This window comes from Xyrauchen texanus, chromosome 19 (assembly GCF_025860055.1).
Source record: "Xyrauchen texanus isolate HMW12.3.18 chromosome 19, RBS_HiC_50CHRs, whole genome shotgun sequence".
NCBI classification, from domain to species: Eukaryota; Metazoa; Chordata; class Actinopteri; order Cypriniformes; family Catostomidae; genus Xyrauchen; species Xyrauchen texanus.
Genome location: NC_068294.1, coordinates 7,803,043 through 7,875,131, shown reverse-complemented (window position 1 = coordinate 7,875,131; position 72,089 = coordinate 7,803,043). Strand labels below are relative to the sequence as shown.

General features: G+C 37.1%; 2 protein-coding genes across 7 annotated transcripts; one reads left to right on the top strand and one right to left on the bottom strand.

The window, feature by feature from the left end:
• The first annotated feature begins 31,813 nt into the window (after positions 1–31,813).
• On the top strand, positions 31,814–63,071 carry LOC127659953 (bromodomain-containing protein 8-like). 6 transcript variants are annotated; one of them, XM_052149964.1, is made up of 20 exons: positions 31,814–31,855; positions 32,173–32,269; positions 37,789–37,858; positions 37,993–38,042; positions 38,400–38,522; positions 38,653–38,733; positions 42,287–42,351; positions 42,612–42,748; positions 43,658–43,843; positions 44,324–44,426; positions 44,671–44,796; positions 47,790–47,953; positions 49,236–49,724; positions 50,597–50,799; positions 52,749–52,841; positions 52,960–53,028; positions 53,146–53,428; positions 57,349–57,441; positions 60,680–60,724; positions 62,163–63,071. In XM_052149964.1, the coding sequence occupies exons 1-20, from the start codon at positions 31,837–31,839 to the stop codon at positions 62,220–62,222; spliced, it is 2,556 nt and encodes an 851-aa protein (XP_052005924.1). In that variant the 5' UTR covers positions 31,814–31,836; the 3' UTR covers positions 62,223–63,071. The 6 variants fall into 6 exon arrangements, with proteins under 6 accessions (XP_052005924.1, XP_052005923.1, XP_052005927.1 ...); XM_052149963.1 differs by having other exon boundaries at positions 42,612–42,760; XM_052149967.1 differs by lacking the exon at positions 44,671–44,796 and having other exon boundaries at positions 42,612–42,760.
• A 102-nt stretch (positions 63,072–63,173) lies between these two features.
• On the bottom strand, positions 63,174–66,558 carry LOC127659955 (DNA damage-inducible transcript 4-like protein). Its single transcript, XM_052149969.1, has 2 exons — positions 66,258–66,558; positions 63,174–64,560 (listed from the first exon to the last, which is right to left on the bottom strand). Exons 1-2 carry the CDS (start codon positions 66,412–66,414, stop codon positions 64,109–64,111), a joined length of 609 nt encoding a protein of 202 aa, XP_052005929.1. The 5' UTR covers positions 66,415–66,558; the 3' UTR covers positions 63,174–64,108.
• Positions 66,559–72,089: the final 5,531 nt, after the last annotated feature.

Here is a 72,089-nt window from a genome sequence, read left to right as displayed (position 1 = left end):
GTTGTCTATACAGCTGGAGTTGCGCTGACTGCACCATGCTGAATATGACACACAAAAGCACAAAAGTGGTACTTCAGCTTAAATTGATCTGATGGTTGGAAAATGTACATTCACACTGTAATTTACAACATGCAATCAACTTTAGTACAGTCCAAATGCAGTGGCAAGTTAAATTATGTGAAACCTTAAAAATTACATGAATTTATGTATAAATTAGTCTTAAAATCATCTTAGTTACAATAATGAACAAACACAATCTGTTTTAACTAATAACACACAAAGTATTGCATTGTTTTTGTACATATTGAATACATCATTCAAACAATCACAGTGTATGTTGTAAAAAAGTATGTGAACCCATAGACTAATGACAAGCTAATTAGAGTCAGGAGTTGGCAAATGTGGCATCCAATTAATGAAACGAGATTGGTGGTGTGGGTTAGAGCTAATTTGAATTATAAAAAGCACTCAAACATTTTAAGTTTGCTATTCACAAGAAGCATCTTCTGATGTGGACCATGCCTCACAAAAAAAAGAGGTATCAGAAGACCTACGATCAAGAATCGTTACTTTGCATAAAGCTGGAAAGGGTTACAACGTTATCTTGAAAAGCTTAGATAATATTTCCACAGTTAGACAAATTGTCTATAAATTGAGACAATTTAGTACTGTGGCTACTCTCCCTAGAAGTGTCCGTCCAGCCAAGATGACTCAAAGGGCACACCGCAGAATACTCATGAGGTTGAATTTTTTTTGGGAAGAACACGCAGCACTACGCATGGCGTAAAAAGGGTACCGCATACATCATGAAATCATCATCCCAATGGTGAAGTACGGAGGAGCATCATGATTTGGGGCTGATTTGCTGCTTTGTGGTCTGGAATGCTTGCCATCATTGAGGGGAAAAATGAATTCCCAATTTATCATGATATCCTACAGGATAATGTCAGGGTGGCTGTACACCAGCTGAAGCTCAGCAGAAGTTTGGTGATGCAGCAGGACAATGAAACCTCGAAGTAAATCCAGAATGGCTTCAAAAAAAGAAAATCCACCTATTGGAGTGGCCCAGTCAGAAATCTGGAACTTAACCTAATAGAGATGCTGTGAAGTAACCTCGAGAGAGCCGTTCACACCAGACATCCTGAGAACATGTCTGAGCTGAAGCAGTTCTGTAAGGAATAGTGATCCAAAATTCCTTCTGAACTTTGTGCAGGTCTAATCAGTTACCGGAAACGCTTGGTTGAGGTTATAGCTGCCAAAGGAGGATCGATCGGTTACAAAATAAAAGGGTTCACTTACTTTTTCCACAGCACTGTGAATATTTAATGAGACGTGTTCAATAAAGACATGAAAGATTATACTTGTTTGTGTGTTGTTAGCTTAAGCACATTGTGTTTGTCTACACTTGTGATTCTGATGAAGACAAGATCACATTTTATGAGCAATTCATGCAGAAAACCAGCAAATTCCAAAGGGTTCATATACTTTTTCTTTCTGTCTACTGTAAGTCATTATATGATATGCTGTAAACTATTATACTTACAAATTTTATTGTGATTTTAAATTTGAAAACAGACTTTTTACATTGTACATAAGTAAAAACTTTTCTAAAGAAGCAAACAATTCTTTCAGGATGTTCAGCAGCAGACATAACCGTTAATATCTTAAAAAGTAAGAGAGAGAGAGCGAGAGAGAGAGAGAGAGAAAGAGAGAAGCCCTTAGCAATGAGACCATTACATTGGGGATAATGAAGAGGTTCCACTCTGTCACACTGAGCATTAGGCCTCTGTCAGACTGACCCCAAAGTGTCAACAAGTTAATAGCCTGAATATCAGCTGTATTATGACATGTCACCCCATATAGATGCTGACATACTCATCATTTATACACAAACATACAGACTCATTCACACACATACATACACACAAAAAACACTGGCACACTGGCTGAAATACACAAGGAAAACAAACATAAATGAGGGAGCAAAGACATGTGGTGAGCGAGAGAGTGTGAGCATGAGTTGAAGAATATTCATTTTAGATGCTCTAAAAGCAGTACATTATTTAAAAGATGTTTTGCTCTTTTGCACATTGATGGCGTATTGGCTTTATGATCCGCAGGGAGCAGTGGAGCTTTGTTGAATAAATAAAACGCGAGTCTACTGGGAGAACAAGAACTACAGAGACCCAAGACGCATCACACAGCATTCATAATAACAACATAATTCATTTTTAAAGCGGGAACAAATAAAGCTTTAAAGACAACGTTCTTTGAGAAGACTTTCCCTCCTTGTTACCTCATCTCTCTCTCTCTCTCTCTCACTCTCTCTCTTTTCTTTAGTTCTGCTGACTGCTAACGTTCTGGGCTTTGAGTAAACAGTAGTATTAGTCATCGAGATATTGAATACAGTGAAAGTTAAAAGTTTCAATAACAGACAGTAAAGGGACATTCACTGGCAGAAATGTGCAGCAATAAAGTAACTGGGGGCATTTCTTTACAATGAGAGTTGGCAAACTGAAGCAACATGCACAACAAAGACCATTAGCGACCTTTATGCAAATGCTCAGCATCGCGATTCAGTGACAATATGTTGGAGTGCAGTCAGTACATTTATATTTTCAGTTAAAATCAAGGTATGGGTTTTTTTTTTGCATGGTCAAGCTACAGTCCTATTTCCAAGTATACATGACACAATGCATTTTTACAGTGACATAGGCGTTTTAAAGTTGACCTTTTACATCATATTTGCATGCAAAACCAAACAGAAGTTATCTATCTAGCATCTTAAAAGCAAAACTGTCTCACACAACTGCACAACATGAAAAACTTTACAGCTCTGTACATTTCTCACATTCTTTGCACTTTAATTATATTGCAAATAAGTAGTAAAATGTACCTTACCAGCGTTTGCCAAGATACTTCTATCTTTTGTGCCACATTTGACTACAGTTTTTATACACATTACACGCAATTCTGTCTTACGGAGCATGTGCACAACTCAGAGGCCAATTATAAATCGCATTATCTAAGTGGAAACACTTTTTGTTGAGAAAATTGGCATTTACGCAAAAATATAGTGTCATATGACAGAATTTGCCCCAATCGTTAGCCTGTGTTAATCATGATGACAAGATATATATCCTTGAAAGCCAATTTATTGTACATGAAGCATTACTCGCACTGTTATGGATTGGTCTTAACAGCATACCTGCACAGATCTGATGCAGCAAACACATCTGCATCATGACACTTCCAGGAGTATTTCGTATCATGCACCGGTCATCGACAAGTGCAAGGAGAACAAATGAATGGCCACTCTTTATGTTAATTTAATCGCGGTAGCCATCCGTTTATTTATTAAAGTTGCTTTTCCACACCATTCAAAATAATAGATAGCAGTCATGGAATTAGCCCACAATACAAAAAACGAAATAAAAAATTCTGCGCATAAAGATGTTTTAAATTAAAAATAAATACATGATACTAGGAGAAAAGCATCAGTGTACTTTTTTGGAACACTAGCATACAGGCCAATTCTATAAAATTAATGTTTAGCTTACTTTTGAAAAAATGCCGGCAAAATTCCCTGTATTAAATTAAATAAATTACCAAATGAATAAAGCATTAAATTTAAAAAAATTATTACCAAAAGAAAAAATAATATTGTTAGGACTATATAATTGCCTTTTCTTTACACAAACTTAACCCTGCTTTACCCTGTTCAGTAGATGAATAAAGTCGGCTGAATGACGTTCTCAGAATGTTCTGCACTTTTTTCAAGACTATAAACTATCAGAACTATTTGACCAATGCGGAGTTCACTTTCAGAAAACTTACTTTTGAACATTTGAAAACTTTTAAATATTTTAAATCTAACCCTCTTTACCTCAGATCGCATTTACTGCTTCTTGAGAAAATGTAATTTGCATTATGATGCTAAAATTAATCTGAGATGACAGTCGAGTTCAGTTGGTCATTAAAAGTTGCTGGACAAATATGTGGGACATAATGCAGTTGTGATGGCAATGCTTTCGATTAAAGGATTGTTCAAAATAGCCTATTGAATATCAGGAATGTATCATATATACAGTATATATATAAAATATATATATTCTTTTAGTAGCTGTGCACACAGCATATACACATCGATGGATGGTGTTTACACTAAGACCGAAAGTTTCCCCCACAACTTGGTGCAGGTTGCCAGCTTGAACTGGGCCATGACGATCCACTTTTGGGTCGGAACTGGTGCCAACCTGCGATATGCGCAACATCAGGACCAATATTACAGTCCTATCAGAAGGGCAACAGTTCCATTTTGATTGCAATTCCTCCTCTTCTGATTGCTTTTATTTGTGAAATTAAAATGATAGTAAACTGGCTAATTTAAATGAATTGTCTCAATGCTCTCCCCATTTAAAAATAATTAGGGACTATTAACGATATACACACATGTCTGTATGGAAATGGCTTAAGGGCAGATTTCTTTTGCGATACACCAAAACGTATGCAACAAAGTGATTTTTAAGCATGAAGTCATCATGCACAACATTGTATTGATAAAATGCCATTTGAATGGAAATAGGCAGAAGACGTCAAATTTCTCCAAAAAAATGGATAGAAACTAAGTTTATGTTTTCTAGATTTATTAGTTCATATTTAGAGTAAATGTACTGTATATGTTCAATTTAAGGTTGTCACCCTAATTGTTTAATGTCACACTAATCAGAGACTATTTATTCCCAGATGGAGCACTTTTATTCAAATGAATGGGAAAAATTGGAACACACAATATGACAGATGTAGAAAAGGAATTATTGCCTATCTGGAAAAAGAGCCAACCACCTTTTAGATACAGACATCGTCAGTCAATTAGAGAATGTGCATTCGCATTACCTGGACCGACATTAAATAATGTTTTTTAGAGCGATCTGAGCTAAAGAAGAACAATTAAAGATATAATTGTTGTCAGATTTTTCTACTGATTTGAAATATGTTCTTTGATCATAATCTGAAACCTACCATTTAGGAGACTTAGGCTTTTTCCCATTCATGTAGAAAGGAGCTGTATTTTTATGCCACATTTATCTATAGAAAATAGGTGCCCTGGAACATTCCCAAGATGGCCACAGAGTGGACTGACTTGCCTTAAAAGGTCTTTTCCCACATCTAATATCATCTGGTCATTATATATTTAAAAACATTTTCTGTAACACTTTCTATGAAACACATATTTAAAATGCATTGTTAAGTCATTATAAATGCATTATACTGCATTCATAATGTCTCATACTACACCTTATAATAAGTTATAACTTTGCATAAATAATTATAAAATCTTGTATAATCAGGCCAAAAACACACTAAGGAAATTAAAGTGGCTAGAAGAAGCTACTCTGAGAAGATGAAAAACAAGTTTTCAGCTAATGAACCTGCATCAGTGTGGAGAGGCCTGAAAGACATTACTAACTTCAAGACACCATCCCCACACACTGCAGGGAATCAACAGCTGGCTGATGACCTGAATGTGTTTTACTGTAGATTTGGAAAGCCCATTTTCACACCCCACACCTGCTCTGACCTTCACTTCACACAAACACCAACCACCATCCTCCTCCTCTCAACCCCCTGCCCCCTCCCCCCATTACTCAACCTGCACTTAAGATCTGTGAAGAGGATGTGTGCCTTGTCTCAAATCCTGTGCTGCCCAGCTGGCCCCCATCTTCACACAGAACTTCAATAGATCACTGTAGCAGTGTAAATTTCCCTACTGATTTAAACTACTGATTTTTATAAAATTATTTATAAAATAAGTCTCCAAATAAGATGCAGAAACATTAAAGTTTATTGAATAGAGTCCAGTATAGAATCAGTTTGATAAAAAAAAAAATAATATATATATATATATATATATATATATATATATATATATATTTGTTTTTTTGTTTACACCCAATATGATTGGCTACATGTGTTATAGATACATATTTTTTCTCAAAAGAGTATTTTAGATATATTTTAACCTTGTATGTTTTCTCATAATATCTCAAAAGTTTCGTTGAATGTATGTTATTTTGTGCATGTGTAATGTATATAAATTCCAGCATGACTTGTAATGTCTTATAACCACTTAAAAATATATTATTTATGTTTTTAAGAAGACATTGCTTTTGTCACTTTACTTAAAGCATACCTATTTTATATATATATATATATATATATATATATATATATATATATATATATATATATATATATATATATACAAATACTGTGTGTGTATATATATATATATATAATACTTTACATCTTCTGCAGATACAATTGGATGTTGCTTGTGTTATAATGCATAATTCTCAAAGGTATAACTATGAATAAGTACCGGTAAGTGTTATAATGTATTATACACTCACCTAAAGGATTATTAGGAACACCATACTAATACTGTGTTTGACCCCCTTTCGCCTTCAGAACTGCCTTAATTCTACGTGGCATTGATTCAACAAGGTGCTGAAAGCATTCTTTAGAAATGTTGGCCCATATTGATAGGATAGCATCTTGCAGTTGATGGAGATTTGTGGGATGCACATCCAGGGCACGAAGCTCCCGTTCCACCACATCCCAAAGATGCTCTATTGGGTTGAGATCTGGTGACTGTGGGGGCCATTTTAGTACAGTGAACTCATTGTCATGTTCAAGAAACCAATTTGAAATGATTCAAGCTTTGTGACATGGTGCATTATCCTGCTGGAAGTAGCCATCAGAGGATGGGTACATGGTGGCCATAAAGGGATGGACATGGTCAGAAACAATGCTCAGGTAGGCCGTGGCATTTAAACGATGCCCAATTGGCACTAAGGGGCCTAAAGTGTGCCAAGAAAACATCCCCCACACCATTACACCACCACCACCAGCCTGCACAGTGGTAACAAGGCATGATGGATCCATGTTATCATTCTGTTTACGCCAAATTCTGACTCTACCATCTGAATGTCTCAACAGAATTCGAGACTCATCAGACCAGGCAACATTTTTCCAGTCTTCAACTGTCCAATTTTGGTGAGCTCTTGCAAATTGTAGCCTCTTTTTCCTATTTGTAGTGGAGATGAGTGGTACCGGTGGGGTCTTCTGCTGTTGTAGCCCATCCGCCTCAAGGTTGTGCATGTTGTGGCTTCACAAATGCTTTGCTGCATACCTCGGTTGTAACGAGTGGTTATTTCAGGCAAAGTTGCTCTTCTATCAGCTTGAATCAGTCGGCCCATTCTCCTCTGACCTCTAGCATCAACAAGGCATTTTCGCCCACAGAACTGCCGCATACTGGATGTTTTTCCCTTTTCACACCATTCTTTGTAAACCCTAGAAATAGTTGTGCGTGAAAATCCCAGTAACTGAGCAGATTGTGAAATACTCAGACTGGCCCGTCTGGCACCAACAACCATGCCACGCTCAAAATTGCTTAAATCACCTTTCTTTCCCATTCTGACATTCAGTTTGGAGTTCAGGAGATTGTCTTGACCAGGACCACACCCCTAAATGCATTGAAGCAACTGCCATGTGATTGGTTGATTAGATAACTGCATTAATGAGAAATTGAACAGGTGTTCCTAATAATCCTTTAGGTGAGTGTAATTGTGGTTACAAGTATTTAAGAGAAGTTATAACATATTATAAGTTGTGTTATGAGACATTACTAATGCACAATAATGCCTTTACAATGCATATACATATATGTTACCAGAGTAGTTTGACTGTAGTTTAACTTTAAGTTATGAGTGTCTTGTAGCCACAGTTCCAAAGTAGCTTCCCCAACACTGCTAGCAACCATCAGTACAGTGACTCTGGGACCTCCTGCAATTAAATCGCTGTTTGTGTGGATTCTCGTTAGGAAGGAGTAATACAATGAAAAACAGAGAGAAAGTAAGGATAGTTTGTTTTTTGCTAAATTATATTATATGCTGCTTGTCAGTAACCTAGCATATTGTGGATGATCCAAGGGTACTGGAACTTTAAAAACCATGTTGTACCTAGAAAACATTTCAAGGCATCATAGGTGTGCATTCATCAAATATTGATGATGAGTTGAGAGAAATACGGAGTAATGAATAATATCAATAGCTGCACAGTTAAAAATGGAGCATCTGTGTTTGTTATGCTCATCATTTGCTAATGTCAGATGCTATTAGAATCAACAGTGAATTGAGTCTCCAGTCCACTTCACGTGAGGATGGTTTTTGTGAGGCGAGTAGAATTGCTGCCGATAAAGAGCATGCTAAACCAGTCATTTAAGAGGTTTCATTTGAGTTAGGATGCTGAAGGTAGACAGCGAGGCACACTAGGTCATGGAACAGAGTTTATGATTTGAGCAAACTCCCTGTGTAATCGTAAAATGTATCTTAAAATGCTCTTAATTTTCACCAGGGGGGCCATTACTGTACTGAACGTCCAGTCATCCCTGCCTTATATTTCCAAAGACTAATGCTTCAACTCAGTTTGTCTTTGGCTACCCACTGCATTTAATACGCTGCATTGTTTTTCAGTTACAGGTCATTAAAAATTTAGCAACGGCATATCAAAACTCTTAATCGAATCTAAAACCCCTCCCTCCACAACGACGGGCTCCTATCTGGACCAATTAGAGGCAGGCGAGGCTGACAGTAATGGGTGCTATCTGCTGCTTCCCCGGGGGCGGATGGAGGGAGATAGATAGTGGGAGGGCAGGTACAATGTACAGTACCTCCGCAGCGGTACTGCCCCCCCTCAACCTATCCCAGGAGAACTAATGCTCCCTAATGCACAAGACGGACGGAGATAATAACCCTGATTACAAACGCATCCCTCTCTAATCCAATCAACTGTCAGCCTACCCACAAACACACATTCAACTCTGCTGTCCCTTATGCCTGACTCAGAATAGAGAAGGACCAGAGACAGTATTAGGGAAGGAGTCTGATTAATCCCCAAAACATTTTAAAAATTAATCATAGTTTTAAAAGTACTATTCATTTCTTTGGAGGTTAAAAATTATAATAATCAGAGTGCACCTTTTCAGGGACTTTGGAAGGACTCAAGGATGTGATAAATGCAGGAGAGGAAGGATTCAAAGGAAAGATATGTGGAACTTATGGAACGAGAGAGCGTAGAGAGAGTTAGAGCCATGGTGACAGGAATAAGGAAAAATGATTGACACCTGGTAAGAATGGTAACATTCTAAATGCATTCTAGAGTAAGTTGCTTTTTCATTATGACATCATTATGAGCATTATGAAGTCATTGAGAAATTATGAAGGAAAACAACCGCAATGCTTCAACAATGGCTTAGTCAGATTGACATCTACTCTTTCATTTAAACAAAACCCCATTCATCTCTCTCTCTTTCTGTCTTCATCACTTAGCCACAAAAGCCCACGACCCCTAAACACTCTTTCCCTGCCACAATCCGATCAGCAAAGAGATCTATGGAGCAAAGGGCTGAGGTCAAAGGTAATGTCACTCATTCTGTGGTATTCAGAGGTCAGATTTCAATGCCTTGTTTTATTCTATGGTCAGACCCAACCAGAATAAATGCAGGCAGAAATCTCTACAGATTTTTTCCAAATAGGAACACCCATCATTCAAACAGTCCCATCAGTGTTCATTTATTAATCCTGGAGTGTGTCATTTCTATGCCACTAGCTTTGTGAATTGGAGTTAAATGATGGATAAATGGACAAAAAGAATGACTGTTTTTTAAAAGGTTTCCTGAACACTCCACATGTTTGCTTTTCGTCAGAGTAACAGATAGTTCCACCCCAAACTCACACTATTAGTTGATCCAGTTGCGGTGTCTGGCAGGTAAACATTTTCAAATATACAGAGCAGTGTTTTGAAAGTGCGACACACTACAACTTTAATTATTTACTTATCAAATTAGCCTTTAGCGAATTTGATAATGCTTTCAGTTACCAATAAGAGTTTAGTACTCTCAGCTCCATTTAACACATTTTACAATTTTTAAATCCATTTTGCATAATTCTGCAGACTTTCTAATGGAGCCTTGATCCCACCATGAAATAAAAAAGGTAATTCTGACTTTATATCTCGAAATTGTGACTTTATTTCTCCTAACTGCAACATTATTTCTTGTAATTGCGACTTTGTATCTAGCAATTGCAACTTTATTTCTCATACACTAGCCTGTCACGGGACGGTAGGGATGAGGCGAGAGAGCGGGATCATAGTGCAGCAAGATTTTAATTGACAATGACAAGAGAGTGAGGATATACACTGAAGATGATGACTTAGGTGACCAGGATACAGAGAACAGGATGACTAGGTTACTAAATATGACATTCGTTGGGGTTAACATAAACACATGTAACTTGTAAGAATCGGGAACAAGTGACAATGATGGGGAACAGATGGCAGTGATGAGGGCAGTGAATGCTGGGAAACGTAGTCCAGGGAAAACAGGAGACAGAGGACGAAAACCATTTCAAAGTAAGAGTCCTAGAAAGCATGGTGACTGTGACATAGCCTACATCTCACGATTGCAACTTTGTTTATTGTAATTGCTTTATATTTTGCAATTGCAACTCATAATTGAGTTTCTCATAATTGCAACTTTATATCTCACATTTCTTGATAGCCTATATCTTAATAACGTGACTTTATATTTTGAAATTTTTTCTCGTAATTGTGACTATTTCTCATAATTACGACTCTCGCTGAACTTTATTTCTCGAATTGGCAACATTATATCTCATAAACATAATAAACTTTATATTGCGATTGTGACTTAATTTTTTGTAGTTGTTGCTTTATATCTTGCCATTCCAACTTTATATTTAGCAATTGCAACTTTATTGCTTGTAATTGTGACTACTTCTCTTAATTGTGACTTTTCACAGAACAGATTTCTCACATATGCAACTTTATATCTCGTAATTTCAAATTTATACATTGCAATTGTGGCTATTTCTCATAATTGTGACTTTATATCTTGCAGTTGAAACTTAATAACTGCAACTTTATATCTCTAAATTTCGACTTTAAATTTCATAATTGCCACTTAATTTCTCATAATTGTGAATTTATTTCTGGTAATTGTGACTATATCTCACAATTTCAACTTTATCTAATGTAACTGCGAATATATATTTCGCAATGGCGACTTTATATCTTGGAATTGCAACTTTATATGTCCCAACTGTGACTTTATTTCTCGTATTTGTGACTTTATTTCAAAATTGTGACTTATGTTCTTGTAATTGCAAGTTTAGAACTTGTAATTATGAAAAACACATTTGCAATTACGAGATATAAAGTCAGAATTACCTTTTTTATTTTTTTCTTCCATGGTGGGATCAAGGCAGCATGCTTTCCCCCAAAATCAGTGCAGGGAAAAAGAAAAAAAAGAAAGAAAACTGTAGATTCCCTTAAGTCCTTTCAATAGGCTAAACGGATGAATAGAAAACATAAAAGCTCAACTGAATAGTCACCATGGTAGTTTGCTCTTGTTTTGACATGTTTTTACAATCTCTTTTCTTGAACACTTGGCCTATCACTTACTCCACACAGACCTCTATATTTATCTTGGGTAATTTTAAAATAATACAGTTCTCCAGCAGAGCAGTGCAACGTGGGTATTTTTAGGCAACACTTGGTTGCTGGAAAAAGGATGAATATTTCGATCTGGCTCAGCCTAAAAAACTGCTTTCTATTATGACATTCACAAGATTGCACACCTGTCCTTGAAAAGACTTGATGGAATGTCTCTCGCTCTCACTCTCCTTCTTTGTTTCTCCATTTCTGTTTTTTCCACTCTCCTCCTTTTTACCTTTCGGTGTCTTACACAAAAAGGTGATGGACTGCACAGTGCCATCTCTCCTTTTCTCTAGCTTTGGTCTCTCTCTCTCTTTCACTCTCTTGTGTGATGGAGTGTGGAACAGTAGTATGATTTATCACCAGGTAAGGATGGCCTCACTCTAAATGTGTGTGTGTGTGTGTGTGTGTGTGTGTGTGTGTGTGTGTGTTTGTAGCTCTTAAAGGGTTAATTCTCCCAGAAAAGAAAGTTCTTTCATCATTTACTCATCCTTTAATCATATAGTTCCAAACTCATATAGCTTTTTTTCTCCCATGGAACACAAACAGAGATGTTAGGTAGGGGCTGATACCCTCAATCCCAATTCACTTTCATTGCATCTCTTTTCCATACATTCTGTGTAACATCTTCTTTTGTGTTCCACAGCACGAAGAATATGATGTCAGAATTTGTATTTGTCTGTGAACTATCCTTTTAAACTCTGTTAGGTCCATTTATACAGTAAATTACTATGGACAGTTAGTGTGTGCGGTTGCTTAAGAGAGCATATTTGTAAAATCTGGCTCACAAAACAGCTTATAATCAAAGAACAATTCCCAGAACTAATCCCTGCCCCCATAAGTCATCTATGCACCAATGTTCCATATATCACATACACAAGCCAACACATCCAAACCCACACAACACCCCCTCTCTTGTTCACACACATACATTGAAAGGGTGTGTTGGTGATTTGTAGCAATTACGCACGTGTGGCATATTGCCTCAGCGAGGTGTCATGCTGTGGTATCACACTGCACAGATAATGCAGAGGTCAAAGGCCAAGTGTGAGGGAGAGGGTGTTGGGGGACATGCATTCAGGCACTTTGGCAAATTGGCTTATGTCCCCAGGGGAGAGGGGGTGACACAGAGACATGACATCATAGAATCCCCTCGAGAGAAGACAGGAGGGGACGGGAGGGGGAGGGGTAGATGAAGACAGAGAGTTGCCACCTGGAAAGAATGCCACTGTGGCTAAGTCTGGAATGGTTACTGTGCTCTATATACTTTACACTACAGACTATTTTTAGTGGCGGTTGAGGAAGCATAATATACAGTAGCCATTATAAAATAAAGTTTTTTCAATAAATATATTCTTATTATTCAATATATCCCCAAAAATATTGAAAATATAAAAAAAAATACAACTGCCATCTTAAATCAATGACTCGCCTAAAAATCGCTACCCTGCATCAATGCACACAATGAGTGGGCACATTTGGACTAAACGTCATCTTATGCATTTTTTTACTTATTTATTTTAATTACAGATCTGCTTCTCAGTCAAAACCTAGAAGCATCAAATATATATGAATGCATCATATCTAACAATAATTCAGTGATGACTGAGAAAATGACTTTTTACATTGACATATTTCCTTGCATATATGTATTGTATGTAGTTGCCAAAAAGTTCTTCAGCATGTAATAGAAATGCTATATCCACAACATTCAATTAAGGCAAAGAAATGTGTGATGCTGCAGTTTACTTCAACTATAATGAGTAAAGCCCCATTTTTTGGGCAACAGAAAGAGGAGTTATTCTGAAAATGTACTGTGATACTGTGAACTAGTTACCAGCATTTAAAAATAATGTGGGAACACTTTTCAATAAGGCTCCTTTCATTAACATTGGTTAATACATTAGGTATCACAAACAAACAATTAACAATATGTTGTTTGCAGCATGTATAAATCTTTAGTGATGTTAGTTAATAAAAATACAATCGTTCATTGTTAGTTCATAGTGCATTAACTCGTCTTAAATTAACATCAACCAAGATTAATACATGATGCTAAAATATTGTTCATTGTTAGTTCATATAACATATGTTGAAAAATGGAACATTATTGTAAAAGTGTTACCAATAAAGTTTTCACTCCACAACAATTGAAAGGGTCTTTTTTTTTCTTGTTTTTGGTTACGTTCTGAAAAATTATTTACATTTTTGCTTTTGTTTCCATTTCTTGAACTTTTTTTAGTCCCTGATTACAAGTAGCTTGTAACTTGACAAACTACAGTTTTAAAGTAACTTCCCCAACAATGCTTGCAAGCAAGTTTTACTTTACTCAAACAAAAAAGTACAGAATCTAGTCAATTAAATATATTATACCAGAAATAAAACTAGAAAACTGTATACTCACTACAGAAATTTCCATGTCATTTAAAATGTTATTAATGACTTTTCCTGGCTTGTAAAACACAATTTCATAAAATTGATTTATTAAAGTATTTTTAAAACCCATTTGGGTGGAATGGGGACCAAACATTTTCACAGACTGATATTGAAGTAGGGACCTGATATCTAGAGACCAGAATATCATAGACTTGGGGGTGAGCTCTTTTGAATTGGGCCAGTAATCAACCCTTTTGCAACTACATAGTGACATGCTAAAACCGTTTAAAACACCTTAGCAATGCCCTGGCAACCACCTACAACACCCTAGCATTGTGGCTGCTACCTTTGCACTCACATTTTCTTTGGAAAATGTATAAATATAGTTGCATTGTCCTGTAGTCTCTTAAAAGTTTTTCCAAATGTACTGTCAGCTTTTGTTCTTCCTCTGTTCCTTGGCTTTTCTCGTCTTCCTTTTTTCATCTTTCTCAAATTTCTCACTGAAATCCCAAAAGTCATAAGTAATCATATGGAGCTTCATTAACTTATTCAATCATATCCTGCTGAAAGAGGCCAATGCCATCAGGGAATGAAGGGGTGTACCTGGTCTGCAGTGATGTATAGGTAGGTGGCATGTGTCAATTTGACATTCACATGAATGGCCGGACCCAGGGTTTCCCAGTAGAACATTGCCCAGAGCATCAATCTCCATCCATCGGCTTGTCGTCTTCCCACAGTGCATCCTGGTGTCATCACTGCCCCAAGTATATGGTGCGCACATACACAGGAGTTCACGTTTCAAAGATGCTATGACCCGGTTGTCTGGCCAGTCAGCAGACATATCACCCTGCAGCTCTTGCCTGGTTGCCAACTAAAGCCAAGCAGGGTTGAGCCTGGCCAGTACATGGATGGGAAGCCTCCTGGGGGAAACTAAGGTTGCTGCTGGAAGGGGTATTAGGGAGGCCAGCAGGGGATGCTCACCATGCGTTCTGTGTGGGTCCTAATGCCCCAGTATAGTGACAGGGACACTATACTGTAAAAGGCTCCGTCTTAAGGATGAGACATTAAACCGAGGTCCTGTGGTCATTAAAAATCCCAGGGCAAAAAGCGTCTTCAATGCATGAATTTATTTACCCATTTTATCACTGGAAGTCAGATTGCTAACAATACTGTAATAATAGCACATCTCTCCTTAGCAAGTCACTTGATTTACAGTATCATAAAGTTACGCACTGAGTTTACCCTAGCTACCAATTTACCTTAAGGATGAGCAATAGGGATGCTTGCCTTACTAACAGGGATGCAAAGTAGTCCAATTTCAGCAAAAATCGCTGTTTTGATTCCAAAATAGGCAAGTTGTGTGATTCGATGTGTTTGGGGGGGGGGGAGTTATCATAAAAAAAAAGCTACTGGATTCTGTACTTGGTACGTACAACGCACCTGAGAAGAGTAAAATCTGAAGAGGGCCATCTCTGGGAGGTCAGTTTTTGACTGCCCGCATGCCTTAAGTTATGATAACCTTAATTGGCATATATGACAATATGTCAAGCTTGGGACTGTTAATTAGCCAGATATGGTTGAGTTATTTTGATTTGGTGAACACCAGAAAAAAAATGTAATGTATAGTTAGGTGTTAACGTTAGTTCTGTGGAGTCTAATGTTAGCTAGCATACTTGCTATTCAAAATTCCACTTGTATAACGTTGCTGACATTAGGGCTCTGGGACTAATCATTTAATGTTACTAACTTTACCTTTTTGCCAACGATTACAACATAAGTTGAGCTCCTCACACCAAAGTGCCAACTTAACGTTAATGTTAGGCCCTAATGGTTCTATTTTCTTTATGCTAAGATAATATTAGCATGGCTAATACTGTCATATCCACAATGTAATTTGGATTAGTTTTGGAACATGAGAGTGAAATATATCAAGGATAGTCTCTCTCTCTCTACCAAAATATAACATGAAAAAAGTTTTTCAATTGATTTGTCAGTTGTTGTGCACATTGTGTTTTTGTTTTGTTTTATAAACTTTATCGTATAGTGGATGCAATGCACTTTAATACAATTAACTTGACCTTTTTTTTTTTAAGTGCCCTGAACTGATGTCCCCCTTACATTACTTTTGTCGCAGTAAGATTACATTAATTCAAGGGTGAGCTTTTCCCTATATCATCATGCTAAAATCAACAGTAAATCCACATGTTCAAGCTGATATTTCTAAAAAAAATGTTTCCCGGGTCAGCATGCCCCCCGAAGGGGTTCGCATCTTTTTCGTCCCTGATGAGTTTGCATCCCTGTATTAAGCACAACTAACTAAAACATCTAGCTTTAACACTGCAGTCCACAATGTTTGTGTATGTGTGTGTATGTGTGTGTGTGTGTGTGTGTGTGTGTGTGTGTGTGTGTGTGTGTGTGTGTGTGATTCTGGGGCTCAGGTGGGTTCTGCCCTAATGAGCCAATTGAGGCCATCATGATGCATGCCCTGATTTTAGGCAGGAATACCAACACAATCTGGCCCAGAGGACATATGAAAAACACAAACACACACTTCGGCAGGGTTTCTAACCTCAGCTTACACAAAAAAGGGTCACATTTATGAAAGGCAAGACAGAAAAATGAGAAATAAAGGAAGAGAGAGAGGGGACGGATAAAACGGGAAATAGTGTGATTGAGTGGAGCGGGCCAGAGGCTGAGAGAGAAACTATCATCTGCCTGTGCACCGTTTCAGCTCTCTGTGCTTAATGGACTTGGTGGGCAGAAAAGACAGTGGAGATGAACAGAGAGAAGGGAGTCATTGAAAGGACTATGCATTAATGGCCTGATATTTGTATTAATAACACAGCAGGACTAAACCAAATCATTTTGGCCAGGGCTGAATTGGCAATCAGGCATACTGGGCATTTCCCCGGTGGGCGGACGCACTTTGGGGCCGATCAAGGGCGGACTGGCCATCGGAAGAACCGGGAATAAGCTGAAATGAGCTGCCGTGTTATACAGTACGGGCCACAAAATGGTGCCGCGATATGCAGAAGGGGGCAGTGATATGGAGAAAAGGACAGTGACCCCCCCCCAACACCTTTTGGGCCAGTTTATATGTAAAATACTGGGCCGATTTCTCTTCCCAGTCCACCCCTGATTTTGGCTCATCAGTAAATACTCACAAGTGTATACCAGGGCTGTTTTCTCAGAGGGCCCTTACAAAAACCGAGAGTTCATTACAAACTTGCCGCAATTTCACCACTGATGATTTTCACATGCAAATGAGCTTTGCGGCAAACTTGTGGCAAATTGCCCATTGTTGCCAAAGGTTTGCCGGAGGTGAATAGCTCCAAACTTGTGGCAAATTTGCGACATGTTTAGACTTTTTGTAAGGGGAGGCAAAAATATGGATAAGAGGACAACTGACAAAACCAAAAAAATAAATACGAGAACAAATAATCACTCATTTTTCTAAATTAACACCTGTGGATAAGCTATCAGAGAGTGGCAGCAACATGATCACATGGGAAATGGACATGCTGATTCTGAAAGTTTATGTACCCTGAAATCAACCCCATTCAGCTGAATTACTGACATGCTCAGTTGCCCAGATCAGACATTTTTGCATCAATTCAAACGTGAGTAACCTTCCTGTTACAAAAATCGAGAGTTTATGCCAAATTTGCTGCAAATTCACTACTGATTTTTTTCAAATCCAAATGAGCTTTGCTGCAAACTTGAGGAAAATTGTTCATTGTCGCCAAAGGTTTGCTGCAGGTTCACCACTACCAGTGAACAGCTGCAAACTTCTGGCAAATATATGCAGAGAATCACAAACTGATTTGCTTGTGAAAATAATGATTGGCAAGTTTGCAGCTAGCTTGCTAGAACTCTAGATTTTTGTGAAGAAATGGGTTCTTGACTCATGGAAACCAGGAAGTAATCGTGTTCACAGAAACAATGGTGAGTGTGCTTCAGAGGTTGCGTTTCTGCTCTAAAATTGCAGTTTTACTCCACTGACGAGAAGGTTTAGTTTTGTGGTTTGGAAGTAGAATAAAATATGCATTCCTGTTGACTGAATAACATCATTTACAGCTAAAAATAAATACAACTTGCTTTTGGCACCACTCTGTGGACATGTCAATCAGAAACTAGAGCTAAACCTTGTCCATACATACAACAACACTTCCAGTTTCGACCACTCAGGGCAGTGATTTGAATTTCTATAAACACAGAATGAATTAAACAACAGAACTTTCAAACTACTGTTTCCAAATTCAATTTGTTTTTGTTGGTGAAACCTAATGTAGTCAGATTGATTCAGTCATGTTATATAGTATCTTCAGCTTGAATAAAACAAGTTAATTTAGATGTTACCACATGAAGCACAATTTAAGTTTTCTGACGATTAGTTTTTTTACAGTGCACTAGTCCGTAAATATTCTGAATTGTTTAAACTAGTGTAAATAAATGGACTATTACAATTTAAACAACTCATCACAACAAATCACAACTTTCATTCCCATCTGAATATAAATTGCCTTGAAATTAATGTGTTTACGATACATTTGTTAGCAAATGGAAGAAAAAAAGTTATTATTAACCTTTAAATGCATACATTAGGTTTTCATGACCTGTGACCTCATTACACCCCCTTTACCTCATCCATTTAAAAAAAAAAAAAAAAAGCTAATTGCTTAATTACCAAAAGTGTATAGGGTTGTTAGTGACACAAGATATGTAACAGTAGCATGTAACTTCCGTTATTATAATCTATATAGGTTTACTATCACATGATATCTATTTCTTTGTTTATTACAAGAAAAATTTGTATTGTATTCATACAAATGACTACTATGTCATGTCAATTTTCTGTGCAAAGATGGTTAATTAGAGATATCCCATATGTGTGTACACATACGGTACATACAACAGTATATGTTCATTTTTACTCAAGGTGGTGGTGTTGTTTCAGTGATTGACATGATTTACATTTGACATTGCTATTTGATGAAGCAACGTGGAAGTAAACTATAGCAAGTGTAACACATTAACACTGTTTTTCTGTTGTCGTTTGGGTGTTCTACTGAAATGATGTAATTGTAGGTCTATATATATATATATATTCAATAATTGCCTGAGAAAATACATATGTGTAGCTCGTGTCAAATATTGTAGTGTGGAAGTAATGATGCTCTAAGATTTGTTACATCATCTCTTTTCATATTTGAAAAATATTACATCAAAATATAATATCCGAATTCCATTGTTTTATAATGGTCTAGAAAACGCTTTGAAAATAGTGGCAATAGATATATGTGCCGGGTCACTAAAGACCCAAAGCATGTTCAAATGTTTGCTGAAACACCCATACATTTAAAGGTGCACTCAGTAACTTTTGTCTTTGTGTCATCTTGGACTTACACTAACGGCTAGAATGCAGCATCATTCAGTTTCAGATGCCAATGTAGAAATGTAGTATTCACAGTCAGCCATGATTACTTTAAGTGTCCAATAACAGGATGGTTTCTGAGATGAAGTGAGTAGTATTCAGCTGGTCATGTTATTGTAACATGGCAGCCCCCATGTTGACCCTCTTCATGTAGAATAAAACAGCTTTTATAAGGTTACTGATATGACTGGAGTCTGCAAAATTACAATTCATGTCTTTAGGAGAACTTTTTAAATGAGGAAAAAATTACTGTGTGCACCTTTAAGGGTTTCTTAAAACTGAACCATGTAAAACAACCAAGCAACGTATGTAATTTTTTTATTTTTATAAATATGTATAAACTTAATGAGATTTGGAAAGAGTGTAAATAGTATGTTAATGTAAACATACAGAAATATTATAGTATTGGTAGCTTGTTGAAAGTGTAAAGTGAAAGGTTAAAGGCATTGTGTTCTATATGCCTTTAACCTGAAAACAATGAAAACTTGAAATGGAACTTAGACATGAATTTACATTGGACTAAAAAAACAAATGCAGAGAGGAGAGTTTGTCTCCTCATGTCAAAAGTCCACCACACACAGAAAGGAAAGAATTAGTCAATATTCATCTTTTCATTAGCTTCCGAAAAAGGTCCTCTGTTTAAACGCCTCTGAGCTGTTTGTTTCAAACATCCCATTTCTTTATTTGTCACTACTCTCTCTCTCTCTCTCTCTCTCTTTAGCAACAGCTGTTGTTGTGTAGCTGTTGCCCAAACCCCCTACAGCCAAGAGAAGTGAACAGACTGAACTCAAACTATACTACATGGCAGTGCGGCCTGGTCTGCTGTGCGGTCCACTCTGACCAACACATCACTGTGATTACAGCATACAGTCCAACAGTGTGGTTCTCCCCAACGAAACCCAGCAACTTATCCTCACAGATTCACCTCACATTCTCTGTTCACCCCGGGTGCTTCTCAACCCTTCGCTGAATAAGATGAGCCCATCAATTATATGCAACAGAGATATTGATTCAAGAGAATGGTGTTATAACCGTGGAGATGCCCAAGGACATCATATTATGCCGATGCGTTCATTAATATTTGCTGTACAACACGGATAGCACAGATTCTCAGGCTAAAAAATTCAGCATGGATATCTTGGTCTGATACTGCTGACAAACAAAATTTCTGCTCAGTAGTGCAAACTGTGAGAGGGCAGCTATCCAGGGACCATATTAATTAGTCATAATTTGATAAAATCTAATAGGTTTAGTTTGTTTTGTACCATTACTGTATATGATTGGCATTTTAATCTTATTTGGTAGGTGTCCTGAAATAATATTCTACCTTACAGAATGTGCTCCCCATGTTATTTGTTCATTTGCAATGGATTTTCATTTACGAAGTCACATCATTTATGAGGTCATGCCCTTAACCTTGAGCTGCGTACACCATGACAATAGGTAGAAAACGTTAAGTAACAATTATGATAATGATACACTGGTGGCCAAAAGATTGGAATAATGTTCAGATTTTGCTGTTTCAGAAGGACATTGGTATTTTAATTCACCAAAGTGGCATTCAACTGATCACAAAGTATAGTCAGGACATTACTGATGTAAACATATCATCATCACTATTTGAAAAAAGTCATTTTTGATCAAATCTAGACAGGCCCCATTTCCAGCAGCAGTCACTCCAACACCTTATCCTTGAGTAATCAAGCTAAGTTGATCATTTGATACAAGAAAACCTCTTGTCATTATATCAAACACAGCTGAATACTATTTGGTTAGTTAAATGAAGCTTAACATTGTCTTTGTGTTTGTTTGTGAGTTGCCACAGTATACAATAGACTGGCATGTCTGAAGGTCAATATTAGGATCAAAACTGGCAAAAAAATAAAACGTTTTCTGTAGAAACTCGTCAGTCAATCATTGTTTTGAGGAATGAAGATTGTACAATGCTTGAAATTGCCAATAAACTGAAGATTTCATACAAAGGTGTACACTACAGTCTTCAAAGACAAAGGACAACTGGCTCTAACAAGAACAGAAAGAGATGTGGAAGATCAGATGTACAACTAAACAAGAGGATAAGTACATCAGAGTCTCTAGTTTGAGAAATAGACGTCTCACATGTCCTCAGCTGACAGCTTCATTGAATTCTACCTGCTCAACACCAGATTCATGTACAACAGTAAAGAGAAGACTCAGGGGTGCAGGCCTTATGGGAAGAATTACAAAAAAAGTCACTTTTGAAACAGAAAAACTAAAAGTAAAGGTTAGAGTTGGCAAAGAAACACAGACATTGGACAACAGATAATTGGAAAAGAGTGTTATGGATCTTAACCCCATTGACCTTTTGTGGGATCAGCTAGACTGTAAGGTGTGTGAGAAGTGCCCGACAAGACAGTCACATCTATGTCAAGTGCTACAGGAAGTGTGGGGTGAAATGTCACCTGAGTATCTGGACAAACTGACAGCTGGAATGCCAAGAATCTGCAAAGCTGTCATTGGAGGATTTTTTGATTAGAACTCTTTGAAGTAGTTTAAGAAGCTCTGAAAAAAAAATTTGTAATAGTAATTTCACGTTATTAATGTCCTGACTATTCATTCTGATCAGCTGAATACCACTTTGGTGAATAAAAGTATCAATTTCTTACCATAAGAGCAAAATCTGTACAATATTCCAAACTTTTGCATTTATTTTGCATTCCCTCTCCAAAACATTTGTATTTATTTTTTTAAAAACATTTGCATTATCAAAATTTTAGATTTTAAATTTCTGATTCCCTGAGAAACTTTGCGTTGTCGCACAAAAAACATTTTGTGTTCTCTTGAAATTAATACATTGTGTCTTCAGCTGGGGCCAGTTGATTTTCCATCATGCACCTAGAAACCATGACTTGTAATGTAAATAATTCCCCATTTACGTTTTCTGTATTGTTTAATATCTTTTTAACTGTTAGCATTATGATTTTGTGTACATGTGTTTATTCGTGTAGTTTTGCATAGCCTGTTAATAACCAACCGTATAAAACTAATATGTGTTTTTTATGGCCTACCTGCAGTTCTAGTGTGTAATCTGCCTTAAGTGTATCAAGCAAATCTTTTAGGTTTATTTCTTAAAGTGAGATATTATGGTCCCATGATTTCCCATAATATGGCTGAAGCTATATTGCAGTACATACTGTATATATAGCATGATGTGATATAGTTTTAGGCTTAGAGTGAGGATTTGGTTAGGGTTATAAGTAGGGTTGTGCTGATGGACGATATCATCGTCCATCGTGATGGCTGACCAACATCACGATGTAGAGCCACCATCGTGATGCCACGCCCCCTTTTGCGAGTCTTGCTAGTGTGACTCACTAATCCTAGTCTCTTCTATAGTTAACCTAAAAACTTTGCAGGGATTGCTCTGTAAATTAAATTGAGAATATAACTAATGCATATATGCTATTTTAAATACTGTAGTATGCCAGAGACGTGATGTCTTAGTCTGTGAAAATACCGTGTCAGGCAGGCTGCAAAAATATTGATCTTGACATTGTTAGCTTCTTGTCTTTTTTTACATGTCTTACGCTGTACATTTAGATTAAAATATTTTATGTTGTGGGCTACAAGAAAATAGCCTTTATTAATTAATTATTAGTAGTTGTAGTGTCTCAGAAAATCTTGCTCATTGTCACATAGCTCTTGTGTACACTGAAGCGGCAGCTTAAGATAAACCCAGACCAGCGAACGTCAAATAACTTTTGTCTGGTTAATACTTTTAAAGAAAAATTTCCTTGGCCATAAATCCATAATGTCAAATCAAATGAAAGAAACAAGGTGAATATGAATAACACACATTTATTAAAACATAGAAGAACAACAAATGAAACGGGAACAACACTCAGACCGAAACTCGGCATTAACATTTCACTTATAATTAGCAGCACAATTAACTTCAGCACAGGCTACAAAATAAATTATGTTATTGAAATATTGTAAAGTGGTCATATGAACTACACAAATGAACGTTTAAAAAATAATATGCAAAATCGAATAGCTCCGCAACGGATGGCGAAAAATGCGTAAAGAAGTCTAATATCTTTCACCATAGACCATGTTTAAATTTCGATGTTTCTGGCCAGAAATACCAACATATTCACTTTATCTGGTTTTAATAAGCTGCGGATTGGAGTAGGCCTAACTACACTACCCGCTGTGCTGAAGACCCGCTCTGATGGAGCACTGGTAGCACATATGCACAGATATTTCCGTGCTAATCTTGCCATGAACGGAAACCTTTTGTCGTTCGTTTTCCACCAAGTCAGCGGGTCCTCTTCCCAATCAATGGCCATTTCCTGCAGGTACATGGTCATTTCTGCCCAAAGACGACTTTTTTTTTCTTAGGCGCAATATATTAAAAAGCCCGGATGAGTAGGCTACTAATTAGTTGGGCTAGTAAAATAACGAAATTATAGTTTTTCAGTAGAAAAAAAATATCTACGTAAAGAGATATATTAAAATAAAAAGTGCTTAAAAGTGCACAACTCTTCTTAAGTGGAAGAAATATTTTTCCCCCTTACGTGCAACCTATTGGAAAGCGCGGATGAGTCAGTTGGGATAGTAAAATAACGAAATGATAGTTTTTAAGTGGAAAATAGTATTTATGCAAAGAGATATATTAAAATAAAAAGTGCACAACTCTTCTTAAGTGAAAGCTAAAAAAAAATGCTTCACGTGTCGTGCAACCTACTGATAAAGTGCCGACGAGTCATTAGTTGGGTTAGTAAAATAACGAAATTATAATTTGTCATATAATTTTTGAAAATTATATGAAATTATATAACCCCGCCCCACCGACGATATCATCGTCCATCGCGATGTTTTACTGTCAACATCGTCAACTGCCAATTTAGGGGACATCGCCCAACCCTAGTTATAAGTATCATTCTGATAAGATGTTCTACCCATATTTCTAACATATTTATTAGATGGTGGTTCATCCTGATAGCTATTTTCTGCTGACAAGATGCCAGTGTTGTAATGTTAAAGTTAGCTCATCCAGTAAAAGAAGCACATTTCATTAAATAAACATGACAGCTACTGGTAGACCATCCTGAGCGGGTAGGTCAGATTTCAGAACATTAGACAATGAATTTTATCCATTACACAGATTTAAATGTAAAACTGCTGCCAAGTCAGTCCCTTACTAAGTATAATAGCTGGTGACCACCCCAGTTTGATGGTAATAAAGATCTCACCTCAGCTGGAATACGGAAAAAATCGGATCCCTAATAGGTGGGTAAAGTTGGATGATTTGTGGCATAACAACAATGGTGACTGGGGAAAAAAATGTACAAAGCCTACAATTTAACAAGCATCAAACAATCTTAACATGTTTGCAATAAAGTCTTTAACATAGTATCAGTCTCAAAGGAGGGATTTTGTGACAGGTAATCTATGTTGTATGGTGGCCCAGGGGTGCAAAACAAATCCAAATTAGCAAAGCAAATAAAAGCTGAAAACAAAAATAAACCACAGCAAAGCTAAATTAAGCCACAAAAAGTGTGCCATAACACACCTAAATTAATCCACAACAAATAATTTTTTCTTTTCTGATAATTTTGTTGTGTTGTGCCTTAATTTCATTGCTTTGTGATATATTTCTGTTGTGTTTTCAGATTAATTTGCTTTGCTAATCTGGTGATGTTGTGCACCTCTGAGCCACTGTAATATTGTCATATACAGTTGCCCCAAAATGTATTTGGACACTTAAGCCACACTTAAAATGCATGAATGCCATTGCATTACATAGGCTGTCAAACCAGGCCTGTAAACAAATGATGCAAGAGCTTTTCACAGAACTAAGTTCACTTTTCTGACATTTGTTACAGTTACTTTTAAATCAAGATGATTTTTAGTGGATGTATGAAGTCAGTTCTCACAGGCGTCAGATCCACAGGTGTAGTTCATCACATATGGACATGTTCCACTTGAAGATAGGCTGTGACTCGTTTGGAAGGCTGTGTCCTCCGGGGGTCGCATTTGTCGTCCGCATACGTCATCGAGGCTGTCTCGTTTCAGAAATGCGATTAGGACACTTCGAATGCGACTTTCTTTCAAAGGAATTCGGAGGATCCATGAGGTGTATCCTTTGTGGGCAATCATAACCCACAATTGTTTGCTTCAACGTTAATGTCTAAAAAAAAATATATATATATATAACGCCAATTTGCCCGTAAATATGATGTTAGAACGCAAGTAATGTTAATTCCCAAGTTGAAGTACCCCAGCAAATGGGTGCAAAATATATAATATGTATAATTATATTAGTATATAATTAAAATAAAGTATTAGACTAAAATGACACCTGTAAAATCTATTTTCCTTTCTCTTAACATCATTATAACTCTCCTAAAATGTACCTCATACATTCCCTTCTAAAGGGACTTTGTTCCCTTCTCACTCGAAGCGCTCCCGCTTGTTAAAGAGTGGCGTGCTGCCATAGCAACCATGTTACGCTCCGTTTCCGTTTGTCCTACGAAGGCCGTCTCGTTGAGACTGTTTTAAAGGAGGACGCTCGATATACTGCAGCCTTCAAAAGACGCGTCCTACCTAGCATGCAGCCTTCCAAAGACACAGCCACAATCAGAAAATATCCAAATAACTTTCGTCTTCATTTTGAAAATTATATCTATTTAATTTCAAGCCTAACCAACTTATTTTTGTTAAGTATCTTGCTTGATAGTGTGCTTGTATGCCTACTATATTACTTGAAATGCCACTTCAGTGTCAAATAATTTTGAGGCTCATGTATGTTGCAGTGCGATGTCTCCACCTTGTGGCTGTAAACTTTATTCATTTCAGATCAAGGGTCATGTGTATTTTTGGAGTGTGTTGACTAGGTAAACACAAATACTGATGTAATGTACAGCAAGATTCTGGAAATGATTGCCAATAAATGTATTTTATATACATCAATATTTTTTTTTCTTAAAAGGTTTCATGAACCCAAACTCATGAATTTTATATTTATATATGATTATTAAAGAATTGCTGATATCTATAATATTATTCTGGGTGTAAAATGAATAGCATATTCAGTTAAAACAAATCCAAGTAAATACACATATCATATCGAAACATCAGCTCGCCATACAATCATTAAAAACTATTTTACAATATTTCATTATTACAAGATCAGAAATCAACAATTTGTTATTTTGTTGTTGCAATTATAAAAAAATAAAACTTGTAGATGTACACTCAAAACAGTTATTGTAAATATTTTACATTTCAACTTCATAACATCAATTCCATGAAGTAATCTTTAACCAAATAAAATGTAAAAGTTAGATACATTTTTATATTGTTAAAAATTACACAATTCACTTGGATGGAATGTTTTGTTATTTAATAAAAATGCGTAAATCTAAAATATAGGTTAATATTTTGTACATGTTTATTTTTTACTGTTTGAGGGGGTTCCTCCTCCCAGGGCCGCCGATAAGGGGGGTCAATGGGACCTTTTGTCCTGGGCCTGGGCTTGATGGGGGCCCAGACTGGAGGGGGGTCCACAGAAAGGCTATTTCATATTGTAAAGCCTATCTATATGTGTTCAGCTGGAGATGCAAGGCTTGACATGAACACCCGCCCACCTGCCAAATGCAGGTAGAAATAGGCAGTGTCGGTTAATGCCGTCGCTCTTCCTAGCCACTTTGACGGGTAGCCTAAGCAAATTTAATTGTATTCATCTCGTGTTCAGCACTTTATAAGCAGTAAATATGCTTCTCACAGCTGACACGCATCTGTGCAGGGCAAATGAAGCGTGGTTTCGCTCGAACCGCCGTAGCGCACATCACCATGCTCCAGAAACTTGCCTGATTCAGTTGGGCTTTACACGATATTGTGGCTTATGTGACCCATTTGAATTCTATAGAGAATGTTCTAGTATAAAGCTCTATATGGATGAATTTGAACTTCTCAAATTCCAAGACAGCCCTGACATTAACAGCACAAATGAAGAGACAACGGTGTGAAATGCATGTACATCAATTACTGGGTTTTTAAAATATACATCAACATCCAAACTAAAACGTTGTTACTGCAGTAACACTAACTGGCATCGGGTATAGATGCATATTACAATTATTAGGGCATCTATAAGACTTTTTTTGTTATTAATAATATTCTGTCATTCACTTTATTTTGATCCAAACCCGTTAGACTTTCTTTCTTCCATAAATGAAAAAAAAGATTAATGTATTTTTCCATTTGTGGAAAATGATGCAATGAAATTGAACATGACTGAAAATGAACAATGAGTAAAGACACTGACTGCCACCCATGGAGTCGTGAGTTTGAATCCAGGGCATTCTGAGTGACTACAGCCAGGTCTCCTAAGCAACCAAATTGGCCCAGTTGCTAGGGAGGGAAGAATCACATGGGGTAACCTCCTCGTGGTTGCTATAATGTGTGGTTCTCGCACGTGGTGAGTTGTGCGTTCCTCTGAGAATAGCTCGAGCCTCTACACGTGCTACATCTCTGCGGTAATGCACTCAACAAGCCATGTAATAAGATGCACAGATTGACTGTCTCAGATGCCGAGGCTACTGAGATTCGTCCTCCGCCACCCAGATTGAGGTGAATCACTATGCCACCACAAGGATTTAGTGCACATTGGGAATTGGACATTCCAAATTGGGGAGAAAAAGAAAAAATATTCTACCCAATTTCACCTTTTGTACTCCATAGAATTATTAAATGTGACGTTGTAGTTAAAGGTTTCTAAATGTGTTTAGGCCATTATAATTTGATATCAATCTATCTACATTAGCCTAACCACAGTATTCTGGAACCATTCATGGTCTGACCTGTTCTTATGACCTATGACCTTATGACCTTTATCATTACAAATGCCACTGTTTAAAAATGGAAGAACTATGGTAAATGTCCATGATGGCAAGTACAATTTAGAAAAGATCAAATCTGGATTTCCATGGAAAAATGGACAAATGGACAAATTATTTTTTGCCCTTTTTCTATCTTACTCCTGTTCTAACTGGTCATGTTTGCCTTAAGGTGACTTAAATCATTAGATCTGTGTCCTACTGAACTTCATATTATTCTTGTTCAAATAACATTCAGTCTCCAGTTGTTTTTGTCACTTTTTGTGGGATGGGGGATTTTGGCTAGTGGAAATGGTGAGTGGCTAGTGATTTGGAATACAACTAGCCACAGTGGCTGGTGAGCCAAAAAATAAATACCAAGCCCTGGGGAGACGCAGATATAAACACGGAGATGGTGCACAACCACGAATGCCGGGTAGTGCACACTGATGGTATCACTGTCTGCAAACCCTATCTGGTCTCATAGAATCACATTACTATCACGTGCCCTGTTCTAAATATTACTGGAGTTTTCTGGTGAAATTAACATTTGAACAACATGGGCATACAAACACAATAACAACAACACAAAAGTAATAACTCATATTCTTATTTTCACTCAAATGTCAGACATGTAAATTATACAAAGACCCAATAAACTTTGGGTTAACCCCTAATGCCTGCAGATCTCAATAGAGGGGGGTTAGCTCAAATGGTAGTGCGCTTGCTTAGCATGCAAAAAGTAGCTGGATCAATGCCTGCATGCAAATAACTGGTGTAGCTAAACCAGAGCCCTTCTACAAATTTGAGCACACAAGAGGGGGGATCAGGGGTTAGCAAAGCAATGCATAACGTGGTGATTCCACAGACATTCAATGGGCGAAACATTGACGAGGAGACAAGAGGCTGTTCTTTTAGAATGGATGTCTAAGGTGGAGATGCTTCAGTGTGCTGAATAAACTGCTTTTGTGAGGAAACAACTCATCAATTAATGACCTGATCGCCTATCTGTCAATCTGCAACGTGTTTTACACTAAAAAATTCCTTTTGGAATGAACTATGTGTGGAGTTTACTTACATAAAATGGATGTTTTACAAGAGAACACACCAAACATTTTAAGACGGGTAGGTGTCAGTTTACGACTCTCCTCATTAATTTGTACAGTATAGTCTCCCTAAACGGTGACTTAATTTGTAACACGCCAGTTGGCCATTACCAGAGATAATTTAGCAGAGATGGACTTATCCACCTTTTTGCTACATCCTGTGATGCTTAGCGAGAAATATGGGTGTTGCTTTCATTCTCTTCCAGAGAACAATGGAGTCCATCAATGTAACATTACTTTGTGGCATATTTTGAGTCATTTGGGGCACGGTGACACATGGCCAACTCAAATACCTACTTGTCAACAGCATCGTACCACTGAAATGTATCCTTTTCATCCAATGAGTTGCCAGATTTTTGGAGTGCATTCCGTACGTTCAGATACAGAACCCACAGTTTTTTCAGCTTGTCACGTCATTGCTCAATGGTTCTTTGGTATCCACGAGCACGAAGTTGCGAATTTTAACAAATATCTGTTCGTTTTTGTGTGTTCTTGTGTGTTGTATCCAATTGTTCCTGTATACTCTCATCATCCCAAATTTCCAGTAAACACTGCACCTATGCCATAGACCAAAGTGATCCCTTTGCCCAGTTGCATCACTGACGTCATGTTTCGAGTTCCATGCTCGGTCATGGTTAGCAATCACACTAGATGCATACCATGCCTAAGCCAACTGCCTGGGCACGGTACAGAGCAATCACACTAGTCAAACGAACTGGACTTTAGGGGTCAAAAGTGCTCGAACACAGTACAGATTGCATAGTGTGAGTACACCCTAAGGAAGAGCTGTTAAGTTCACATACTTGGGTATGTAATTGCTTTTTAAGTTTTCCGATGGGATGGTTATTTCCTTTTAAATCTGCATGTAAGTTTTTTTGACGGGTGATTGACAAATGAGAGGTGGTGTTTTGCTGCTGTCCGGGACGCATCAGGATGCCGTTTTAAACTTCAAATGCAATGTGGTTTTTGACTACTTCTGTTTGTGTTTTTTGTGATCCAATCACAAAACATTTTGCAACCAGTTCACAACAATATTTTGCGCTGACCTTTGCGATCGGATCATCCAAAAAGCGTCTTATTACCAGCTGTAAACATGGTCTAAAAATGACTGCAGCCAGAGCTAGGGAATGCAGTAGAACGACTTCTGGTGGAAGTTCCACCCACATTAGTTTCCCCAGTTAGACCCCCAGGAAAATGGAGCCGCTCAACCAGAGATTATTTAGCAGAGAGGGGCCACTTCTATTAAAATAAATGGGAGAAATTGGAATGTCCAACAGTCAACTAATGTAGAAAGGAATTCCCGTCTTACAGTTAAAAGAGCCAGTCACTGTTTAGGTACTAACATCACCTGTCAAATCAACTCTAGAACGCTGTACATGCCAGGAGAATTTCGGTTTTTAGCGTAATATGAGGTAAAGAATCACAATTTATGATACCATTACTGTCAGATTTTATTGCTGATTTGAAATATGTAATTTATATGAAATATATATAATCTTGACCAACCGTTTTGGTCTTTAGATAGATAGATAGTATAGTATCTGGCTGCACTGGCTAAATAGCCTCCCGAGAGCATTCCAAAGACGGCCGACAGTGGACTGACTACACAAAGGTCGTTATCTCTGAGAGGATTATTGGTTGCCCCCCTTCAAGAACTATACGTTTCCAGAGTGAAGAAAAAGGCTGTAAAAATCACTCTGCACCCAACTCACCCTGCCTGCTACCTTTTTGAACTGTTGCCTTCTGGCTGGCACTTCAGAGCTCTGAGCACCAGAACTGTCAGTAACAGGAACAGTTTTTTCCCTCAGGCTATCCATCTCATAAACAGTTAAAGCCGCCCAATTGAGCAATAATTATGTGCAATACACCGTTTAAGTCTATTTATATTATCCAACATATCCACTTCTGCCATTACATACATTGCTCTGTACATAATATACTGTATTTTTGTTCTTTATATAACAGATTGTATTAGATTTGCACTATGTGTGTGTATGTGGGTATGTATGAAGTGTATGTACGTATATGTATAATTATTTATTTTTTATTCTTTTTTGTTTTAATTACCTATGTCTTGCTGCTGTTTTTGGTATTGTTTGTATGGTTGTACACTGGAAGCTCCTGTCACCAAGACAAATTCCTTGTATGTGTAAGCATACTTGGCAATAAAGCTGATTCTGATTCTGATTCTTCTGGTCAGAGATAATAAACCCAATAGAGTGAATGCCCATACATGTGCTTTTGGCCATAAAGTAAATTTCGAAATTGTTCTATATTATGATCGTGATTAAATAAATATATAACATTTGGAGGATGCGGGCATCGATCCCGCTACCTCTCGCATGCGCTCTACCATTTCAGTTAATCCCCCTCACTGATTGGCATTTGGGATCGGAAGGTAATTTGTGTGGCGCCTCATGTTAAGTGTTGCACCATAATAGAACCGGCGGAAGTGAGGAGAACGAGTGCGGCGATCATGTCGACTGGGGTGGGAAGTAAGTGTTTTTTTTTCTCATTAACTGGTTGAACCCACCGTCTAGAGTTAACGCACATATTAAACTGGAGTCTGCAGTAATTTGCCTAATGTTAATTCAGGCTGGAGCCTTTAGTAACGCTTGGCGAGCAGTTTAGCAGTTGTGCTAACTGGCTTCAAGATAACAAAGGCGATTTGTGTTTACATTATCAACGCACACTTCTTTCAATTTGGTTTAAAATATGCTAATTTGTGTGATTCGGGTTTTGTCTGTTTATTGAATTGTTCATGTTGTAAGGTCAAAGTAAATGTATATGTAATATTGAACTGTCCCTGCAGAACACAAGATGCTGTTACTGGGTCCGACTGAACCCTGGTCTGTCCGGGAGAAACTCTGTCTCGCCTCCTCTGTGATGAGAAGCGGAGATCAGAACTGGTATGAATAAATAACTATTCACCACCCATAAATATGTGTGAAATGTGTTAATATGCAAATATTTTGGAAACACTTTACTATAAGGTTTCATATGTTAACATCATTTGTTAACATGCACTAACAATGATCAAACTTTTACTGCATGTATTAATCCTGGTTAATATTCATTTCAACATCTAGTAATATTTTTTTTTAAGTTTCATTGTTAACAATAGTTAAAACACTATGAACTAACAATGAACGATCATAATTGTATTAATTTACAATAACACAGATTAATAAATGTTGTAAATATATCTACACTGGTGGCCAAAACTTTGGAATAATGTACAGATTTTGCTGTTTCGGAAATACATTTTTACTTTAATTCACCAAAGTGGCATTCAACTGATCACAAAGTATAGTAAGAACATTAATGATGTAAAAAACATCATTAATTATTATTAAATCTAGACAGGCCTCATTTCCAGCAGCAGTCACTCCAACACCTTATTCTTGAGTAATCATGCTAAATTGCTAATTTTGTACTAGAAAATCACTTACCATTATATCAAACACAGTTGAAAGATATTTGGTTAATAAAATTAAGCTTAGCTTTGGCTTTGTTTTTGAGTTGCCACAGTGAGCAATAGACTGGCATGTCTTAAGCTCAATATTTGGTCAAAATGGCAAAAAAAAAAAAAAACAGCTTTCTCTAGAAACTTGTCAGTCAATCATTGTTTTGTAGAGTGAAGGCTATACAATGCTTTAAATTGACCAAAAAAATTAAGATTTCATACAAAGGTGTACACTACAGTCTTCAAAGACAAAGGACAATTGACTCTAACAAGAACAGAAAGAGATGTGGAAGACCAGATGTACAACTAAACAAGAGGATAAGTACATCAGAGTCTCTAGTTTGAGAAATAGACGCCTCACATGTCCTCAGCTGACAGCTTCATTGAATTCTACCCGCTCAACACCAGATTCATGTACAACAGTAAAGAGAAGACTCAGGGGTGCAGGCCTTATGTGAAGAATTACAAAAAAAAAGCCACTTTTGAAACAGAAAAACAAAAAGAAAAGGTTAGAGTGGGCAAAGAAACACAGACATTGGAAAACCGATAATTGGAAAAGAGTGTTATGGATCTTAACCACATTGAGCTTTTGTGGGATCAGCTAGACTGTAAGGTGTGTGAGAAGTGCCCGACAAGACAGTCACATATATGTCAAGTGCTACAGGAAGTGTGGGGTGAAATGTCACCTGAGTATCTGGACAAACAGAAAGCTAGCCAAGAATCTGCAAAGCTGTCATTGCTGTACGTGAATGATTTTTTTGATGAGTGCTCTTTGAAGTAGTTTAAGTAGTTTTTTTTCAAATTGTAATAGTAATTTTACACATTATTAGAAGTACTAACTATACATTGTGATCAGCTGAATGCCAATTTGGTGAATAAAAGTACCAATTTTCTTTCCATAAGAGCAAAATCTGTACATAGTCCTCCAGTGTATACTTGTTCATGGTTAGTTCATGATACCAAATGCATTAACAAATGTTAACAAATGGATCCTTATTTTAAAATGTTATGTATATTTTTATAATCATATTAATGTCAAGGTGATTTGTTGAAAAGACTGTTTTAATAATTCAAATGTATGTTTTTATTTTAAGTAATAGTACATTTTCTATTATTTTTATTAAGATTATTTCTAAATATAAATGTTTAATAAATCATTAACTAGCACTTCTCAGTAGTTCATGTGCATTCCAATAAATTGACCTGTTTCATGTGATGTCACTGTATGACCACGCCACCACATTTGTGACCAAAATTCCATTTACCTTCAATGTGCAGCGCTATGGGATGCAGCACAAGTTGTGAAATTTGTTTCTATTTATAAATCATGAAAGGTGATACTGCTATTTAATTACCAGAGCCAAGGGGGAGAGCAGGCTGCAATTCTGGTCTCAAATGTAAATGAATTCCGATCAGTGAGCCCAACTTGCATTAACTGACAGTTCACACTTTGACTTTTACCTGCTGTTCGTGAAGTTCATCAGACATGTTACGAATGCCTCAAGTGGGAGCTTTCTATTTTCTCTCAAGGGGTACAGCTTTTCTTTATCGGAGGCACTGAGGTTTTATTATGCAAGCCATATTTCTAAATGTACTGCATAATCTACAAGCCTAATTTCTAATCTTCATTTGTTTTTGTCAATCCACACACCAAGTAGATTTTAATGCATGCGCCAGTCATCTCGTTCAGTTATTCAGGATTAGTTGGGAGTCGGTACCCGGGAACAAAGAATGTTTATTGCAATGTAATTTCCTCAAACGCAATTCAAAAAGGTAGCACAGTGAGCTATAAGCCTAAATGGCACAATGCAAAGGTTTTAAAATGATAAAATCTCACATTAAAGTCAAACAAAAATTATCAAATTGTCAATGCCTGTATATGCACTCTGCCCATGCTGGTTCAGATTTCCATGTCACATGCATTGAGTTAAACTGCTGTGTTTAAATAGCCTCTTTGTGGTACCTTGATTTTGAAATGGTTTAAAATCATATGGCATTTAACTTGTCTAATTATTGTACTTGTTAAGTTTGCACACCAGTGCAAAAGGGGAAAAAAACACTCCTACCGTTTATCCAGAGCTGAAGCTATGCTTCGTTAAAAGCAACCTGGAATCATAAAACCCAACGCAGGTGTTTCGAGATGCATTTAAAAAAATAAATCAGTTTATTTTTAACTTTACTCGGTGATCTCTCAATGGCATTTTATTGGCACATTAAAAAAACAAACAAAAAAAGATTGATAAAATTAAATTATGCGACTTAAATTGAAGCATTATTGGATTAAAGTCGTAATAATTTGTGAATAAAATCGTAGCATTATGATAAACGTTTCAGATGAGAATGAAGTCAAAATGATTAGAATAAAGTTTTTAACTTTTTTAGATTTTAGTCATAAAATTGTGAGAATAATATAAAAATGATTAGTATAAAGCAGAATAAAGTAGAAATGGCTAAACAGAGCGTCATTAACACAATGGTAGAACAGACGCCGAGCCAGCAACTTCTCTGTTTTTTTTTTTTTTCCTTTTTGTAATCCCAATGCGCTCCAAGTCCTCATGGTCGCCTTAATCCGGGTGGCGGAGGACGAATCTCAGTTGCCTCAGGGTCTGAGACGGTCAGTCGTGTGGAGGCTTCACGCTATTCTCCACAGCGTCCATGCACAACTCACCACACACCCCACTGAGAGCGAGAACCATGTTATAGTGACCACTAGGAGGTTACCCCATGTGACTCTACCCTCCCTAGCAACCGGGCCGATTTGGTTGTTTAGGAGACCTAGCTGGAGGCACTCGGCACACCCTGGATTGGAACTCACGACTCCAGGGGTGGTAGTCAGTGTCTTTCTTTACTCGCTGAGCTACCCAGGCCCCTGCTAAGAGCTTCTTTAATGCAAGAGATGGATATGGAGGATGTAATTAAATCACAGGTAGGCCTACTTTAGTTTAGGATTTAGCAATAACGAAATCCTTGGTCTTTTGGCTTATCAGCACAGAGTTATCATTAGTTTCTGAACACTGCAGCGGTTTTGTTGAAAATTTAATTTATTCAGGAGAAAGAACCAGACAGATTCGAGTAGTCCCGCTCTGCATTGTTATTGGGTTTTCCTCCCTAAACAGTACTGTAACTGAGGGGCTATTACCACATACAATGTCTTGAAATGGACTTAAATAATTCACATCAGTTCCAATTATGATTCGCTTCACTTGAGTGTAAGCCTGTATCTCGTGCCTCCCTTGACAGGCGCCCACATGTTGAAAAATCCTGTACTAATGCACACCTCATTCATGAACCGAGAGCTCACAAAAACTTCCCACAAATTCATCTTGGTTGCATTGCAAAATTATCTCCCTGGTTAGTGGTGTTGTATGTAAAGACGCAGTTGCTCCATTTTGCTGTTGCCCACCCTATCACTTTGATGTTACTTTCTTTTCGATTTATTCTCAAAATATTATGACTAATCTCATAATGCTTATAATTTCCTCTCTGAATTTTTACTTTGTTCCCAGAATACTATGATAAATGACCATTTCAAATTTAAATTACTTTGTGCAGAAACTAACGCTTACAAAATCAATGAACAAATGAGTGGACAAGCTGTAATTTTCGCTTTGATCCGCAATTTAAATTAAAAACATGTTTGATCCATTTAACACAGGTGTCAGTGTTGTGCTTAATATAGGCCCTAATTGTTATTTGGTAGGTGGGGTGGTCATTTTTCATGGAATTCATGGAAGGAAGGATTCTTCTTAGTTTTATATTTTAATATGCCTTTTGGGCTAAGCCCCGGATGTCACTGAAGTCTAGCAATGAACCTGTGTGTAACTTCTGAATGAGAGATGGTTACGGTGATGTACCGATAGGCATGTGCACTCACCGGTCACACATCAGACTTGCCGCCATACGGAGGTACACCTTTCCAGAGACTTGGCATGGATCAATAGCATTTTTTGAGGTTTTTCTTAATATAGATTTAAGGGTGTTTTTCCATTCACTGCCAATGTTTCCTCCCACTGATGGTCACAAATATGGCAGCTGTGGGGGGAAAATGACGTCACTAAAACAGGTCAATACATTTACATTATGGATATTTATTTTACTTCGGGCACATTTAGCACTGTGGACTTCAAGAAAGTCTTGTTAAGAAAAATGTCCACACTCACACTATATTTTATTTGTCTGTTAACAATGTCAAATGGTGTATGCACATCAGAGAAGATTTTTGTGTGAATTTAGGATAATTTTTTTTTTTTAGCTAAGTCATAGCTAAAATTTATATAACTTAAACACATACAATTAAATAATATTTAAAGTCATATAAAAAGTAAGTTTTGCTTAATGTGGGAAAATTACAGCTTGATTCGAAATGACACCCAAAAAAGAATTCTGTTTACAAGTGATATTTACCTTGAACATTTCATATTTCATCTCAAGCACTGACACATTTGTTGACTTAGTAAACAAGTACTAACTTTTGAGAACTTTATTAGTGGCAAAATTGTTTGAGGTGGTGGAAATGATGCCACAACTGTGACAGTTGTAATTTTTAACAAATAGAAATCATTTTCTCACAATAAATATTGGAATGATTTGTGTTTATTTCATTCTCTGTTTAAGTAATCATAGTTTTGAACAAGTAATACATTTTATTTTTTATAATGGATTTTCATAGTTTAATATTGAATGTCTGGGACAAGAATAAAACAGTAAAACCAGGTCAAATGTTTTGAAGTCTGTTTAAATGTGACCTTCATATAACAAAAGAAAAAAGTTGGATTCTGTTTGTTTTAATAAAAAGAAGCAACCTGAAATTGAAGAAACACCCCAATGCTGTAAACATTTCTGTCTTTTTGAATTCACATAAATGGATGAAATTAAGCATTTTATACTAATGTAATAATCTTTGTATATCTTATAAAGTGTGATCAATAAATGAGTTTGATATGTTTGTTGTATTTTTATCAGGGTGTCTGTTAGTAGAGCCATCAAACCCTTTTCAGAGCCTGGACGACCCCCAGACTGGTTTTCCCAGAAGGTTATACAAATAGCAGTGATCTTTTGTGAAGGGATTTCACATAAGTGTTAATATCAGTGAATTATCTTTGAATAATATCTGCTTAGTGATTTGTGTTCTAATGTGTGGATCTGACCCCTCTATGTCCTTTACAGCATTGTGCCTCCCAGTATTCTGAGCTGTTGGAAACCACAGAGGCCCCAAAGTAAGTCTTGGTCTTTCTTTTTCAAATAACTGAGCATCTATACCGAATCATGTCATTGTTATTGCAAATCCCAAAAGAGGAAAATTTGTCCTCAAATCGTCTTATCTGTTGATCAAATTTAAAGATGTAGTTCTGTGCACAGCATGTTGTTTGTTTGTGTGAGTGTGTGTGTGTTCAAGGTGAAATTAGACCACTTGGTGTCATTGTAGACAGTTAGCTAGTTGTTGAATCATCATCATCATCATCATCAAAGAAACCAGAACCATTTCATGATAGCAAGCTGCTGGCATACTGTTTTTTATTTTATTTTGTTGTTATTATTATTTATTTTTTTTTTTTTACCTGTGCTTCATGCAGACGTAAACGGGGTGAGAAAGGGGAGGTGGTTGAGACCATTGAAGACGTTATCGTCCGCAGACTGACAGCAGACAGAATCGAGGAACTCAAGAGACTCATCAAAGACACCCAGGAGAAATACAGGTACATCTCTCTCTCACATTCCATTATATATTCATGTTAAATTCTATCCTACAATCTTTATGGTGATTTAAAAAAAAAGTTAATGGACATTTTAAATACATGTAAGGTTAATGTGTTTTTGTCTTTTCAGGAAACTGAAGAAAGAAGTGGATTTGATCCAGGTGGGTCACATGGACTCTAAACTGGAGGAGTTTTGGGCAGAGATTGAGCTGTGAGACATTTCTTTAGTGTTTCTGCATTTGTGCTTAAACATGTCCACACTTGTCACTTTACATGTTGAGAATTAACCATTAATTTTATTTCATTAAATGCAATCAAGTTTTAACTAGTCTTATAGTAACTTAACACAAATAAACAGATTTAAACAAATGTCACAATATGTTGGCATTGGCAGGGTTCCCACATGTCCGGGAAAACCTGGAATTTTGCATGGAAAATGAGAAAAATATCTAAATGTTTAAAACAGTTTATTCTATTGCTTATAAGGTTTTTGTTACATATACAAAAACATGGCTGTGATCGAGCCTCGGAATAGGTGTCAAATACACATTTGTATTGGTGTGTCACTTGTGAAACATTATCAACGGTTGATCACATACATTCTATGCTCATCTGCTGTCATCTCTGCTTTCTTTGACAAAAAAGTTTATCAAAGTATTGATTTAGTGCAAAATATGTTTTTTTTTCCTTCTGATATTTAAGTTGTAACTTAATGTTGTTAACATTGGTAACCCATGTTGTTGCAGTGCTATTGTGCCTGCTCTTCACTTTGATAGTGCAGTTAACCATAATTGTTACTTTGTACAGCCTTCACATTGCATTCCTTCAAAGGCTACGGGAAGGTTACAGGAATTGCGGTCCAGCGGTGGAACGTGAGGACAATTGCGTTCAGACTATACATGGAAATGACGCAGGGCTTTTTTAGCATGTGCAGGGTGGGGGATTTCTGTGTTTTTGGATGTTTCAGTGTGGACGAGCAACTTTAAAAAAAAACTTTTGAAAATAGCAGTGTGGACAGAGGGCGTTTTGAAAACAAAAAAGCAGATTTAAAAAAATAACAAAAAATTCCCCTCCCCAATTTGAAATGTCCAATTCCCAATGTGCTCTAAGTCCTCATGGTGGCGTAGTGACTCACCTCAATCTGGGTGGTGGAGGACGAATCCCAGTTGCCTCCACGTCTGAGACCGTCAATCCACGCATCTAATCACTTGGCTTGTGGCGCATTACAATGGCTTCACGCTATTCTCTGCGGCATCCATGCACAACTCGCCACGTGCCCCACCGAGAGTGAGAACAACATTATAGCAACCAGGAGGAGGTTACCCCATGTGACTCTACCCTCCCTAGCAACTGGGCCAATTTGGTTGCTAAGGAGACCTGGCTGGAGTCACTCAGCACGCCCTGTATTTGAACTCGCGACTCCAGGGGTGGTAGTCAATGTCTTTACTCGCTGCGCTACCTAGGCCCCCTGTAAGCTTTTAATTGAGATTTTTATTTATTTATCCAAATTAATGTGGAAATGTAAATTTATGAAAATGTAATCTGAATGTGCTGTGTGCTTCAAAATGAATGTGTGAAGCCAGCCGCTCATACACTGAAAACACCTCGTTATGATCAACACACGTTTTGTGTTTGTAGAACATGACAGAGAGCAGAGTGCTCTAGCGAACATATCTGGAGGTGAGAAAATGCCAAATAAAACCTAGATTTGAATGGACTATACAGTAGCTGTAATTAAATAATAATTATAACAATAATAATGTATTAAAGCAAAATCTTAAATTTGTGATGTTCTTTTGTGCAGCACAACCAAAAGTTGGAACAGTATGAAAAATGCTAATAAAAATAAAAAGGACTGATTTGTCAATTATATTTACCATTTGCTATATTGAAACCACCACAACTAAACATAATGTTTTACCTTGTGAATTTATTTTGTATTTTTTTTTCTGTACTGTAATTTCAAATCAGATGATTGCAACACGCTCCAAAAAAGTTGAGATGGGCAATTTAAGACTAATAACAATTTGACGAGTTGAAATAGCATGGCGATGTGAAACAGGTGAGGTAATTGTGTCATAATACTGTATAAGGAGTCTCCAAAAACAGCCTAGTTCTTTCAGAGCAAGGATCATTCAAGACTTGTCAATTTGCCAAGAGATGCTTCAGCAAATAATCCAGCACTTTGAGAACAATGTTCCCCAAACACAAATTGGAAGGATTTGGGGCATTTTACCCCCAAATGGTCAAATATGGTCAAATCTCAGTGGGTTAAGGGCAAAACGAAAACCATTTCTGAATTCGCACGATCTCTTGATTCCTCAGACATCACTATCTTAAAAAACATCATTCATCTGTAATGGATATCATGAACATGGGTTTGGGATAACTTTAATAAACCTTTGTTAGTCAACACCACTCGCCGCTGCATCCACAGATGCAAGTTAAGTCTTTACTATGCAAAGCAGAAGCCGTACATCAACTCAGTCCAGAAGCGCTGCCGACTTCTCTGGGCTCGGTCTCATCTTAGATGGAAAGTAGAACAGCGGAACTGTGTTTTTTGTTCCGAAGAGTCCATATTTCAAAAAGAACATATTTAAAAAAAACAATACTACACAACCGTTGTGTTATCCAGGCCAAAGAGGAAAAGCTCATCCAAGCTGTTATTCGCGTCAGGTCTATAAGCCAGTGTCAGTGTGTGTCAGTGCCCATGTTATGGGTAACTCGCACATCTGAGAGGGAACCATTAATGCAGACATGTATGTAAAATTTTGGAGCAGCATATATTGCCATCCAGCACCCTCTTTTCCAGGAATATCCCAGAATTTTCCAGCCCGACAACTTCAAACCACATACTGCCCAGATTACAAGTGCATGCCTGTGTAAGCAGAGAGTGTGGGTGCTAGTTTGGCCTGCCTACAGTCCTGAACATCTCCAATTGAAAATGTCTTGCATAATGAAGAGCAAAATACGGCGTACAATTATGCAACTAAAGACCTACATAATGGATGAATGGGGGAAAATTCCACTTTGTAAACTTAATAAACTTGTGTCTTCAGTGCCCAAATGTTTAATAATTGTTAAAAGAAGAAATGGTGATGTTTCACTGTGGAAAACACTCGACTGTCCCAAATTTTGGAGCGTGTTGCAATCATTTAATTTGAAATTACTGTACATTTGTGTTTTTATTAGCATTTTTCATACTGTCCAAACTGTTTTGGGATTGGGTTTGTAAAAATATATTTGTAAAGCAGTTCAATGGAAAGGAGGCGAGAACCGGCTTGACAATATAAATAATAGTTTAATAAAGAAATGAACCAAAAGACACACACACACACACACACATAGGACGGACAGCTGCCCATAAACTCTCTCTCCGTCTGCAGTCGGAGGCTTGATTAGCCTGATAAGGGACCGGGTGTGTAAAATCACGACCCCGCCCTCTGCCCTGTCACAATATTGCATTCGATTTAAAGTTGTATTGAATTAATTTGATTAGACACTATTTTGATATTGCAGTTTAATTAAACTGTCAAATATGGAATTCAGAAAAAATAACCACAATATACTCATGTATATTTTGAACACATGTATAAACACAGTATACATGTGTTTTTGCATAAATATTACACATTGGGCAAATAAAATATTCTGGAAAATTGTAACCTAAAAAGAGATGGAACCCTGATTGTGCTCGCCAAGAGTGGTTAGGCTAAATCTGTCATTGTGTTTCATCATGTGATTGTGTGCTCTCATGCTGGCAGAAAGAGGAAGCAGGAAGAGGAGGAGGCAGAGCATAAGAAGAGGGCAACTGAGGCAGCCTATCAGGGTGAGAGATTTCTAAACGTTCAGAACTTTTTCAACTTAATGGTTCCACAAAAGGAATGTTAATTAGCAATTTATGCTAGTAGACACAGTGCAACATATTGCTACTATATTTTCTTCTGATATTTGTTTAAATCAAGCAGTTCAAATTATTGCTGATATATTACATTCTTCCTACAAGGAAAGCTCTGTTTTAATTATTTTGGATTTGCTGGCAGTGAAATGTAGCTTTTACTTCATATAATAATGTTTTTTTTTTTCCAGTTCGTCAGGCTGCTAAAAACACACCAAAGAGAGTTCCCAGCATAACAGTACGTTCTCCACCTGGCTCTGGCTCTGGCTCTCCTGGCATGAATGCCCAACAGCCCGACACACCACAGCCAATGACAGAGGAGACCTGTGTGAGTCCCCTGGTGAGAGAGGCACATCCCTTAAAGTTAACATGAGATTAAAATTGACCCTACTGACTTTCTTACACTTTATTGTGCTCTAATACAAGTTTGTTCTTATTTTTCATGTTATTCCCAAAAAAAAAAAAAAGTTGTTGCCTTAATAATCTTTCAACTAAATGTAGTTACTTGCACCACCTCGGAAAAGACTTGGCTTTTCAATTGATGTAGCTAAAGCTGCACACATAGATGTGGGCCACATCGGCTATTAATTAAAGGGAACATTCACCCAAACATGAAAATTCAGTCATTACTTTGTCACCCTCATGTTGATCTAATCCCATGACCTTTTTTTTCTTTTTCAAAACACAAAAGGAGAAATTTGGAAAAATGTCCTGCTCGCTGTTCTCTATGCAATCACAGTGGATGGTGACCATCTCTTCAAGTTTTAAAAGGACAGAAAAGTATAATTCAGAAATCGAATAAATAAATACATGTAACTCATGCTTTGTTCTGTAGGCATACTTTAAGGTTTGGTGAGAAACAAACTGAATTTTATTTATTGAAATCTTGCTCTCTTGTGCACTTTCATGAGAGTGCACGAGAGCAGTAGTTCAACCAGCACCTGCTAAAATCTTGCGAGGGCATTTACGCAAGAACTCACTTTGTTGTTGTTACAACCGGTATGCCACAGAGCTACTCACGACAAAGAACACTATACAACACAGCTGAAACAAACCAGTGAATCGAAATTACAAAATAATAATATTTATTTCTAATTGAATATTTAGTTTCACTCTAAAATGCATCATATTATGGAAATATAACAGGCTTCAAAAGCCGTTTTATGTTGACTTTTTTTAGGTGTTAAAAAACTCCTGACGTGGAAATAAAAGTCTCAGTTTTCTCTGTTGTGTCCAGGCTCAAGGAGTGACTGTCTTCATGCCTATATCAGAGGTCTCAGGGCCTAAAGAGTCAGGGCTGGGTGGTCTTGTAGACGAATCCCCGCAGAAGAAGCATCTCGCCCCGAAAGCTACACCACCCCCCTCCCCGCTGCTGTCTGAACTGCTGAAGAAGGGCAGCCTCATAGCGGCCAGCTCTAGATTGGTAAGCATATCCAGTAAAGAACACAGCTTAACCAGTTAAGTGTTAATGAGTGGTTATGGTGAAGGGTTTGGATTAAATGGGCCAAATAATGGAAAACAGGATTGACAGTCAATATTATAAGGCGGTATTGGTTATTTCAAATGTGAAAATGTTAGGGAAGACATTTACATATTGAAGTCTTAAGATAAAGTAGTAAAGGAGCCAGAAAATAATCTTGGATACAATGCAACACTACCTCAGATCTTCTTGTTATCGTCCTGGGGGGCATTCTCTGGTTACAAAGTGGACCAAACACAGCTGTTGTGGTCTGTGTCGACACAACCCACAGTTACATTTTGGAAGAGGTGCACTTCAGGCTACGCCGTAACTGCCATAGCTATGCGTAGCCTTTGCCGTAGGTTCGCCACAGAAGTATAAACAGCCTTAAGAGTTATGTTAAACTAAATTGTGTTCTGTGTTTTGGGCCTGTTTGTTGGGCAGGTGGTTGAAGGTGATGTGGCTACAGGTTTGAGTAATGGATCTCATGGAGTTGAGCTTCACACAGCTGCAGCTGCTCCACCTCCCAACCAAGATATTGCAGCTGGTAAACACACACACACCACACACATCTTTCTGTTTGTTTTAAATGTGCTTTGTAGATGTCTCTATTCAACCTGAAATTTTGTGTCTGTGGACAAACCTTTTTTTACCATGTTTCTTGCATGCCATTTTTAGATTTCATGCTTGCTGTATTAAGTTATTTCTGTGCATTATGGGTAATGTGTAAGTAGCTTTAAGCTTTAGTGTGTGTGTTTGTAGCGCTATATGTGTGTGTGTCTCTGTGTCAGATGCTCCTACGTTATCTCGTCTGTTGGAGAGCTCCACTCCAGCGCAGCAGCTTGTCAGTGCTGATCCCCCTAAGTCCCCCATAGTGGCCCCCCCAGCTCCGGACCACCTCTCTGTACCCAACACAGGTCTCTGATCTCTGATTTCAACACACTCTCTCTGTTGGTTGGTCTGTCAGTTGTTGCTCAGTTAGCCCGTTTCATTTTTGAATTATGTAATGAGTAGTTCATGCTCCCGACCCTCCAATCACAAACCTCTCTTTCTGCACTGAAAGTGGAACTGCGGGTGTATTCTAAAACTGCAACAGTAATCTAGAACTACATGTATATTCTAAAAATAAAGATGTCTTCAACAACATTAGATCTGGACATTTATTCTACAACTGCAGTTGTACTCTGGATCTGGATATTTGCTCTAGAACTACAGGCGTATTCTTTATCTGGAGATGTATTTTAAAACCGCAGGTGTGTTGTAGAGTCAGAGATTTATTCTAGATTTTCAAGTGCATTCTGGAACTGCAGGTATATTTAAAAACTGGAGATATATGCTAGAGCTACAGATAAATTGTAGAACTACAGATATATTCTAGAATTACAGGTGAATTGTAAATCTGGAGATTTTATTTATAATTACAATTGCATTCTGGAAATACAGACATATTCTAGACCTAGAGACGTATTCTAGAACTGCAGGTGTATTCTAGATCTGGATTGGATGTTTACTCTAAAACTGCAGATTAATTACAGAACTGCAGGTATATTCTAAATCTTGATTAGGTATCGACCAATATTGTTTTTTTTTTCAGCCGATACGATACTGATTATTTGTACATTTTCATGTCCTATAACAAATATGCAGAACCAAATTTTTATTAATGTAATAACAAATTATTTAATATTTTTATTATAAAAGTCCAAAATAGAGCTTGAACTCTAGTAATAATCTTGCATTAATTAATTTATTTATTATTAATTTTATATTACAACTATAATAAAATACAATGTTTTTTCAAATACATACTTTAAACTTGAACATTAATGGCTGTTCTGTTGAATAAAGTCTATTTATTCATGCAACACTGCAAAAGCAATTACTTCACCAGTGAACAGTCAGCATATTGTTTCCTCTCGCACACACTGCAGTAACTGTGGTTTTTCGTGCAATTTCTGAAACACCAAAGAGATGGCAGTGATCCGATATTACAAAAACGATATCCAATTAAGGTAAAATGCTTGAATATTGGAAAAAAAAATATGGGAAAAAATTATTATCTATAGATCTCTATTTTTTTCTAGAACTGCATATGTATTGCGTATATATGGAGATTTATTCTAGAATTACAAGTGCATACTGGAACTACAGACATATTCAAGACATAGAGATTTTTGTTAGATCTACAGATATACACTGGTGGCCAAAACTTTGGAATAATGTTCAGATTTGGCTTTTTCGGAAGTAAATTGGTACTTTCATTCACCAAAGTGGCATTCAACTGATCACAAAGTATAGTCAGGACATTACTGATGTACAAAACATCACCATCACTATTTGAAAAAAGTTATTGTTGATCATATCTAGACAGACCCCATTTCCAGCAGCAGTCACTCCGACACCTTATCCCTGAGTAATCAAGCTAAATTGACCATTTGGTAATAGAAAATCACTTACCATTATATCAAACACAGCTGAATGCTATTTGGTTCATTAAATGAAGCGTAACGTTGTCTTTGTGTTTGTTTTTGAGTTGCCACAGTATACAATGGACTGGCATGTCTGAAGGTCAATATTAGGACAAAAATGGCAAAAAAGAAACGGCTTTCTGTAGAAACTCGTCAGTCAATCATTGTTTTGAGGAATGAAGATTGTACAATTCTTGAAATTGCCATAAAACTGAAGATTTCATACAAATGTGTAACTACAGTCTTCAAAGTCAAAGGACAACTGGCTCTAACAAGGACAGAAAGAGATGTGGAAGACCAGATGTACAACTAAACAAGAGGATAAGTACATCAGAGTCTCTAGTTTGAGAAATAGACACCTCACATGTCCTCAGCTGACAGCTTCATTGAATTCTACCCGCTCAACACCAGATTCATGTACAACAGTAAAGAGAAGACTCAGGGATGCAGGCCTTATGGGAAGAATTACAAAAAAAGTCACTTTTGAAACAGAAAAACTAAAAGTAAAGGTTAGAGTTGGCAAAGAAACAGACATTGAACAACAGATAATTGGAAAAGAGTGTTATGGATCTTAACCCCATTGAGCTTTTGTGGGATCATCTAGACTGTAAGGTGCGTGAGAAGTGCCCGACCAGACGTTTGAGGTGAAATGTCACAGAGTATCTGGACAAACTGACAGTTAGAATGCCAAGTATCTGCTTAGCTGTCATTGCTGCACATGGAGGATTTTGAAGTAGTTTAAGAAGTTCTGAAATTTATTTTTCAAATTGAAATAGTAATTTTCACGTTATTAATGTCCTGACTAATTGTGATTGGTTGAATGATACTTTGGTGTATAAAAGTACCAATTTCTTTCAATAAGAGCAAAATCTGTACATTATTCCAAACGTTTGGCTGCCAGTGTATACTAGATCTGCAAGTGTGTTGAGGTTTACTCTAGAACTACAGTTTCATTGGAGAGCTGAAGGTACATTCTAGATCTGGATATTCATTCTAGAACTGCAGGTGTGTACTATATCTTGGTTTACTCTAGAATGACAGTTTAATTGTAGAGCTGCATGCGTTCTAGATATTTATGATGGAACTACAGATTCATTCTAGATCTGGAGATTTATTCTAGACCTGCATGTGTATTTTAAATCTAGAGATTTAATCTAGAATTGCCAGTGCATTCTGGAAATATAGACACATTCTAGACCTAGAGATTTATGCTAGAAATATAGATTTATTCTACAACAGCAAGTGTATTCTAGATCTGGATATTTATTCTGGAACTTCAGGTGTAGAACTCTTTCCTAGGACCAGATAAAGCCTTGCCAATTTAAGCTTTATAACGTTTATATTTTTTTATCTTTAAAGATAATCTCACATTTTAGAAAATTCAAAAAAACTGTAATAAGAGCAATGTGGAACTGTGTGTGTGTCTGTGTCTGTCGCTAAAGGTTCTGGAGCAGAGGCAGTGATGGCTGGCTCATCCACACCAGTGGAGGTGGAGGGGAAAGTTGCAGAGCTAGTAGAGGAGGACGCGGTAGTGTCAGTGTCATACATGGCTCATGAACTAGACCTGGAGACAGTGGGAGAGATCATCGCCATCATAGAGGAGAAGGTATACCCACACATACACACACGTGTCCACTGCTGTGTTGATCTGATTGGCTGCTTTACTCCAGTGCTTTCACATCCATCTATACCCAGTGTCAGTGGTCCCAAAAGTATATACACTTAAAATACACTTTAATCAATCAGTCAATCAAACTTTATTTATATAGCACCTTTAAACAAATTAAATGCTGTCCAAAGTGATTTACACAAAATACAAGCAGTTAAAATAACAATAAAAACTAAATTATGAAATATTACACAAAATAAATGTATTATAATAACGCAGTCAAAAGTTAATAAAATAAAATATTAATGATCAACAGTAAAATGTTGATAAGACTAAAATGGAATAAATAAATAATAATGATCATGAATAAAACCCTAAAACCATTAAAATGTTAAAATACTACATGAAAATTAAAAATGTCTATATTTTCAGCTCCTCTTCCATCCTCTGGAAGGCTGTTTCAGTGGAATGGAGCGTAAGTGCTGATTGCAGCATTACCAGATGTTTTTGTTCTGCTTTTAAGTACAGCTAAAAGAAAGGAACCGTGGATCTTAGGGGCTTTCCTGGTTCATAAACCAAAAGAGGTTCTGAAAGGGCATCTGGTGCTAGGCCATGTACAGTAGTGCCTTATAAACAAATAAAATCATTTCTAAATCAATACGAAAACTAAAAGGTAACCAGTGTAAAGACTTTAAAAAAGATGTAATGTGTGCTCTTCTTTTGGTCTGTCAGCACTCGTGCAGCAGAATTTTGAATTAGTTGTAGTTGATTTATTGTATTCTTTGGTAGACCAGAAAGGAAAGCGTTTCAAGAGACTAGCCTGCCAGTTATAAAAGCGTGCATTAGACTCTGTTTTGCTCAAAGAGAGAAATGGCCTCACTTTGGTTATGTTCTTGAAATGATAAAAAGCTGTTTTTGTGACACCCTGCACATGAGCCTTGAAATTAAAATCAGATGCTTCTTGGCTTGGGTTAAGTCCTTGTGTATTTAGTTTGGGAGTCAGTTTCTCTCTTTGAGCCTTTGAACCAATGATTAATACTTCTGTTTTATCCCCATTGAGCTGTAAAAAATAAATAAAGATTGTGACTTCCAGGCCTTTATATCTTGATTAAAGTTTACATGTGAGTCATTTTGAATTAGAAAAAAGTATCAAACCATGTGACATTTATTTTAAAGAAAGATAGCACAAACTATTTTCAAGCAAGACACATAACAAAAACAACTTCTACAATTAAAATATTTTGACATGTTCTAGTTGATGCCACTTGGTCTGTCTCAGGTGGACGACCCCGTTGAGGCTCTGGATGCAGCAGCAGTGGAGGCTGCTCTCTCTCTCTGCGAGGATCCAGCGGTCGGAGGACACCTCTCCAACCCCTGGGTGTCCCAGACTTTTAAGGCAGCCGAACCAGAGCCAATCGTTCAGCAGAATGCGGCCCTTGTGGCCCCACAGAGCTGCCCAGATCCTGTGGGAGTGCAGGGAGAAATGGAGGTTCCAGTAGAGGAGGCTGGAGATACGGAAGCAGTAGACCGGGTGAAAGGGGACTCTGAAGTGATCCCCGTTCCTGACAGAGAGCAGAGACAGGACACTGAGGTCAAGATGCAGGAGGAGAGGGAAGGAGATGGGGAGGAAGGAATTGAGGAAACACAGGAGCAGAATGGAACCATGAGTCCAGCTGTGAAGTGTGAGGGAGAGGACTGGATTCAGCCGGAGATGGTGGCGCCCTGTCTGGACTCAGAGGACAGCTCGGCCTCAGCCAAAGACACAAAGGTAAGAGTAATACCACTGAGCAGCAGTTTATTACCCACTTAAAGAAATAGTTCACCCAAAAATGAAACTGAAGCCAAACGATACCCAAGAATGTTTTCCTATTTTAAGTGGTTAGTCACTAATCTGCATGATTATGACGAAAATCATAATTGTTGAGTATTTCCCTTGATAATGTAATTATGATTAATTTTGATGAATAAATATGATATAATTAAGTATACAATTTATATTAAAATACTTATTATGGATGGATCAACTGTGTTTTACACACTTTATTTAGGCTAAACATCCAAAGCAAACTGAGAAATGTGTTCCTGAAATACTTTACCACAATAAGTTAATTGTGGCAGCTGTAAATGTAATCTTGATTATATATTTGATTATTTGTGAAACGAAGAGCTAGGTCATTGTTTCTCGCTTGACCAATGTTCATTTATTACAAACCTTTGTGCAAAGTGTCTTTCAATGGTCATGGACGCGAATGAGATTTGAGAGATATGGCAGCGAGGGAGATTTTTCAGTAAATAATCATTTGAATGTCAGTCGATTCCTCACACAAAGCTGCCAGATGACTACAGGAGACTTGGAATATTGTGCATGAATCATATGGACTACCTTTATGCTACTTTTATGGTGCTTTCTGGTCATTTGTCAAGCTTGGACTGGGTCTGTCCCCATTAAATCTCATATGTAAAAAGCAGCAAGGATATTTAGCTAAACTTTTCCTGTTGTGTTCCATAGAACATTTGGAGTGACATGAGGGGGAGTAAATGATGAGTGAATCACAGTGACAAATGAACAGGGTGAATCACGTTTTGCAACTGAATTATCTGTTTTAGCTCTTTTGTTGATATCTCTTTCACATGCTGTAGGAGGTGAAGGAAGAGGATGGAGGCAGTGAAGTGGATGTGGATGAAGGGATGGAGATGAAAGAGTGTGGAGACGGTGATGGAGAGGGTCCATATCTCTCAGAGGTGGATCCTCCTGCCAGTGAGAGTGAGGATGGATATGGCAGTCACTCTCAGCAGTACACTACAGCAGACTCCATAGCCAGCAGCCCGGCCTCATCACAGTTGTAAGTGTTTTTGTGTGGGGAGCAGCAGCTCATTTGCATTTAAAGAGACACACACGAAAAAAGCGTGTTTTTGATTCCACTCAAAGAGTAATTTATAACATGGTATAATAAATGATCCGTGGGGTATTTTGAGCTGAAACTTCAGACACATTGTGGATACACCTGAGACTTATAATTTAAACATGTATCAAACATGTAAAAGATACATACAAAATGGCTACAACTGTCCTTATGTGAAAACCTGAGCTATTGAAATAGTAGCATAAAAATATACTGTAGTATGAGCTACTTTTTTAGAAGTGACTGTATTCTGAATTCTTCATGTTTTAGAGACTGTTACGCAATCTGATTCACATTACTTAGTTCAAGTTCACCTGTTCAGTCACTTCATTGTCTGTGCAGATGTATGTTGTAATATTACATATATGTTGTGGATGTAGTGATTCATCTCATGTATTAATAGGATGAAATTAAAGGGATAGTTCACCCAAAAATGAAAATTCTCTCATCGTTTACTTTCCTCATGCCATCCCAGATGTGTATGACTTTCTTTCTTTTGAAGAACACAAATGAAGATTTTTAGAAGAATATCTCCGCTCTGTTGGTCCATACAATACAAGTGAATGGTGACCAAAATGTTAAGGTCCAAAAAGCAGATAAAGGCAGCATAAAAGTAATCCATACAACTCCAGTGATTTAAATCCATGTCTTCAGAAGTGATATGGTAGGAACAGATTAATATTCAAGTCCTTTTTTTCCTCCCTGCCCAGTAGGTGGCGATATGCACAAAGAATGTGAATCGCCAAAAACAAAAGAATATGAAGGATAAAGACAAGATTTATTGTACAAAATGACTTAAATATTTATCTGTATCTCACCCACACCTATCATATGACTTCTGAAGACATGGATTAAACCACTGGAGTTGTGTAGATTACTTTTATGCTGTCTTTATATGCTTTTTGAAGCTTCAATGATGTGACCACCATTCATTTACATTGTATGGACCTACAGAGCTGAAATATTCCTCTAAAAATCTTTGTGTTCTTCAAATGAAAGAAAGTCATCCACATCTGGGATAGCATGAGGGTGAGTAAATGATGCAAGAATTTTCAGTTTTAGGTAAACTATCCCTTTAACCCATTTGTATAGCTGTTAATTTTGCCGGTGTGCAGCAAATGGGGAAAATGTCCAACATACTGGATTGTAAGATTAGAAAAATCTATTATTTTTAGATGTTCCTTACTCTTAATACAGATGTTTCTCTAGATGATTCTTCTTCTGTTTGTACACTGTTAATAACTTGCAGTAGAATTCTTTCTTGTCATATTTCCATCAACAGTATGTTTTAATTGTAATTGTTTAATTATCATCATTATGTTTTTCGCCTTGTATTCAAAATCACAAATCCCTTTAGTAAACAACCTTTTTCATCAGTAATATTATAGATGAGATTAACAAATGGTTAAATTGTAGGTGGTAGTGCTGGTTATCTACAGATTTTCAGATATGATTCCGATTCACAAGCTCTCGATTTGATTCTATTCGGATTCATTTGGGTATATTTCATTGATCATGTCCATTTTCCACTCTCAGCTAATGCTGTATGTTGTACAGGGAACCTGATAACTTTGTACATTATGAAAATATTGATTAAAAAAAATCACAATAGGGTCCAAACTATGCAGATTAATTTCTATTTATTTAACAGCTATAATAATCATGACAACCAAAACTGGGTGGTGGACCTTAACAATTTTCCTGGGACAAATTAGTATTTATACTACAGATGCTATATGGTCATTAAAACATAACCACCTCTTTAGGTGGTGTGAGTGATCAGATTGCAATGCATTTCAAAAACGCATTAGACTCCATTTATACCTGTAATAAGTGCTGTCCACACGTAAATGATTCATCTGCTTTTTTAAATCATCTGTTTCTCTCAGCTCCATGTGTAGTGAGGATCAAGAGGCCCTCCAGGCTCAGAAAATATGGAAGAAAGCTATCATGCTGGTGTGGCGGGCAGCGGCCAATCACAGGTGTGCTTATACCTGTAATTCATATCATCAGTAAATAATTCCCTCAGCTGCTGTTTTATGATGAGCTGTGAGCAGGCAGAAATGTGTTTGTGTGTAATTTGATCATTGTGTGTTTCAGATATGCAAGTGTATTTCAACAGCCAGTGTCTGATGACATCGCTCCTGGTTATCACAGTATTGTACACAGGTACCCAGCTGAGATCACACATGTAAAACTCTTCTCTTGTCCTCTGAACTGCTTTGAGACTTTGAATAGATTATTGAATAGACGTTTCTGTCTTTCCCGAAATCTCCGCCCCCTCAGACCGATGGACTTATCGGCTATTAAGAAGAACATCGAGTCTGGCCAGATCCGTACGACGGCCGAGTTCCAGCGTGACATCATGCTTATGTTCCAGAACGCAGTGATGTATAACAGCTCGGACCATGATGTGTTTCATATGGCCTTGGAGATGCAGAGAGATGTTCTGGAGCAGATCCAGCAGTTCTTAGCCACACAGCTAATCATGCAGACATCAGAGTCGGGCATCAGCACCAAGAGTCTGCGAGGGAGAGAAGCCAGCCGCAAGCAAGACTCCAATGAGAAGGTTAGAGATACACATGGATAACCACACACACATAGGCTGACACACATAAATCCAGCACTATTGAGTGGACCAAACAAGATGCTGGTGAGAAGGTTGGAGGTACGTGACTTTGACACTCATATACATATACAAAATCTAATCAAGACAAAATACAAGGCACACCTCTTGAAGAAGACATTTAATCAAACACTCAATTGAATCTCTAAAGTTATTTGGCCAGAGACATTGTTTATGTTCTGTGTAACAACACCAGTAGAAAGTTATTCAGTAGCCCAGGGGATAAAGTTCAGTTCAGAAGTGTCCTGAAAACATCATATTACCTCAAAACCCATTGGCTTGTGATGGCACTTAACACCCAGCACCTGCAACAAGGCCTAATTTCAATCCAACTCTGTGCAAATGAGGAGATAAGAATGGAAGTAGGCTCAAGCAGAAAATGGCCTGGGAGAGCATCAGCCAGAATTATAAGTGCAGTCTTGTAATGTCTTTTGGCTACAGACTTAATGGCACTCAATACACGCAAAGTGGATTTTCCACCGAGTATTGCATATTACATTGTTGTAATACACAAAGGTAATCTGCACAAATTGATTTTCTGCCTTTTAATGGGAGGACTGCACTCAAATTGTCATTTTAGCACTTTAGGTCCCTAGCTGAGCTTTATTTAATATCCAAAACATGCTGCAATGCAGGAAAACGTGTCACTGGCCAAATACTTTGGCATGTCCTGTATAAACTCCAGAATGCAATCCCAGATATGATTAGGTTTCTACTACAAAAATACAGCAGATGTCACCACAAATTCCATAGAAAGAAAGTAAATTATATTATTCATAAAGAAAATGAAGCACGTTTTGAGGACTAATAAGATTTTTTTGGCATTGTGACATTATTTTCATGACAGTAAACACTTTCCCCACTTATTGTCATTACCATAATGTATTCTTATTTTATTATATTATTTATTTTACCTTTATGACTAAATTTGTTTGAATCTTTCTCATTAATTACCTTAATTTAAAGAATAGTTTTTATGAACTTAAATATTTGAATACCAAATTATTGATGAATGCCCATCCCTTGTATTTCAATAATAATATAATTCTCATTACCGTAATGGCAAAAGAATTTCATTCTTGATACTGTTCACAATTGTCATTACAGTAATACAATAAACCTTATTATTTTAAACATAGTGCAATCTAATTTTCATAACAATAATAATCTCGTTCTCAATACTGTAATACAGTAATCTAATTCTCAGTACCATAAAGCAGTCTTTTTATTTTCATACTGTTTTACAGTAATAATAAAAATTATATAACAATAATCAAATTTTCATTGCTGTAATACAATAAAAATCTAATTAATGCAATAAACCTAATTATCAATTCAGTCTCATAATGAAAAACCACATTGACCTCATTCTCATTACTGTAATACAATAATAATCTTATTCTTAGTACTGTTATGCTAAAAAAGTAATTCTCATTACTGTAGTGCAATAAAAACTAACTTTCATTACCGTAATGCAAAAATTTACAATACCATTATGCAATCTCATTTTCATAACAATAATACAATAATAATATAATTCTTATTACTATAATACACTAATAATCTAATTCTTAGTACCGTCCATGCAATACAAATATAATTCTCATTACCGTAATGCAATAAACCTAATTCTCATTATCGTAATGTAATCTGATTCTCAAAACAATAATAATCTCATTCTCATTACTGTAATGCAATTAAAACCTAGTTCTCATTACTGTCATGCAATCATTTAATTCTCATTACCGTAATGCAATAAAAATCTAGTTCTCATTACTGTCATGCAATCATTTAATTCTCATTACCGTAATGCAATAAAAATCTAGTTCTCATTACTGTCATGCAATCATTTCATTATCATTACCGTAATGCAATACAAATCTAATTCTGATTACAGTATTGCAACAGTCTTATTGTAATTACAATAATACAATCATAATCTAATTCTCAAGACCGTTATGGCCTAAAACAATCTGATTACTGTAATGCAACATTCTTATTCTTATTACAGTTATAATAATGATCTCATTGTCTTTACCATAATGCAATAAAAATATAATTTTCATTACTATCATACATTAATAATCACATTCTTATTAGAGTAATAAAAATAATCCTGTCCTGTTTTTGTTTTTTATCACTAAAATCAGCATCAATTAAAGGCAGTACAGCCAATGCAACAATTTTATATATATATATATATATATATATATATATATATATATTTTTTTTTTTTCACCTAATGGATTATTAGGAACACCATACTAATACTGTGTTTGACCCCTTTCGCCTTCAGAACTGCCTTAATTCTACGTGGCATTGATTCAACAAGGTGCTGAAAGCATTCTTTAGAAATGTTGGCCCATATTGATAGGATAGCATCTTGCAGTTGATGGAGATTTGTGGGATGCACATCCAGGGCACGAAGCTCCTGTTCCACCACATCCCAAAGATGCTCTATTGGGTTGAGATCTGGTGACTGTGGGGGCCATTTTAGTACAGTGAACTCATTGTCATGTTCAAGAAACCAATTTGAAATGATTCAAGCTTTGTGACATGGTGCATTATCCTGCTGGAAGTAGCCATCAGAGGATGGGTACATGGTGGCCATAAAGGGATGGACATGGTCAGAAACAATGCTCAGGTAAGCCGTGGCATTTAAACGATGCCCAATTGGCACTAAGTGGCCTAAAGTGTGCCAAGAAAACATCCCCACACCATTACACCACCACCACCAGCCTGCACAGTGGTAACAAGGCATGATGGATCCATGTTCTCATTCTGTTTATGCCAAATTCTGACTCTACCATCTGAATGTCTCAACAGAAATCGAGACTCATCAGACCAGGCAACATTTTTCCAGTCTTCAACTGTCCAATTTTAGTGAGCTCTTGCAAATTGTAGCCTCTTTTTCCTATTTGTAGTGGAGATGAGTGGTACCCGGTGGGGTCTTCTGCTGTTGTAGCCCATCCGCCTCAAGGTTGTGCGTGTTGTGGCTTCACAAATGCTTTGCTGCATACCTCGGTTGTAACGAGTGGTTATTTCAGGCAAAGTTGCTCTTCTATCAGCTTGAATCAGTCGGCCCATTCTCCTCTGACCTCTAGCATCAACAAGCCATTTTCGCCCACAGGACTGCCGCATACTGGATGTTTTTCCCTTTTCACACCATTCTTTGTAAAACCTAGAAATAGTTGTGTGTGAAAATCCCAGTAACTGAGCAGATTGTGAAATACTCAGACCGGCCCGTCTGGCACCAACAACCGTGCCATGCTCAAAATTGCTTAAATCACCTTTCTTTCCCATTCTGACATTCAGTTTGGAGTTCAGGAGATTGTCTTGACTAGGACCACACCCCTAAATGCATTGAAGCAACTGCCATGTGATTGGTTGATTTAGATAATTGCATTAATGAGAAATTGAACAGGTGTTCCTAATAATCCTTTAGGTGAGTGTATACTTTGCAATTAAAATATTGGACATTTTGAAATGCACATTTGTTATCAGCATTACATTAATGAGAATGAGATTATGTCACAGTGCAAAACAACTTAATGATCCTAAAAATAGACTTCATATGCATAAATTGTTTATTTTATTTTCTGTTTTTTTTTTATTATTATTTTGGGGTGAAATATCACCCAAACATGTTCTTGACATGTTTTGTGAGATTCACCTAAATGCCACCCCCAATAACATGCACACCTACCTGTATAGACTACAGCGGGGGGAAAAACTTGCTGATAGGACACCAACACTCTCTCTCACACACACACACACACACACACACACATTCAAAGTGAATTGTTAAAGTCCCTGTCAGAAAGGTTAGCGTAACATGCACTAACACACAGTCTCGTATATAGACCCTGAGTCCTGCACACAAAGACCCTCATTTAGAGCCAGAACCATCAGCCAGAAGGAAAAGGAACAACTCCAAACAAGAGACTAATGAAAAGGTCAGTGGTGTACACACAAATACAATGATTCAATGAAACTACAGTTTTTTTCTGGATTTTGCACATTGTAGTCTTTTAAAATCTCCAGTTCTTTTGTAAACTAGTGTGTCATGAAGTGTGTTCTTGCAAAAACTATTCTGACGTTTTCTGGAATGTAGCAGAATTTCCAGTAAGACATGCCACATGTATGTAAACAAGACCTCAATCAAATCACTTTGAATGTTTTAAATATGTAATTTTTAGAGAACATTTAGTAATACTTGCTAAGGCAAGTGTACTACTAAACTGTTTATATCAGTTTCATGCTGAAGAGACACATGTTCTTTTTTGAGATTACAATGTTGTCTTTTGTAAATGTAAACGAGTGTTAATTAAGCATCATCATATAGGTCTAAAGGATTGAAGTCTGTCGCACAAAACATAAGCATTTCAATCATTTTGCATTTTTATTCAAACTTTTTAATCCTGGTCGCAGGCTTCCGTAAACATTTTCATTTTCACGCAGGTTTATGTTTCACATACTGTATGTTTAATTGTGCAACACTCAAATATAAGTAATGCATAAATTGTAGCTTCGTGCTTATTTACGCCACAACTAGGTTAAGTTGTAATTCACACACGGGTAGTGCAACCGGCCTGAGAAAATCATATCATATATTGGGGCAAGTAGTTTTTATCATGGGCCAGCAAGCACCCAGATCACCCTAGAATTATGGCAGCAACTGTTGCAATGGGAAGCACCACTTACATTTCCTTCAGAAAATTGTAAATGTTCTAAATATAGTATGTATTCATGGATTTTTTTAAATATAGTATTTATACTTTTTAAATCTTTGAGATGAGAGTAGAATGTTTTTTTTGTCCCATTTAATGTTTACACCTGTTTAAAGTTTATTATTCTCTCTCTTGCTCTGTCCGAAACCACACCCATCCACTAAATTCAGCAAAACAGAAACGTCCCTTTTTCAGGACAATATATTTTAAAGTTAATTTTGTAAAAATCCAAATAACTTTACAGATCTTCATTAAAGGGTTTAAACAATGTTTTTCATGCTTGTTCAATGAACCAGAAACAATTAATGAGCATGCGCCTGTGGAACGGTCATTAAGACACTAACAGCTTACAGGCGGTCACACTTATAAAAACTTAGGACACTAAAGAGACCTTTCAACTGACTCTGAAAATCACCAAAAGAAAGATGCCCAGAGTTCTGCTCATCTGCGTGAACGTGCCTTAGGCATGCTGCATGGAGGCATGAGGACTGCAGATGTGGCCATGGCAATAAATGGCAATGTCTGTACAGGACACAGCACTACAGGAAGGACAGCTGATCATCCTCGCAGTGGCAGACCATGTGTAAAAACACCTGCACTGGATTGGTACATCCGAATATCACACCTGCGGTACAGGAACAGGATGGCAGTAACAACTGCCCGAGTTACACCAGGAACGCACAATCCCTCCATCAGTGCTCAGACTGAGAGAGGCTGGACTGAGGTCATGTAGTCCTGTTGTAAGGCAGGTCCTTACCAGAAATCACCGGCAACAACGTCGCCTATGGGCACAAAACCACCTTCGCTGAACCAGACATGACTGGCAAAAAGTGCTCTTCACTGATGAGTCACTGTTTTGTCTCACCTGGGGTGAGGGTCGGACGAAGGAATGAGCGTTACACCGAGGCCTGTACTCTGGAGCGGGATCGATTTAGAGGAGGATGGTCTGTCATGGTCTGGGGCGGTGTGTCACAGCATCATTGGACTGAGCTTGTTGTCATTGCAGACAATCTCAATGCTGTGCATTACAGGGAAGACATCCTCCTCCCTCATGTGGTACCCTTCCTGCAGGCTCATCCTGACATGACCCTCCAGCATTACAATGCCACCAGCTATACTGCTCATTCTGTGTGTGATTTCCTGCAAGACAGGAATGTCAGTGTTCTGCCATGGCCAGCGAAGAGTCCAGATCTCAATCCTATTCAGCACGTCTGGGACCTGTTGGATCGGAGGGTGAGGGCTAGAGCCATTCCCCCCAGAAATGTCCGGGAACTTGCAAGTACCTTGGAGAAAGAGTGTGGTAACATCTCACAGCAAGAACTGGCAAGTCCATGAGGAGAAGATGCACTACAGTACTTAATACACCAGATACTGACTTTTACTTTTGATCATCTCAAGGACATTATTCCATTTCTGTTAGTCACATGTCTGTGAAACTTTTTCAGTTTATGTCTTAGTTGTTGAATCTTGTTATGTTCATAAAAATATGTTTGCTGAAAATAAAAGCAGTTGAAAGTGAGGATGTTTCTTTTTTTGCTGAGTTTATATAGTGCACTATTTTGGGTGTCGGCCAGTTTGTAGTAGCATCCAAATTCTGAGTGAACTACTCTTTCCCTACTTTCATTCACTCATTCTTACCCACAACACACTCTGATTTTGATCAAATCATCATACATCTGTAATATAGTCACACTTCTGGTTCACATTACATCTGTCAAACCTGGTCAGATTTATAGCAATCAAACTGCTGTAATGCGTTAATGCACGCAATTAATTAGTTTAACTCGTTATTTTTTCTTAATTGTGATTTAACATATTTACCATCAATACTACACAGCTTCTTGGTGTCTCCTGTTTTTGAATATGTGTGCCATCATGAGACTGATTTGTAAAGAAAGTTTTTTTTTTAAACACACCAGACCAAAGTTCAAAGGTTTTTTTGTTGCATGGTTTTGTTAATTGGTTTTGAATGAAGTGTGATTGGGACCATTCAACTGACTGAACTACATATTCATCACCATCTTTTTGAGTTTATGTTGGAGTGTTGCAATCACCATGGAAACGGTGACAAACACAGACTCATACGAACACTCATAATTTCATCATCAGGCTAATGCAAAAATGTGCATCTACGTTACTCATCCACCCCACATCTGTGGCTTCTTTTTGTTCCTCTTCTTCCGTTCACGCTTTCCTTTCTGTGTCTGCATCCAGAGAAGCTAGTTTGTGTCCTTTCTAGAGTGACTGCAGTTCATTCATACTGCAATGATGGTCACGTCTCTGTGTTCTGTCTCATGATCAGAGGTTTAATTCAGTTTAATTATCTGCTGTATGCTTTCATAACTCTTACTTGCTCTGCTTTACATGTTTTGTCTTTCTGTCTGTTTTTAGCATATGTTTCAAATAGGGATCTTGCATGTAGAACCCCTCTCTTTTTCTCACCGTGCTGTTTGTCCTTCTACAGGACAGCCTCTCCATGGCCTCCCCTGCTTTCCTTCTCTCTCTTTTTGTAAGTATCCAGAATGAAGCTAACAAGATATTCCTTCTACCCTCTTACCAAACAAACACACACACACACACACACACACACACACACATAATTCTACTTGCAGTCCTCTCTTTGGGGAGACCTGGTTGCTCCAAGATTTTGGACATGCTTGCTTCAATCCAACGTCTTTAAATGATGACAAGGCTGGGTGCTTGAAACATTGAGGAATTAAGTATTGTTTATATATATATATATATATATATTACATCTGTTGTATAATAATAATTAGGGATTTAGATTCAATGCATTCATTCAGCATGATTGATTATATCAAGTAACTCTTTTAAAACATTTACAAAATTATGCCCCCGAACCATAAGGAATTTACTACGATCAGAGCCATTCAAGCTTGAAGTACCGCCTTTATCTCAGTCATCAGGGGGCAGTAAGCAAAACTCCAGCTGAACGAGCAACAAACCACACTGATGTATACAGCACAAGATAGGGACGCGTTCTTGTATTCAAACACCGCTGGAGGAAGTGCAACTCGGAATGCAGTGGTCTAGAAACTTGTTTTTCTAAGTGTCAAACCACGATTACCTTAACCTAAAAACAACCAAAGTGAAACGCTTTAAAGGAATAGTTCACCCAAAAATGTCTACAATCGTTTACTCACCCTCATGCAATAACAGATGTGTATGACGTTCTTTCTTCTGCAGAACACAAATGAATATTTTTAGAAGAATATCTCTGGTTTGTCGGTCCATACAATGCAAGTGAATGGTGTTCAGAACTTTGAAGGTCCAAAAAGCACAAAGGCAGCATAAAAGTAATCCAGTGATTTAGTCCATGTCTTCAGAAGTGATATTATAGGTGTGGATGAGAAACGTATGCATGAAGAATGTGAATCGCCAAAAACAAAAGAGGAATGTGGAAGTGAAGAATTTATAGTCTGTAGGCCAATGATAGGCTTATTGATAAGGAAATAAAAAATATATTGCAACTTTGTGTGTTGTCTAATTAATGCTTTGCTTGTTTACAATAGTAATGTAATGTATTTATCTTAATTATTATAATAATTATTATAATAATTAAGTATTCAAATAAATTATTTAATACTTATGCATTAAATATGTTTTATTTGGCTTTCTCTGCAAATATTGATATTTGATTAATTAATCAGCATATGACGTAATTCATGCAATTTAACAATTGTAATCTTTTTACAGCCCTAATAATAATATGTTGTTGATTTAAATGGCAATGGTTTAATTAAATGGCTATTTTTAATCTATATTTATATCATAATGTGCATCGGCCTGATAGCGGTCCACATAGGAAAGTCCTGCCTTTCTTGATGGACAATCCGACCCTGGCATTGATAGTCTGGTGTGTTAGGGCACTGGGTGATAAACTGTTTTGTCTGGCTCACATCTTCTCTGCTTTTCTGCTTTTACAGGACGGAGGCACCAGAGGGCGCCGCAGTGCAATAGAGGCAGATATGAAGATGAAAAAGTGAACCAAGACATTTCACTGCTGCTGTCACAGGAGTTAAAGTAGGCTATATTTAGCTGTTTCTTTAAGAAGTTCTGGTTAAGTTTTGTTTGGTTTAATTCAGCAGTTCTTAAAGGTGCAGTGTCATTCTCAGAATATGGACAAAAGGACACTGGACACAAACAGGACATTTTTCTTTTTAACTGGAGATGTTTAAAGGGCTTGATCTTCCAAAATGTTCATGTGGAAAACATCTTTCCAGAACACTCTAGTTAATGAATAGCCCTGAAAAAAATTGTCATGTGTCCTCTGACTCACAGGACCGGTCAAACTGACCAGCACTTGTGCATTTGACTTTAGAGGAGTTGGTTAAATATCAAAAATGATTTATTACATACGTTTGACAACTGGCCTCTTAAGGTTAATGTGGAATGTACCACCATCATAACCACTGGCTGGTTAGAAATGAGAATGTAACTTTCTTGCGACAAGAATGAAACTATACAACCCCATTATTCAAGACAAAGATTTTTATCGCCTTATTGCAACACTTTGTCATGTGGTGTTAGCTGATGAGGACTGATGAAAAGAAAGAAGAGTGGTTATAAACTAAAAAAGCTTTTTTTTTTTTTCTATAGAGATTAAGTTAAAATTGACTCTTGAAACTTTTTTTTTTTTTTTTTTTGCATAAGCAGAACAGACACTGAACTTTGGATGACAGTTTAAAGGCCACTGTACTAGATTCATTTTGTTGGGTTTTGTCTTTCAGTCAGCTTTAAGATTAAAGTGAACTTAATTTGAATTCTGTGTATTTAGAACATTTCTGTACAGTTTTGTACAGGGTTTTCTGTGTACAGTGTTTGAGTGTTGTGAAATGTTTTAATAAAACAGAGTCTGTAAATATATTGTGTTCCAGTGCAAACAATATGTTCATGTACACCTTGGTGAGTTTAAGAATAATTTATTAAAATATTGTGCAAAAAATAGTGTTGCAAATAATTAAGTAGTTTTGGTTTACTGGGGGACAATGCCAGCATGTCCCTCTTATTTTAAAGCTACAAAACACAGAGATAACTTACTGTAGTGGAATGATTCCTATATGAACCCTCCTGAATATCAGTGCAAACAATACAAAGTCATATTTAACATCGTTATACAGAACAGTGGGTGTAATCTAAAAACAGTTTCTTTTACAGAATTCAATATATGGTAACACTTAATAACTTTCAGTAGTTTTAGAAAGCAAGATCATATATGGAAAATATCTGAATCAAGATTTTCTTTTTGAATGTATTTGAATGATCTTTTAGGCATTATATAGAGCAATACAAAAGCAACAACACAGTTTTATTAAGAGCAATATCAGTATAGAGCAAAAAAAAAAAGAGTTTAAAAGTACTAGTATGGAAGTTGTTTCTGCAACATGAAAAGTGCTTTGGTAAATCTTAATGAGATACTAAGTCAAGTCATAATCATTAGATTCAAAGTTATTTTGAGAAGTCACAATTTTAAGAAACTAAGTCTTATGACTTATATGATATCCGTCAAAATTATGATATAGTAAGTTAAATATAAAAGTCAATTATTAGATACAAAGCTACAATTTTGAGAAAAGTCATGACATCACATAGGTCATAAAAATTACTTTTAATATCTAATAATTCTGACTTACCAGAGCACAATGTTTCTTTTGTGGCATAAATGTGCTTCCATACTCCTGTGCTTGTGATATTGCTTAAATATTTGTTAATGTTTTTCTAGACAGCTAAGAACATTCAGTGCACTCAGAAATAAATAAATGTAACGGGGAGAAATACAGTGCAAGACTAACTAACTTTCCTATGAATTTTGTAGCAGTCCGTTGTCGTTTTCCTTATTTCTTTTACCCCCCCCCCCCCATGTCAATCAGTCTTAATAAAATTCCAGTACAGTAGGAGTTTCAGAAGAGTAGAGCTTTTGCTTGATCAGCCGGTATTCTCGTTTAATGCTTAAGACTTTCCCGCCTTGAAAGAGGATCTTTAGCGGTGGCCATCCATTCAGGTCAGAGTGTAAGATGACCGACAGCTCAAAGGTGGGTGTGAGACTCTGATTGGGTGTCACGGTGCCCAGCTTCAGTAGTGTACCCTTGTTTTCCATGAACATGTGGATCAAGGCGCCACGTATCCCGCACGGCTCATTCGTGGATGCGCGCAGGATGTCTCCGGCAACACGCGCGGTCATGTGCCTGGGCAGACGAAGCTCCTGGCAGTGCAAACTTGCCCTTTTGGCATCAAAGAGACACTTCTCAATGCTTTTGGAGAGCTCAAGCTGAAGACACACATCTTCGCCGCCTTCCTCTTCCAAACTGCACTCAGATCCCAGACCTGAGAAGAAAGACTCAGCTGATTAGGGCGGGAACTTTACATCAGCAGTTTGAAAGTGACTGATGGCTCATTAGATTAGGATGAGGAAACTAACAATGTCAGCCTGCAAGTCACAGTGCCATCAGCTGATCTGAGCTGGCATGTAGTTTAGAGAATTATGATGTTGCAGATCGGGAAATCTGGGACAATGTGCATCACTAATCATTAAGACTGCCAAAACTGGAGTAAAAAATACATGTTTTTAAAATGACTATAAACAAGAAAAGGTTTTAGAGAAAACTGGGGCAAGTGGTCACACTTTTTTTTACAACACTGAATATTACTCGGCATTGGGTTACATTTTATTTGGTACAGGCATACACCTTATAAAGTCACAGATACACACTGGTGGCCAAAAGTTGGGAATAATGTACAGATTTTGATCTTATGGAGAGAAATTGGTACTTTTATTCACCAAAGTGGCATTCAACTGATCACAATGAATAGTCAGGATATTAATAATGTGAAAATGTACTATTACAATTTGAAAAACATAAACTAATTCAAAGAGTTCTAATCAAAAAATCCTCCATGTTCAATAATGACAGTTTTGCAGATCCTTGGCTAGCTGTCAGTTTGTCTAGATACTTAGGTGACATTTCACCCCACACTTCCTGTAGCACTTAACATAGATGTGACTGTCTTGTCGGGCACTTCTCACACACCTTACAGTCTAGCTGATCCCACAAATGCTCAATGTGGTTAAGATCCATAACACTCTTTTCAAATTATCTGTTGTCCAATGTCTGTGTTTCTTTGCCAACTCTAACCTTTACTTTTTGTTTTTCTGTTTCAAAAGTGACTTTTTTTGTAATTCTTCACATAAGGCCTGCACCCCTGAATCTTCTCTTTACTGTTGTACATGAAACTGGTGTTGAGCGGGTAGAATTCAATGAAGCTGTCAGTGGAGGACATGTGAGGTCATCTATTTCTCAAACTAGAGACTCTGATGTACTTATCCTCTTGTTTAGTTGTACATCTGGTCTTCCACATCTCTTTCTGTTCTTGTTAGAGTCAGTTGTGCTTTGACTTTGAAGACTGTAGTTACACATTTGTATGAAATCTTCAGTTTATTGGCAATTTCAAGCATTGTATAGCCTTCACTCTACAAAACAATGATTGACTGATGAGTTTCTAAGAAAATTGTTTTTTTTTTTTTTTTTTTTTTTGCCATTTTTGATCTAATATTGACTTTAAGACATGCCAGTCTATTGCATACTGTGGCAACTCAAAACAAACACAAAGACAATGTTAAGCTTCATTTATTGTGCCGAATATCCTTCAACTGTGTTTCATTTAATGGCAAGTAATTTTCTAGTAGTTTCTAGAAATTTAGCATGATTACTCAAGGATAAGGTGTTGGAGTGATGGCTGCTGGAAATGGGGTCTGTCTAGATTTGATCAAATATAACTTCAAATAGTGATGATGTTTTTTTTTACATCATTAATGTCCTGACTATACTTTGTGATCAGTTGAATGCTACTTCAGTTGAATTGAAGTACCAATTTACTTCCGAAACAGCAAAATCTGAACATTATTCCAAACTTTTGGCTGCCAGTGTATATACATACATATATACACACACACATACAATTATGATTGTGTCTCTCCATATTATTGTTCAACTCAAATGACACTAGAAGGTTAGGCTACTCACTTGATGAACTTTGTGCTTTCATTAGTCTGCCGCAGCGCTTAAGTTTCTCTTTGTCTGGTTTGAAGTATTGTCGAAACGTCAAACCCTCCACTAGGTTTTCCTGCTCGCACCTGACGGACATCCCGTTACCGAACACCAGTGCTTGAGTGTAGACCATTTTAATGTTATTTCCTGCGAGTAGTTCCCCGAGAGCTCGCCCACCTTCTCCACTAAGTGTTTCGTTGTTCCTTCCATGAATGCAAGAGGTAGAAGTGTCCTTTCCTTCTCTCGCCGGCTGTGTTTATACTGGTTGCACTGCGTTGTATCAGCTGATTGTGGGATGGGCGATATTACCAAAGTGTCCTTTTAAGGCAAGTTAGTCCACTCGGCGAACATTTAGTTTCTATGGATACAAGCTGCATTATAGTACAGCTCCTATCTGCTTGAACGGGGAAAGACAAAAATCGATAAATGGTTGGTCAAGATTACGATCTCAGAACATATTTTAAATCAGCCGTTATATTTGACTACAATGGTATAATACACTGTGCTTCTTTAGCTCAGATCACGTTAAAACCCGCAATTTTCCAGGCTGCTCCAGCTAATACGCATGCGCATTCTCGAGTCGACGGACACGCGAAGTCTGTATCTGAAAGTTGATTGGCTCTTTTACCTGTGAGGCGGGACTTTCTTTTCCATATTCGCCATATTGTGCGTTCTAATTTCTCCCATTCATTTTAATAGAAGTGCTCTGTCTAGGACTAGTAGCAGTCTCTGATATTATGCAATCCATTGAGAGGTTAGATCAGACTGGTAAAGTACATGCAACCCATCCAGACTCTTGCGCTTATACTATTCTCTGATTAGAAGGCCTTTAAATGTTATGTTATATACATAAACAAACATACACTGCCTAATATTGAGATGACTGTAAACATGGGCTCAATCTATCTTTATTCACGTTTAGCCTCTATGCTAACAGTATTAGAGTGTTTGACAAAAATATATAACTTTTTGCAGTTCTCTTACTGGTACAAAAACATTTTTAACAGTAAGAATATCCAATATAGACTCTCTGTTAATATGAGTTTATTTAAACTGCATGGATGGTAATTAGACAAGAATTAGACAAATGTTTAAAAGTGTTTAAAATAGATGAAGTAGGAACCAGTGATGGGTTGTAACAGATTACATGTAATCAACATTTTGTAATCAGATTGCAAAAGTCAAGTAGCCTACTTGTTATCAGATTAAATTACATTTTAAAATATTCCGAATCAGATTACAGTTACTTTTTATGGATTACATATTAATCATGCAAAGACAGTAAATTGTTGATAATGTATTAATCCCTGTATTGATTGATTCTTCGTTTTAAGTCATTTTATTTTATTTATAAATCAGCCTACAGCTGACATACGTTTGGTAAGTCTTTGAGTGTTTTCGAATGGAGGGCAGAGTGATGTGGAACTGCACTGGGTGTAGTGTAAAATAATAACAAATAAGAATGCTTTAACAAGTTTACTTTAATAGACGTTACACACACACTGAATGTGATTCCGGCAGTGTGAGATGAGATGTGTTCATTGATTCACAGGTATGACTCACATGACCAGACAGACTAACAGCTTTCAACTTTAGCAGCCTTGCTAATGAAACATTCTGTAAGAGCAGAATGCCCCTTATGATTCACAGATAAAATCATTCCACTCTTTGGGGCCATTATATTATGATCAAATTCAAATTGGATTGATTTATTACATGAATTGAAACCCTTTTCCCTAATATTACTAATTAGTTGATGTTTATATGTGTTAAATATAGTGTTAGGGTTACAATAGTCATACAGACTACTTTTATGATACTTGTATGGTGCTTTTTTATCATTTCAGAGTTTGACAGCACCAGTACCCTTTCAGTTTCATTATAGAGAAAAGAGTGACCAGGATATTCTTTAAAACTTTACATTTTGTGTTCCACAAAAGAAGAAGTAATACGGATTTGGAACAACATTAGGGTGTGTAAATGACAAAAGAATGTTCGTTGTTGGCTGAACTTTTCCTTTATTGAAATATAATATTAACCCAAATAAAAACTGATCTGTGACTTTATGTCTGCCTGGTTTAAATATTCTGGAGTTGTGACATTTTGATTTTGCACACTTTTTGATTTGAAGTTTAGTTTTACAGACCATCAATCATCAGCTTTCCTGGCTGACTCACTACGTGGGATTTTCCTTGTGATCTCACCTTTTGTTCTCTGTCATTGACCATCCCCACCGCCCTTGGGCACAGCTTTGATGTCACAGTACACCACTGAGGCATGCAGAAGTAGAAAAACATCTTATGATACTGTAATGAGGAACTAGAAGAGAGTTCTTTAGAACAACGTTGAGAGAAGTTACAGAATGTGAAACCACAAAGCATCTACACTGTAAAAATATCTGTAATTTTAATGGTAAAAGACTGTAAAAATGCAACAAATAAAACGTTAATTGATTAACGAATATTAACTATATAATTTGAATATAGTTATATATAGTAATATATTTTAAAAGACAATACAGTAGTTTTTACAATAAAATGTTGAAAAAATAATTTTTTTAGATGTAAAGTATGATTTTCCTGTATAATTAATGGTAAAAATATACATTGTTTAACAAGAGAGTACATGTGCTTTTTACAGTAAATGATTGTTAAAATACAGTAATCGGGAGTTCCCAGATTTCCCCTGCGTGACCCATTACATTTCATTATATTTTATGGGAATAGTTAAGTTTCTTCTTTTAATTAGGTTATGCACTTTGGGGTGTTATATTTGATGTAGTTTAGTTCATGTTTACTGTACCCTGATGGTGTTAGTGTTTGTGTGAGTGACACCGAGTGCTGTCTCTACATGTTTATTGGTCATTACATCAGAAAGAGCCACTATTGATGAACTTTGTCATTATGTGCCCTTCTGTATTTTTTACAGTGTATAACAATACATTATAAAGTAAAAAGCAGATTTTTACAGTTTCAGAAGGTTAATATCAAGTTAAAAATGTTTTACAGTAAATGTAACAATTTTTTTTTACAGTGCTATCATGGTTATGTAAATTACAACAGTTTTAAACTGTAAAATAACTGGTTGTTCTGTAAAGTTGTTTACATTTTTACCATATAGGCCTATATATTTTTTTTTTTACATAATTATTCTGGCAACCACGGCTGCAAGTTTCTTTTTTTTATTTCTTTTTTTTTTTTTTTTTTAAATACATGATATCTGTATTAGAAAATTATGACATTTACAACTATGTGAAATGTTATGAAAAGGACAATACAGGCTCTTTTGATTTGAACCCTTATAAAAACAGGTGTTCCAAATATGATGCGAGTGATTGAACCCTTCAAAGTTCTATATAGAAACATTTCTTGTTATAATATTAGTTATAGCAATCATGTATTTTGTGAGTATTTGTTTAACAAATAGGAAACATCTAGTGTATGGTCTTGTCTATTAATAAAGCAAAAGCATTGCAACAAACTTTCATAATGTAAATCATAATTAGATTTTTTTCTACTCCCATATCTCTCTGTTCCTTAGATTATGACTGTGTTTATTTCAACAAAATATATTGAAAATGCTTTTAATAAGCAAATGGAGGAATTTGATATCAGCCTTTTTTATCACAAGCGTATCTAAACTTGTGATATTTTATCCATCAATGTCAAAACAAAACCTGAAGGACATGTCCTCTAGTCAGCTGATAAGTCGAGTGTTGCTTCAGGGAAGAACCCTCAGTCTGTACGCAGAGACATAGTCTAACCATGGGACATCTTGAGGAAGTTTCAAAAGTCTTATTTGATGTAAAACCACTTTTTTTCCTCTGTTAAATGCAGCTATTTGATTAATGGTGAAATCGGAAACAGTAGGTTGAATTTTGTATAGGTAAAATCAGTTTGTGCTTACTGAAATGTGAAACATTGCCCCCAGTGGCCAAAGCAGTAAAAACTAGTAACACTTTGTATTTGTTGACATTAGTTCCCTTTCAAGTTGGTCACTTTGAAGCTGCGTCAGTTGCTGATGCAATGGGAACATTTGCCCAGGAGTGATGATCTCTGAAGCCCTTTACAATCACATCAATTCATTGGCAGATAGCGTTTGACACTCCGCCACGATGCGCACATCATCACGAGCATATGCAATGGAGCACTGTGTCGTTGATGTTTTTACCTTTACAGCAAGTGGATTGTTTTCTTTTTCTAGTTGTGCTCCAAAGAACGGACGAGACTACGCTTCGTCGTTGACACTGTCCATTGTCAGGAAGTTAATTTCTTCCTGCCTTCACGGCTTCTCTGCCGTGCTTTGACGGATGGACAAGCTTTGCTTCACCATTGATACCACACAGGTTCAGTGAGAGGATTGTTTTCTGCTTTCCTGTGTGCTCAATGGAAAGTGCTTCCTTTATCACTACACGTTTGAAATGCTATAGCTTATTGTGTTGTGTCTTACTATAAGAAGAACAAAAGAGCCATTTGCTTAATGTCTATTTCAAGATGCCATTTTGCAAATGTTTCCACAAGCATGAAAACTAAAGAGATATATATATATACCTCTCTCAGACAGACACAGAAGCTGTTTTATATAATATTATAATAAGCGGTGCCCATTGAGACTGTTTGCATTTACTGTGAATGCATGAAACTCAAGACGCTTTTCTCTCAGCTCACTTTCGTTCTGAAATCCGCTCCCAATAAACCACACCAGGGAGGCGCAAGAGGACGGGACATAGAGCACAAAGATTTGAGGATGATTTATCACCGGCTGTGCCTCCTCTCCCCCATATCAAGCAGCTTCACCCGTTTAGGCGAGCTCTGTTATTGCCTAGGCTGAACCCACGGCGATACAACGTGCACCAAGAACGATTAAGTTCATTGTAAGTGCATGAAACTCGAAACGCTTTGCTCTCGGCTCGCTTTCGTTCTGAAAGCTGAAGCCACTCCCCTTTCCTCCGGCTATACTCTTTCAGTGGCTCCCGAGGGCCCAGACAAGGGACGTGCACGAGGACGGGATATAGAGCACAGATAGTTGAGGATAATTTGTTGCCGGCTCGAGCCCTGCATCTTTCCTCTACCTGTACAGTACAGCCAAGAATAAGTTAATTGCGATCATAACACTTGAAACACTTCACTGTCAGCTTACTTTTCTTCTTCATGCCCGTGACGATTTGCGGCTCGCTTCGGTGTGCTGCTATCATTCACGTTCGGCAGTGGTGATGAAAACAGGGATATTTTGTTGCTGGGCTTTCATTAATGAGACATATACATGCTAAGGTGAGAAACATACCATAATTTTCACCCAGAGGGCAGGAAAACTGGGCAAGCGGTCTCCGAGACTGAGTTGCTTGAAGTTTCTTGTTTGAGCCTCAAAAATGGAATGAATGGCTGGTGCCATATTTTCCAGAGCTGCATGAGCAGTTTATAATTATTTAAAGCTTATAATGGAATGAGATTGTGATATCTTCTCTGCAAGACAGGATGGTTCACCTGGTTTTTACTCTAAAGACATGCCAGAAGACTGCCGTGTTGCAACAATGAGAATTTGGTTGCCTAGTTGCCCCCTCGCTTTCACTGTTGTCGAGAGCCAGGAACGAGTTAGTGGCTGGACAAAGGTAATTTTGATGCCTATTTTTATTGTTGTTGACGCCATGCCAGATGACAGCCATGAAGCAACACAGTGATTTTAGGTGCCTACATGTCACCTAGTAGCCCACTGGCATTCCCTGATTGGGTGCTGATCACAAAAGCTGGTTTTACAGCTGCTAATTCCTACTTCCAAAAAGGATGGCAAGCTGCTTCCTATTCTGGACTT

What these genes read in the sequence shown, in the direction of transcription:
- LOC127659953 (XM_052149963.1), top strand. An exon ending in GAAACCACAGAGGCCCCAAA is followed by an intron (nt 38,043 to 38,399) that starts GTAAGTCTTGGT and finishes TGCTTCATGCAG; the next exon opens with ACGTAAACGGGGTGAGAAAG. An exon ending in CTTTCCTTCTCTCTCTTTTT is followed by an intron (nt 60,725 to 62,162) that starts GTAAGTATCCAG and finishes CTGCTTTTACAG; the next exon opens with GACGGAGGCACCAGAGGGCG.
- LOC127659955 (XM_052149969.1), bottom strand. Translation starts at nt 66,414, where the DNA reads ATGGTCTACACTCAAGCACTGGTGTTCGGTAACGGGATGTCCGTCAGG. An exon ending in GAAAGCACAAAGTTCATCAA is followed by an intron (nt 64,561 to 66,257) that starts GTGAGTAGCCTA and finishes CTTTCTTCTCAG; the next exon opens with GTCTGGGATCTGAGTGCAGT.